The sequence below is a fragment of the Lactuca sativa genome, chromosome 7, assembly GCF_002870075.4.
Source record: "Lactuca sativa cultivar Salinas chromosome 7, Lsat_Salinas_v11, whole genome shotgun sequence".
In the NCBI taxonomy this organism is placed as follows: Eukaryota; Viridiplantae; Streptophyta; class Magnoliopsida; order Asterales; family Asteraceae; genus Lactuca; species Lactuca sativa.
This window is the reverse complement of record NC_056629.2, coordinates 50,746,475-50,818,563: the sequence shown is the minus strand read 5'-3', so window position 1 is coordinate 50,818,563 and position 72,089 is coordinate 50,746,475. Positions and strand designations below refer to the sequence as shown.

The 72,089-nt window shown below is 35.3% G+C and overlaps 5 protein-coding genes across 7 annotated transcripts in view; 3 read left to right on the top strand and 2 right to left on the bottom strand.

Moving 5' to 3' along the window:
• The window catches only part of LOC128127237 (uncharacterized), a 561-nt gene extending 234 nt beyond the window's left edge, over positions 1 to 327 (top strand). Inside the window, exon 1 of the mRNA XM_052765677.1 lies at positions 1 to 327. This exon is cut by the window's left edge and continues 234 nt beyond it. Within this exon, the coding sequence (XP_052621637.1) occupies positions 1 to 327 (327 nt within the window).
• A 33,902-nt stretch (positions 328 to 34,229) lies between these two features.
• LOC111905067 (disease resistance protein RUN1) lies at positions 34,230 to 40,810 on the top strand. The gene is made up of 11 exons (XM_023900750.3): positions 34,230 to 34,865; positions 35,366 to 36,470; positions 36,901 to 36,969; positions 37,087 to 37,311; positions 37,442 to 38,176; positions 38,259 to 38,826; positions 38,937 to 39,034; positions 39,214 to 39,345; positions 39,435 to 39,533; positions 39,956 to 40,033; positions 40,262 to 40,810. The coding sequence occupies exons 1-11, from the start codon at positions 34,381 to 34,383 to the stop codon at positions 40,469 to 40,471; spliced, it is 3,804 nt and encodes a 1,267-aa protein (XP_023756518.1). The 5' UTR covers positions 34,230 to 34,380; the 3' UTR covers positions 40,472 to 40,810.
• Positions 40,811 to 43,538: 2,728 nt separating this feature from the next.
• LOC111905057 (probable methyltransferase At1g29790) lies at positions 43,539 to 45,232 on the bottom strand. The gene has a single exon (XM_023900744.3). The coding sequence runs from the start codon at positions 44,969 to 44,971 to the stop codon at positions 43,859 to 43,861; it is 1,113 nt and encodes a 370-aa protein (XP_023756512.1). The 5' UTR covers positions 44,972 to 45,232; the 3' UTR covers positions 43,539 to 43,858.
• Positions 45,233 to 47,703: 2,471 nt separating this feature from the next.
• Positions 47,704 to 50,962, bottom strand: LOC111906075 (ADP,ATP carrier protein 1, mitochondrial). The gene is made up of 3 exons (XM_023901816.2): positions 50,477 to 50,962; positions 49,409 to 49,783; positions 47,704 to 48,315 (listed from the first exon to the last, which is right to left on the bottom strand). The coding sequence occupies exons 1-3, from the start codon at positions 50,954 to 50,956 to the stop codon at positions 48,019 to 48,021; spliced, it is 1,152 nt and encodes a 383-aa protein (XP_023757584.1). The 5' UTR covers positions 50,957 to 50,962; the 3' UTR covers positions 47,704 to 48,018.
• Positions 50,963 to 65,150: 14,188 nt separating this feature from the next.
• Positions 65,151 to 70,428, top strand: LOC111905042 (cellulose synthase A catalytic subunit 3 [UDP-forming]). Of its 3 annotated transcripts, none has more exons than XM_042896348.2 (15): positions 65,151 to 65,173; positions 65,651 to 65,766; positions 65,863 to 66,058; positions 66,226 to 66,449; positions 66,538 to 66,649; positions 66,727 to 66,922; positions 67,006 to 67,272; positions 67,358 to 67,703; positions 67,833 to 67,970; positions 68,075 to 68,200; positions 68,281 to 68,493; positions 68,563 to 68,827; positions 68,940 to 69,142; positions 69,222 to 69,572; positions 69,645 to 70,428. In XM_042896348.2, exons 2-15 carry the CDS (start codon positions 65,746 to 65,748, stop codon positions 70,227 to 70,229), a joined length of 3,243 nt encoding a protein of 1,080 aa, XP_042752282.1. In that variant the 5' UTR covers positions 65,151 to 65,173; positions 65,651 to 65,745; the 3' UTR covers positions 70,230 to 70,428. The 3 variants fall into 3 exon arrangements, with proteins under 3 accessions (XP_042752282.1, XP_023756500.1, XP_023756502.1); XM_023900732.3 differs by lacking the exon at positions 65,151 to 65,173 and adding an exon at positions 65,216 to 65,370; XM_023900734.3 differs by lacking the exon at positions 65,151 to 65,173 and adding an exon at positions 65,324 to 65,467.
• Positions 70,429 to 72,089: the final 1,661 nt, after the last annotated feature.

Sequence of the window (72,089 nt, the reverse complement as noted above, 5' to 3'; positions counted from 1 at the left end):
ACTTACTTCACGTTTCATGCAACAAACATTACCTTGATGCAACAATATCGATTGCAAAAGTTCACAAGATATTCTGAACTGAATGCATGCCTGCTTGTTGCAGAACAAAACAATGAGCTCTTGATGAAAAACCATGAATCTCGTCCATCGGGATTAGTAGCGCTTCCTAAAGCAAATGCTACATTGATACTCATAAAAACAATATGCGTGGACGAGGGCGTGGTCGAGGACGATGCCATTGTTATTTTAATCGAAACCAAAGCCAAAATCAGAACCTTAATACTGGTCGTGGACAAGGTAATAATCGTGGTCGTGGCTAGAAAATGAATAATTATCAATCTTCACAAAGTAACAATGTCCATACACAAGACAAAGCCAAAGTGGCAAGGCATGATACTGGGACCTCACAAAAATATGATGGTTCATCCTATAGATGTGGTAGCATGGGCCATTGGTCAAGGACATGTCGCACACCTGCACATCTTTGTCAACTTTATCAAGTGTCCATTAAAGGAAAAGGAAAAGAAGCAAACCTCATTGATAATGTTGAATGCACTCCGCTAACTTTTGCTGATTTCTATAATGATATGGAAGACATAAACTAAAAACTTATATTATTGTTCTAGTAAACCTGTTTGTTCTTCATTTTTTTTTCATGTAATGTATTTCCTACAATAAATGAACTTTCTTTATAATAATTATTATGATTATGTTTATTCACTTATTATTTATGTCATATGTGAAGTTTAATATGAGTCCAACCGGAGCACAACACCAAGAAAAGGTTGGAGCTCTTTGTATAGCAGATAGTGGTAGTACACATACTATTTTGAAATCAAAGAAATATTTTTCAGAATTAGTACCAACAAAAACAACCATACATACAATATCAGGTCCTGCAGACTTGATAGAGGGAACTAGAAAAGCTCATTTTATATTACTAAATGGTACAAGCTTTTGTATAGAAAATACCTTATTTTCTCCAAAGTCTAACAGAAACTTACTAAGTTTCAATGACGTATATTTCAAATGATATGAAACAAAAACTGTGACTATAGAAAATAAGAAATATATGTACATTTTAGACAAGAACCATGTACTTGAAAAACTTCCAACACTTGATTATGGTTTGCATTATACATATGATTGAATCAAATAAGGTAATCAATGGAAAAAATTGTGATCCTGGGACATTCAGTTTATGGCATGATAGGTTGGGTCACCCAGGATTGACAATGATGCGAGGGATAACTGAGAACACGCATGGGCACCCATTGAAGGACCAAAGGTTCCCTTAATCCAACGACGTAAGGCCATGTACATCTTGTTCTCTTGAAAAGTTAATTATAAAACATTCTCCAATGAAAGTTGAAAGGAAGTCACCTAGATTTCTAGAAAGAATTCAAGGTGATATATGTGGACCGATTGATCCACCATTTGGAACATTTAGATACTTTATGGTCTTAATAGATGCATCTAGCAAATAGTCTTATGTTTGCCTATTATCAACTCGTAATATGGAATTTGCAAAGTTTCTTGCTCAAATTATTAAATTAAGGGCACATTTCCCTAATTATACTACCACAAAGTGAGATTTGATAATGATGGTGAATTTACTTCACAAGCATTTAATAACTATTGTATGTATGTTGGAATTGTTGTTGAGCATTCAGTTGCTCATGTACACACACAAAATGTTTTAGCTGAATCACTGATTAAACGTCTCTAGCTAATAGCTATACCATTAATAATGAGGACCAAACTTCGTGTTACTATTTGGGGCCATGCAATCTTACTTGGTGGATCATTGATACGCACGAGACCAAGTTCATATCATATATATTCTCCCCTACAACTTGCTTTTGGTCAAGAGTCAAATATATCCCATTTGAGAATTTTTGGGTGTGTAGTATATGTCCCCATTACACCACCACAACGGAAAAAAATGGGTTCTCAAAGAAGGTTGAGAATATATGTTGGTCATGAGTCAGTCTCTATTATAAGATATCTTTAACCATTAACAGGTGAAGTTTTTACAGCACGCCTAGCTGATTGCTAATTTGATGAGACATATTTCCCATCATTAGAGGGGGGGGGGGGGGGGGGAGAAAAGAAGATTCTAGAAAAGGATGTTTCATGACATGAGCCTTCTTTATCATATCTTGACCCTCGCATAAAGCAATGTGGAATGGAAGTTCAAAAGATAATGCATTTCCAAGAAATGGAAAATCAATTACCAGATGCATTTACTGACACAAAAAAGAGTGACTAAATCATATATACCAGTTGTCAGTGTTTCAGCTCGAATTGAAATTCCACATGGAGAATCTGATGATAAAGTCACTCAAGATTCTAAAATACGCCTGAAGCGTGGAAGGCTATTTGGTTCTAAGGATAAGAACCCACGAAAAAGAAGAGGAGTAGAAAATACACTAGATCATGAGGAAAATGTTCCTGGAGAAACACAAATTATCAAAATTCCCCAAGGAAAGGAGGATGTTGCACTAAATTATGGTCAAACGAATAGAATATGTGACCAAAATGAAACTAACAATATAAGTGCAATATTTTCTTATTCAGTTACATGTGATATTATGAATGATGATCCTGAACCACAATCTGTCATTGAATGTCAAAGAAGAAATGTTTTGGCTAAATGGAAGGAGGCTATGTAAGTTGAGTTAAATGCTCTTAACAAGGGAAAGGATTTTTGGGACCATTATCCTTACACCTAGAATTGTGAAACCATTAGGGTATAGATGGATATTCGTATGAAAAAGAAATGAGAAAGACGAAATTGTAAGATACAAGGCTAGACTTGTTGCTCAAGGTTTCTCTAAAAAACGTGGAATTGATTACGAGGAAACTTATTCACCGGTAATGGATGCAACTAATTTTAGATATTTAATAAGCTTGACAGTCTCAAAAAATTTAGAGACACGTCTTATGGATGTTGTTACAGCTTACCTGTATGGATCACTTGATAGTGATATCTATATGAAAATCCCCGAAGGATCTAAAATGCCTGAAGCATTAAGTGCAAAACTTAAAGAAATGTATTCTATAAAACTACAAAGATCTTTGTATGGGTTAAAGCAATCTGGGCGCATGTGGTATAATTGTTTAAGCGATTATTTGACAAGTTGTCCATGCGTATTTGTTAAGAAAACAATATCCGTATATATGATCATTGTTGTCTATGTTGATGATCCAAACATTATTGGAACAAATAAAGAAATCCTTGAAGCGATTGAACTTTTGAAGAAAGAATTTGAAATGAAAGACCTTGGAAAAACCAAATATTATCTTGGTTTACAAATTGAGCATATTCCTAACGGAATACTTGTTCATCAATCAAATTACACAGAAAGAGTCTTGAGACGTGTCAATATTGACAATGCCAAGCCTTTAACCACTCCAATGGTTGTTAGATCATTAAGTATTGAAAATGATCCATTTCGTCCATGCAAAGAAAATGAAGAAGTCCTTGGTCCAGAAGTACCATACCTTAATGCAATTAGAGCTCGTATGTATCTTACCAATTGTACTAGACTTGACATTTATTTCGCTGTAAACTTGCTAGCAAGGTTCAATTCATCCCAACAAAAAGACATTGGAATGAGATTAAGCATATTTTTCGATACCTTCTAGGAACTAGTGATTTAGGGTTATTTTATCCTAACAATTCAAAACAAGGCCTGATTGGTTATGCAAATGCAAGTTATTTGTATGGCTCTCATAAAGCTAGATCTCAAACTAGATACATATTTATGAATGGAGGAACTGCAATTTACTGGCGTTCTCAAAAGCAAACACTTGTTGCCACATCATTAAATCATGTTGAAATAATTACACTAAATGAAGCTAGTAAAGAATATACATGGTTAAGATCAATGACACAACTGGTTTTAACTTCATGTGGAATTGAAAAGGATAACTTTAATATATGAAGATAACTCAACATGCATCACTTAAATGAAAGAAGGATATATCAAGAGTGACAAGAAAAAACATATACATCCAATGTTTTTTTTAGTACACTCAAGAGCTTATAAAGAACCATCAAGTTGAAATAAAATATGTTCAATCGAGCAACAATGCAACAAACCCTTTTACGAAGACGCTTCCTACTGCAATCTTCAAGAAACATATACATGACATTGGAACGCGACATGTGCATAGAATACAATGTAATAGATGTCTAAATAAGGGGGAGTCAACTATACACTGCAATCTTTTTCCCTTCGCTAAAGTTTTTTCCCACTGAGTTTTTTAGCAAGGTTTTTAATGAGACAGTACTTCAAAGTTGAACTCTAAATCTGAAATTGTATCATCCAAGGGGTAGTGTTGTAAATAATTGATGAATGACACAAATAATTGGTGCATTTATAAAAGTCAATAGACATGTGAAGAGTAAGATTTGCACTATAAATATCTATCTATTGTAAAGAACGTGATACACCAATTTGAATACACTTTACAAGTGATCAAATTCTCTCCAAATCTTTCTTTCTTCTTTCTTAAAAGTTTAGTTTAGTATTGTTAATCTTGTTTAAATTATGTTATATATATATATATATATATATATATATATATATATATATATATATATATATATATATATATATATATATATATATATATATATATATATATATATATATATATATATATGGAATGGTTTAATTGAGATCCCAAAAATATTAAGAACCATTAGCTCCCATTTCTTTGGTAATACTTTTTAGCACATATCATTTTATTTTGCAGAAAAATATAGAAAATTTAATAAAAAATGAAATTATGTCTTGACAAATTCAATTTTCTCATTTTAAATTGTAGAGTTCCTTAAAAATGTTTCGTTTATAAGACATTCATAATTTAATATTTTCATGCATACATTTGTTCATATTTAAACACAATTTATATAATATATACAACTTAATACAATCTATTTTTAGTTTAATATATAAAATTCACAACATAATACAATCCATTATACACTAATTCACAGATTTAAATAAGTTAAACTCAAACTCTACCACCACCACTAGCTACTCCACACCGCCACCAACTATATGTGCCACTTTTGCAACTATCATTCCTTACAAAATAGATTTGTATATAAAATTATGGATTTATAGCTTAAATATTATATTCACAGTTTAATAAACCAATTAATTTACTAATTAAGAGTTTAATCCAATATAATTATAAAACTAATATATTCTTACATATTTATACAACACAAAAAATTAATACAAACATTCATACATAAATTAGTCATATTTTAACACAAAATTCATTAAAAATCCACAGCTTAATAGAATTAATTCATAATTTAGTACACGAAATTCATAGCTTAATATAAAAAACTTCACAGTTTAATGCACAAAAGTTATACATTCACAACCATATTCTCTACTTAAAACTTACGTATGTAACTTTAGATTTATAGACTAGTGTTTCTTTCAAAGTTTATTTACACAAATATTCACAATTAAAATTTTACATACTTTATTTAAAATTAGATTAAATCAGATATGTGTATAATGCTACTTGCATCTCATATATCAAAAACAAACAAGGAATTAATGAAAATCGACAGCTTAATATCCAATTCACAGTTTAATACAATTAATTCACAACTTAATACAATCAAATCACGGTTTAATACAAAAAATTTACAACTTAATATAATAATTTCAAAGTTTTATATGAAAAATAATACTTCACATCCATATTCTCAACTTAAAACTTACATTTCAAGACATTAATTCATAGTCTAATAAAGTAGTTTAGGTATCTCATTGACAATATTTACAACTTAAAAACATAATTAATTTTGTTGAAGTATTTCATCAAATATATTGTATGCACCACATAAATTCACAGTTTAATAGAGCATTTTATGACTCTCATTCACAGTTTAAGAAAACAATTTAGGACTTTCATTCATAGTATTCACAACTTAAAAACATATTAATTAACTCATTCATAGTTAAAACTAACTGTAACATAACTAAACAATAGTTGAAACATTAAAAATCACAATTCACAACTTAAAAAAATAAATTTACATTATTTGAGAAAACACTAACATAATAACTGTAACGTCCCAAATTCCAAAATAAAATTTTCATTTTTAAAATAGCATAAACACTCATTTTTATTAAAGTTACATTCAAGTCAAACAAATTGTTCATAAACCATAATTCAAAATCAGAGTTACAGGAAGATAACGTGAAATCTCAAATCATAAAACTATTGATGTGCATGTACAGTCTCGCCTTCGCAATCCGATAAGTACCTGAAAAACATGTAGTCCACAACTGTAAGCACAAAACTGAGTGGATTCCCCAAAATATCACATATAACAAACCATAGTAATCCGTGACATCCCCATTTTTACGGACATTTTCAAACTTTTTATTTATGCTTATTTAAAACATAGTTTATTTATAAATGCATAATTTGGTCCCGTAAAAGTATTTCCAATAAATGTTTTTCATTGATTTATAAAAGCTTAAGATGTCATAACTGATACAAAACATAAAAATAAACAAGCCTTACAGTATCTTAGACTGTTAGTCTATGTCTCCTAGAATATCTCATCATTCATGTACCTTTGCACTGCTTCCTTTGATACAAAGAAGCTGAGTGGCTCAGGTTGGGAAACCTGGTGAGTACGTAGGGTTTTTAACCCATAATAATATAGTTAATATGTTTGATTACAAGACAGTTAATCTGATTAACCTTCCCTGTTTTCTTCTCTATTCTTCCCTAAGGGTCTATCCTAAGGGTCATCATAGTTATCGTTGTTGACAGTACTGTTACATGGATTTCTCTTCAATACGTGTCAGTAGATTTTCTTTATATTTTCATTCCTAAGGATTTGTCCTAAGAATCATCTTAATCATCGTTGGTAACAGTATTATTACAGTGATTTCTCCGAAATACGTTTCAGTAGGGTAATGTACATTAAATAGGCACAAAGTCCATCACCTACATGTTATAAACATTCATGTGTTCCACGAGACTGTCATCAAATAGTTCGGTAGTCATCACCTATACTCTGCTAGGTAACCACATCATTGGTACGCTAGTACTATTCCTACATCATTAGTACACTAGTACCATTTCTAAAGTCGTGGCATCCTATCATTGCCTACATCTTTCATCATACTATACCATCTTTTCTTTCATCATACTATGACATCTTATCTTTCATCATACTATGACATCTTTCATTACCCTTTGTTAACCAATGTATTATATTTATAAAATACATATATAGTATATATCATATAAAATTTATATTTATAATATTTCATCTAACACATAACATCTTTACACATATGCACATATAACATTCAATTATTTAAATACTTCATATTTATGTGTAAGATGAAAGTAACTATGCACTCACTTGCTAAAAGTGGATGCCTCGGAATTTGGGCAAAGTTTTGCCTTGGTACTTTATCTTTTTTTCTGACATGATCTAGGTTCACATTACTAAGTCATAGTCTTATATTCTTGGCGACTAATTATAGTCTTGATTCCTCAGTACTATCAATGTCTTCATCAAGATCTATAAAGTAAGCAACAACCAGGTAGGATCATATCGGAGGTAGGGTCCGTTTGGTATACTGAGTATACTGTTTGGAAATCTCACTTTAAACACCTCACTAAATTCAACCTAGATATCATACCGTAAGTAGATCAATCAGTATAATGACTTGAAATTACCGATAAATCTTATTTATAGGTTCATAATAACGACTTATGACTATAAATATAAGTTACACTAAAAACAAAATAGTGTAGCTTAAATTACAAAGGTTTTAGCGAAAACTGAGAAAACGCATAGATAAAACTCTGAAACCGAAAGCTCTTATTTGTCGGGCTCTTCAGGACCTAAGAACCTTACTAAAATATCTTAAAAGCCCAAAGGAATCAGTCTTAAGGAAAGAAATGGATCAGAAAGAAAGATAATGGAATTTGGTGTGGAAATGAAGTGAAATCGAAGGGTCTATATATATTTAAGCAGGCGTGCGCCGCGTCTCAGCACCTTGTTGGCTCATCTCAACCTTTGCCACGTGTCCTCATTAGATCTGGCCACCTCGCCCCTTCTAAAAGACCGCCACGTGGCCTACTCTTATGGTGCCATGTGTCAAAATTTTGTGGCTCCATTTCACCATGTCGTTGATGGAGAGCCAGTCGCCGACCAGGCCACGTGTTGCCTCCGGAATGTGCCACGTCATCAGCATAGTGTAATTTTCACAGATCTTCGGATGGTCATAACTTTCTTATACGAGCTCTTTTTTTGATGTTCTTTATGTCCCCAGAATCCTCTCGACGAGCTTTACAACCTTCATTAAGATCTTAATATCTAATTATTGCTCTAACAAAATTTCATATTTAGACCGGTTTAGACTGTTAAAGCCCGTGCAAAATTCATAACTTATTCATACGAACCCCGTTCTCAACCGTCTTTATATCGATGGGTTCATATTTATGAGATCTTCAATTCTCGTTTAGATTGTTTCGGCTTACAATCAATTGATTAGAATTTCAATTTTTGTGTCTGCACTATTGCGCTGAAACTTCGAAAAATCATAACTTCCTCTCACGAAGTCAGATTTGAACGTTCTCTATATGCATGCTCTATCTTTAGTGACTACTACCATTTTCGTTTGAATTAATCTGGCTAAAAAGTAATTTATCAAACTTTCACTTTTTACGATATGTAGAGTCGTGTCGGTTTATTCGTGAAACTTCAAAGAAGCATAACTTCTTCATACAAAGACAGATTTCAGCGTTCTTTGTTTGTACAAAATCATTGTCACATATACTATAACTTTGTTTTAGATTATTTATCCTAAATAACATTCTATAGAAAAGTTGTTTTATCACTTATTATATTTTAATTGCCCAGCCTGAAGTTGCGGGCATTATATAATCAATTATGGGTTATTAGCAACCCTGAGACTATCCGTAGTCTTGAGGACTATCAGCAGTTGATAGTTTCATTTTATTTACTATTTCGGGTACTTTCTAGTTTATATCATTTAGATAATTTCCATGCATATTTTCATTTTTATTATTTTATGGCTATTTCGGGTACTTTCTAGTTTCGTGAGCTTTATTGCAGATTTCATGGAGACTAGTGGAGCAGGAATGTTCGGGATGTATGGAGGGCGATTGGACTTAGAGGATGTCAAGGATCTTGGGCTTTATAATAATGGAGTTAATGCTTGGAGTGAGCTTGCTTATTAATTGAAGGTTTGGAAGAAAATAAACTTTAAATTTGCAAAGACCGGAAGTGATAACTTGATTTTTTTGTATATATTTTAGCAATCGTTTTCTTTTACTTTTAGCATTTTTAATATTCTTTTTGCATTAAATCGTTAGATTTATTGTTTTGAATATTTTTACTCATTTAAGCTATTTTTATGTAGATTTGTACGAGCAAGATGATATTTTGGAGCATTGTTAAAGCCACATTGAATGTCTTGCAACCAAGATTGAAATCTTGTAGCAAAATCCGGGAGCGAAAAGAAAAACAAAGCGATATAAATTAATTTTTCGGATTTTGACAGCTTTGACCGATTTTCTTCAAGTGATCAGATAGAGGGGAAAACGTTGTCCAATTTAGCTGAAATTTTACGAGCATCTTCCCAACTCATTGATCTTCAATCTCACAAAAAATGAGCTGATTCGGACATGTTTTGGTCGGGTTTTTGGTCTGATGAGCAACAATGCAGATTGCTGCCAAATTTAGTTTTGGCAGCCCATTACATGAAGTCCAATATGCAGCCCACATTAGTATTTTATGGAAACCCAATAGAGCAATTATAGAAGTCCATTTCTGATTAATCCAGCAGCCCAGAAAAAAGAATTGCAGCCCACTTTGAACTTGTGTCGGGGAATTGAACGCAAACATAAAAGAAATATAGGCATCACATTTTTTCAATCATCCGCCGACAGTGGGGAGATACGACGCAAGAGGGAGAATCATTCTCTCTTTTGTGTTACTTCCTTATTTTTCTTTCTATATTTTTGGAACATTGTTTTTATGATTTCACACCCATAATTTGTTAATGAGTTATTTATCTTTTTAATTAGATTATGTTAGGTTGATTTTTGTATTAATACTTGGATTATGAATGGAGTTTTTGGAGCAACAAGAAGTTACGATTTCAAGAAGTTTTGTCATCTTCATTTTGTAATCGGTATTGGTATAATTGATTAATTTCTATCATTTTTATTGTTATTATTATTTTGTGTAGTTAGTTTTTATTTTCAATATTGGGTGAATTTATGGAATAATTAATTGATTAGGAGAAGCTTTGTCTGGTTTTGATGGTACGCTATGAAAATATTTTCTAGTAAAACATTTATTTATGTTCATATGTCTTTAATCATGAGTTTAGATATGTGAATATTTAATTAGTTGGTTAATTTCTTGATTACGTAATAGATCTTCAAATTAACAAGCAACAAATGGTTCTTGTGATTGTTTTACTTTCACACAATCATGAAAATATTTTCTCCAATATGGTAGTGAAACATTTTGACTTCTTTTGGATTTTGTGACTTTTAAATCGTAATGCTAGTTAATTTTCATTAATTACATGCTTCATGGAAATTATGACTTTAACTAAAAAAATGTGTTATGAGCTTTTCTAGCCATTGTATTAACTAAGAAAAGTTTAAGTGATCTCAAGCTTCATAGATTGCTATAGCCAAATTAGTATCCATTAAATCCATTGCACCACAAATTTTTGATGACTAGTCAAATAGTTAAACTTGCGATTTATCCCGATATTGGAACGTTTTATTTTACAGATTTTGTATTTTTCCATTTTTGTTATTTTTGTAAAATAGTTTTTATCGAATTTAACATTTTAACCCCCCCCCCCCCATATCATTTTATATTTTTATTTCGTAGAAACTAAATGTATAGATTTGATTCAAACTGGATTCGATCCCTATTACCGCTATTACAATTCATTTTTGTATGTCGTCGTAATAAAGTTTTTTTTATTTGGTGGTCTCGACACCCACCAGGAAGAATATTCGAGCGTGTGGAGATCATTAATCGGGCGAGTTCACGAGCTATGGGTGATTTGGAGAAGCCAAATTGAGCTTAAAATGAAGAAAACTAGAAGAAAAATGGCCTAAAAGCTAATCGGACTCAAATTGGGCCAAGTGGGCTAAGTTGTGGAGGCCCAATACTCAAAGAAGCCACATTTAGTGACCACCCGCACAGGGTGCGCGGCCGCGCACGATACTGTAGGGGCAAATTCGGAATTTCATTTTGAAGACTATTTGAGGAAGGTTGGTGCCCATCTTCTGCACACTCTTGCACATCCGAAAAATCAACATTTCTCTGGAGGTTTTGGAGCATTTTGAAGGCAAGAACACCTCTAGAACTTCATCTTTTTTCTCTTATTCTTGCTAAATGTTTGGTATGTGTTTGTATATATACCGGGCGGGGCCTGATAGGTGCGTTGGGCGGGACCCATCACATGTTATTGACATATCTGTTTCCGGCGAGGTTCGATGTCGGGCGGGGTCCGAAGGTTGTCAGGCAAGGCCGTTGTATGTTATGTAGGGTGCTAGTTGTCTATGTGATTCTTGCATGTTGTGACAACCCAAAAATTTCCGTTTGTTTTAACGTTGTAATTAAGCACGTCAAAAATTAGCCTAATTTATCCCAAAATATTTTTGACCGGATTTAAACCCGTTGGAATATTTTAAATAATATTCGTCAAGCGAACCAAAAATAAGGAGGTACAATTTAAAATTTACCGTGTTTAACGGAAGTCGCGAAAAACCCCGTTTGCGGTTGGTGTTGGGTGGACCCCCACCCAGGCTGTAAACTCAACCCTATATAAGGGTTGAGTGGGTTTCATTCCAACCTTTTCACACCTTAGGAGCCTTCTCTCTCTCTCTCTCTACTTTCTCTCTCTACAAATCGGGTTTTGGTCAAAAATCTCCCCTTCGAGCTTCAAAACGGTAAGTTAAGCTTCCTAGCTTGTTGTTTAGCTTATCACACTTGCAAATTCGTGTTTAAATCACCCAAAACCCTCAAAATCATGAGTTTACGGCCCAAGAACACTCTTGGACCGCAAACACTCATAAATGGGGTTTTGAAGCCCCAAAACCCTTCTAAACCACTTCTAATGCTTAGCATTGACTTAGGGGCTTGCACGAATGGACTTAGAACACCAAAATCTTAACATATGGGGGGGGGGGTAAACATGAGTTTACGGCCCAAGAACATTCTTGGACCGTAAACACACCTTCAAGGACCATAAACACTTTTTTGGATGTTAAATTACCCCTTAAACACCTCCAAAAGCTTCCATGAGTGCCTAGAACCTTTTATTCCTTCATGTGATGCACCAAAACATGCCCAAATGAGCAACACTTGAGTTTACGGTTTGGGAAGGTCTCCCAAAACCGTAAACACCTTTCCAAGGTGTTTAAGTGCCTTTAACACCTTCCTATGCTCATATAAGTGACTAGAACCTTGCCTACATAGCCTAGAACCACCAAAGCACAAAAGAAATGGACAAACATGAGTTTATGACCGTAAACTCATGTGTTTACGGCCATAAACTCCCAAGGGAGTGGTCCAAGGACCGTAAACTCCATAAAGTGTCCATTTTGAGCCCCAATCACTTCCATAGCCCTTGAATCAACTCTAGAACCCTTGTTTGTCAAGCATGAAGCCTTAAAGCACACAAATGCACCATTCCCATGAGTTTACGGCCATAAACTCATGGGGGATATGGTTCCAAAACCGTAAACACCCCACTACTATTTGAGGAGTAAACTCCAATGTGAGTCCATACACACCTTATATGCAACCCTTGGTACTCCTAGCACTTGTAACAAAGTGTTTTTATGTAGTAGGGCATCTTTACTAGCTTAATTAGTTATTAAATGACTAATTGGATACTTAAATGTATCATTACATGTTAAATAGGATTCGCGTGTGTGGTCAAGTTCTCACTTGACACTTAGCATCCTATACCGTCCATTCATCCGAATCGCCCACGACAGGTGAGTTCATACCCCCAAATCAAACTTTTAAATGATTTTAACTGCTTTTATAGGGGGGGAATACAAGTTGAACTGTACAGTTATTAGATAAATCACATGTGATTAATAAATGTATAGCAAAATAGATTTTGCATGTTAAACTATTTATCTAGATTAAAGGTTTCCAAATATCATGTTTTCAAATCTTGTTAAACTATGAATATCCCTTTTTAGATCATTAAAGGTTATCCAAAGTTTTTCAAAGTTTGTTTACCTAAGAAACATTCGGTCGTGACTTCTTATCAAAGGTTTTCTTCACTTAAACCGTTTTATACAAATCATTTTTCAAAGTTGTTTACGAAAAGGTTTTTCAAAGGATTTCCAAAGATTTTCAAAGCTTGTTTTACAAAATGACATCAACTAGTCGTAAATTCTAATTTTTAAAGGTTTTTCCAAAGGTTTCTCCAAAAGTTTTTCCAAAGGTTTTACCAAAGTTTTCTTCTATGCTTCTATTTCGTTAAATGCATGCCTATATTTGTATAGTTATATAAATAATGTTTAAAGGACTTAGGAAGGCTAGTTCGCCCTATTTCCTTTTCCTCGTTGGGATGTGGTCTGGTGGGTATCGGTTATCCGTCCGAAGGTCGTTTAAACATTAGTTATATATAATGTATACATATATGGACATAAAGGTTTCCATCGACCAGTTCATTTCCCTTGGGTAGCAAGTGTCACAACTAGAAATTTTGTGTCATGTAATCTATACACTCAAGTTAATGTTGAATCAAAAACTTAAGAGCATATGTGATACCTATTATTATGACATCAAAAACTTCAATCAAATACATCATACAAATACTACAAATAGTCATCAAGCAATTGGAAACCCTAGAAGTTCTTGATTAGGTCCATTTTGGACTAGGACTTCCTTATTGGACTCAATGGACCAATAAGCTTCCAATTTGACTATCATGGGCTTAGAACTCTAATTGGGCTCTAATTGGACCCACATTAATTTATTTCAACATTTTGGGCCATATTGGGCCTAGAATGAGATAAATTAAAAGCTTTGATCCATGAATAACCTAAACTAGTCCAACAAAATGTAAAAATCATGTTATATTTCTTTTAGGTTAAAACTCACCCAAACTAACTCTAATATTGGGCTTAGGGGCAAAAAGCCCAAATTTTCCTTTTCCCTTCAAAATTCTCGGCCCAAGGCCCAAACCCAAGAAGAGATTAAGAGAGTTGACTTGCAATTGACACCTCATTATTGTCTTTTGGATCTCCATGCAACTTATTCCATGTTTCCATGCATATCACCTCAAGGGTCTATTTCTTCTCTCTCTCGGCCATTTCAAACACACACACACACCTCACAAATTCTCTCTAGAATACTCAAGAACTCATCCCTCCTCTCCATTCAAAAATCTCGAAAATTAAGAGGCTTTCAAGAGGATATTTCCACAAAATCTTCATCTAAGGTAAGGTTATGCTTGGATCTATGACTTAGATTATTTGTTTTATCAAAAATCTCTTCCTAATCCATGCAAAAATCGTGATCTTACATCCTAGAACCACCTCAAACTCGAGATCTTCAAGAAAAGGGTGCTAAGGCCAAAAATCACCAAGCTTTCTTCCATCTTTTCTTCAAAAACCGAAACCCCACCCTAAGGTGAGCTTCATACTCCCTATTTTTCTGTTTTATAAGTTTTGTGGGGGGGGGGGGGGGAATACAAGTGAAAGTGTAGATCTATATGTGTTTTGTATGCCTTGTATGATTTCTATGCTTATATGTGTGTTTTTGTGTGTTTATGATGTTAGATCTAGCCATAAACCCCTAAAAATCGAGATATGCTTTATGTTAAATGATACTAGCATCAAATATATTTCTACATATAAAGTGTTCCAAGAAAAATAGCTAAATGGCTTGATAACATTTTCTTTGGGCTAAAAACTCAATTTTCGGACATAAAATGTTAAAAATATAAAGTTAAAGGGCCCAAAATGAAATATTTCGAATTCTTATGGGTGAGATGAGTCAAAACAATTTCCATAATGTATTTTCTGAAAATATACCCTTTTGGAGGATTAAAAACATAAATTTCAAGCTTAATGGGCTAAAAATGACATTTTCGGCCCAATAGGGCCCAATATGCGAAATTTTCTGTTTTGAAGGGCCAAAACTGTGTTTTTCTGTAAAACAGTGGACTACTAGTGTTCCAAGGCCTTTTCTAAGGTTTAAAATGCTTTTCAAATTTAAAAAGGACCAAAGTTGCAAAAAATTTCCAAGTTGGGCCAAAATTGTAAAAACTGCGAAAAAGAGGGGTTATAACCGAGAAAACTGTATTTTCTGGGACTCAAACTGTTTCAATTAAAAATATGCTGAAAAATATCAATTTCAATAAGTTTTGGTGTTAAAATGTCAAGAAAAATGGTTTAAGGACCAAACCGGAAATTTATTTAATTAGAGGGTTGAAAAAGTAAATTTACAAATAAAAGGGGGGGGGGGGGGGGGGGGGGGGGGGCTGAAAACAGAAAATTTTCAAGGCTAATTCAATACACCCAACGTGATCAAATATTGACACCGCGACTACCAACGAAATACAATACACAACAATACCAAAAATCGTTGTTAAACGAATTGATTCGGTCTCGAATCAATAACAACCCGAAACTACTAACACGACGATAACTCGATTCACACAAGTAACATTTGGGAATTTAATACACACGTGAGAGTGCACAGACGTCTGCGCACCATCTTTGGGCCCCAAAGTGTAAAATCTTGTTTGTTGGGCCTAGCTAGCCCAATGACCTGATCTTAAGGCCCGAAGACTTCTACCTTACGAGTTGTTGGGTCTTACATGATCTAACACAGCGTAAAAGGACTTTCAATGGCTTTTATACTATTGGTCCCCAAGGGTCGTTCGGTACTGCTAGTAAAGTCGGTTATTTTAATGCGAGTCGGGTCAAGGGCCCTTCGCACTCTTTCTTTTTTTATCCCCAACCGGCTAACGGAGTTATCGAGGTCTTCGTGCCCTCTTTCTCTTCGGATGTGGGATTACTCGAAGTCAGGGCGGTTGGATTACGTGAATAGTACGGACGACGCCTACGGGATCGTTAGTATAAGTTGTAAACTGGCCGTTTGTGTAACGCGTGTTTATAGCAATTCACCATGCGCAATAATCCGACGTCGCCTGGAATTAATGACTTCACACGCCGCGATGGTTTTTTTTTTCAACTACATGGAATTCAAAGTATTAGGAAAACATCGGGTTTCCTAGGGTTTTTCAATACATACGGTTTTTCGAAACATACACAAGTTTAATGAACAAATATTTTTTTTTTTACAACTATAGAAACAAACAAGCATACTTATGGATCTTCACAAACTTTTTCAGAAACTCTTTTCAGAAAATATCGGATTTTCTGGTGGTTTTCCAAATAATACAAAACGTTGCTTTTCAAATACCGCTTATGAACTCACCAACATTTCATATGTTGACGTTTTTCAAATTACTTGTATTCTCAGGTAACAAGTGAACCAAAGGAAAATATACTCAGTGATGGCTTGCAGTTTGTTTATTTATGAACCGAACAATTTATTTTTGGGAATATAATGTTAAAACAATGTACTCGATGTAAACTTATTCGGTTGTACTATATTAATGCATGGTGACGAATGATGTTATGTTTCATATATATTCAATGTTATGGTATTCAATTAAGTCACAACAGCCCCTGGACGTTTCCGCCGTCTGGTTCGGGGGTGTGACAGGTTGGTATCAGAGCTTTGTTTATAGTGAACTAGCATGTCTAGCCACACATTGATATGCAACTATAAACCAAAAAGAGGGACTAACTTAACTCTGAACAAAACAAGTAAATAAAACACCCTTGCTTGCATTAGGAATAGGAACATAACGCCGAACCAAACACAATAATGCTAGTATCTCGGTTAATTCAGGACTGTTCTTAGTGATACCAAGGAGTGGATGTAGCCTGATCAACTACATTCTCTCCAAAGTAAAACTAACACACGTCCTGATGAGATCGTAGCGCCTTAGGAATAACATTAGCGTATTTACACACTCCCGCAGACAGCATGGCTGGTTTTCATCATCCCGGGGATCCCTACTTCCCTAACCAGGGAAACAACGGATGGCTAGATGAGGAAGAGCCTGAGGAAGACCCCGAAGAGGAATCTGACGGGGAACCGGAGGCAGAAGTCGAGGGCGAGCCTGCCGAACCCGAAGAATACGAAGAGAATTTCGAAGAGGAACCCGATGACAACGAAGGGGGTGATTCGGACGCAGAGTCCGAGGTCATCAACCCCCTTTACCCGATCAGGGTGCCTGCTTACCGTGTGGGCCCCACTGGTCCTACCCCTCCTTGGGGCATTGATCTTTGGAGATGGAGCAGACATCAGGGACAGCGACCTCCGTTCGGCATGTCACGTGAGTTCTTTGACCTGAGGGACGGAGGACCGGCCGACCGAGCCCTACCGGTCATGGTGAGACGATTACGGGACACCGGCAACCTTGCTCAAGGCATTGCTGATCAAGTACGCCAGCTGTGGACTAGGGTCGACCGTGCGGAACAGGAGACGCGTGACGTCCTTCGGGAGTTTCACATGAGGCAGGTAAGGTGGGAGTCTCGACTTCAGGACGCTGAACGATTAGTGGCCCGTCTTCAGGGAGCATCCACATCCTCGGCACCACCTCCGGACGCAGCTCATCGCGGTTAGGGATAGATTTATCTTAGTAGGTCATTAGGAACTATGCTATGTACCCCGACTCTATGTTTAAGTGACTACACTACTCATAGAGCCGTTATGCTGTCGAATTAGTGTCACTCACGTATGCTCTTACGAGCAAAATTTTCTTGTATCAAATGCGGATAATATTAATAAACTTTTATGTGCTTTGTTATGATATTACAAATTGCTATGTGTTGAGAAATTATGATTGAATGTCCAATGGTAGTAGTGTTCACGTCCGTACCATGCTCCTAGTCAGTAGGATCACAACCTCACAGAAACCACATACACTCAACATCATTCCGTTTCGTGACAGAAAGATGCCTCTCCGACCTACTCGCGGAAACCCAGGACCAACTCCACCCGAAATTGACTCAGCCGCGTTCCAGGCAGCTGTATCTGCTGCGGTCACTGCAGCGATTGCGCAAATTCATCAAGGGAACAATGGAGGAGTCAATGGGCAAGGAGCCGAAAGTTCGAACAACGGGATGAATCAAGGACTTACCAAAACATGTGTAACAACGCAAATTTTCAAACAATTTTTTTTTTAAAATATATTTATTTCCATTCATAACAAGGCATAAATAGTTTAAGTATTCTGTCAAATACAAATAGTCAAAATCCCAAGATCATAAAAGCAGTCTTCAGTGTGTATCGATCACGCCGACGCCTTCCCACGGTCCTCGCTAGTACCTGAAATACATGCACAACAACTGTAAGCATAAATGCTTAGTGAGTTCCCTAATATACAACTTACGCACATACGCCTTTCCAGGCCCGACCTTCCGGTCCATGTGTCTCAGGGGACTTCCGTCCCTGCTGGGTAAACCTTCCGGTCCTACCCACGCCGACCTTCCGGTCCATCACACAACATATCGCCTTCCGGCCCATAACATATTGCCTTCCGGCCCATAATATAATCGCCTTCCGGCCCATAACATACATAGCACATATAACAAATAACTTACCACATATAGCATGCATATCACATATCATATCCGACCTTCCGGTCACACAGTCAAACCCTTCCGGGTACAGTATAGTGAGAAGACTCACCTCGTAAAAGCTGAACGCTAGCAAATCCCGAAATGACTCGTGCACAACCGACGAGCTACAACCTCCCTATAACATCACATATCTCATTAATACTTATATCTTCTAAGTGTGACTATCCCTAAGAAGTCAGACTTAGGTCAACTCTGGTCAACGGTCAACTCGACCGGACTCGGCGAGTACCATGGCGACTCGGCGAGTCTAGACGTCCTCCAACTTTCTGAGATTCCTTATCTACTCGTCGAGTATCCTCCTCGACCCGACGAGTTACTCCTGGAAGAATCGCGGGGCCACCCCGACTCCACTCGCCGAGTCTGAAGAACAACTCGGCGAGTCCCAGTAAATCTTCAAGCTACTCGCCGAGTCTGAAGAACAACTCGGCGAGTCCATGCCATGCAGACGAGCAACTGCTTCCTGAATTACGTATGGTCCCGAGATATACAATCATGGGACTTTCTGGACTTCTAAACACCTTATTACTGGGGTATAAACGTCTGGGTAATAACATAATAACCCATCTAATCACTAAATGGGTTTCATAAACCCTAGATTCGTATACACATCAAAATAACAGAAAGGAATCCGAAATATTACCTGAAATATGCCCTCTCTGTGTCTCCAAACCGAAGAACTCGAATCCCTTGTTGTTCCTTTAGCCAAAACCCTTCTCCTCCTTGCCCAACAATTTCTTCAAGCCCTAATATCCTCCAATCTTGCTCTAGATGCCCACAACCGTTTAGGGTTCCTCTCAATCGACTAAAGACGGACAATGACGGCCTATAAGAGCATTATATACGATCCAAAACCGAACGGTTAGGGTTTCTGCTGAACAGCGTCGACTCGCCGAGTCCATATCTGGACTCGTCGAGTCCAGTCGCGGACCCGCGACCAAGTCTGCGATCCTACTCGGCGAGTCTAGGCTCCAACTCGCCGAGTCCCCTCTTAACTCACCCCAAAAACATAATTAAAAAATACCTGGGATTTCGGGCTGTTACAACATGTACCTACAAGGACTTTATGAACGCCAAACCACGAACTTTTAACGGCACTGGAGGAGTGATCGCCCTGAAGCGATGGATCGAGAAGGTGGAGTCGGTATTCGAGATATGCGATTGCCCTGAGCAGATGAAGGTGAAGTTCGCGGCCTGCACTTTTGCGGATCAAGCACTCACCTGGTGGAACGGACATGTGGAAGCCATGACGCTCCCTGTAGCCAACTCTATGCCGTAGGCAGAGATGAAAGAAATGTTAATGGCTGAGTACTGCCCACGAGGGGAGATACAGAAGATGGAGCAAGAGCTATGGAACCTCACTGTGCAGAATGCGAATATCGATGCTTACATATCGAGATTTAGTGAACTATCTCTGCTGTGCCTGGGTATGATCACCTCGGAAGGAAAGAAGATTGAGCGATTCATCTGGGGACTAACAGCACCAATTCAAGGGAATGTGATAGCTGCGAACCCTGAAACGTTTGATAGTGCAAAAAGATTGGCAAAGAGGCTGTATGACCATAACAACAAGAAGGGCGAGAAGCCAGTGGAGGCTGAGAAGAAGGAAGGTGATGGCAAGAAGGGAAAGAATAATAAGAGGAAGGGGCGCCAGGGCCCCGAGACCTCTAAAAAGCAACATACAGTGGCAGTTAACGCTGTCACTGCACTGGTTCCAGCCGCACCACATGCTCCAGCCTCAGCTGCTTCAAATGCTTCAAGACCTTATTCCGGTAATCTTCCCAAATGCAATAAGTGTCGTCTCCATCATAACGGAGAATGCAAGGATTTTCAGTGCACCAGTTGCAATCGAAGGGGACACACTGCAAGGTACTGCAGGACTTATCCTCCCCAAAACCAAAATCAGGGAAACAACAATAACAACCATCGCAACAACAACAACATCATCACCGGCGGCAGCAATGCAGGACCTAGCCACACCTGCTACGGGTGTGGAAGGACGGGGCATTTCCGCCGAGACTGCCCTAACAACAACAACCTAGGAAACGGAGGAACAGGAAGGATGCTGACCATGGGTCAGGGTGAGGCGATTCAGGACCCCTCAGTTGTTACCGGTACATTTCCCCTAAACCACACTTATGCATGCATCTTATTTGACACCGGAGCGGAGCGAAGTTTCGTAAGCGATAAGTTTAAACATTTATTAAAACAACAACCCCAAAAGCTAAATGAAACCTATACGGTGGAAATGGCTAATGGGAAAATCGAATCCACGGGGGAAATCTACATCGGGTGTACCCTAATCCTCAATCAACACGTCTTTCAAATAGACTTAATGCCAGTATCAATTAGGAGTTTCGATGTGATCATCGGCATGGACTGGTTAAGCCCCCACCATGCTGAAATTATGTGCCACGAGAAGGTTGTTTGCCTTCATCTCCCAAATCACGAAACCCTAGTAATTTACGGAGACAAACCTAGCATGAACCTTCGCCTCATCTCGTGCATTAAGGCACAAAAGCACCTACGAAAGAAGGATTCGGCATTTCTGGCTCACATAGTGGATAAAACCAAGGAAGAGACTAACATTCAATATATCCCGGTAGCGTGTGAATTTCCAGACGTGTTTCCTGAAGATCTTCCGGGAGTACCCCCAGAGAGACAGGTTGAGTTCCGAATCGACCTCGTTCCAGGAGCAACTCCTCTCGCTAAATCACCCTATCGGCTGGCTCCTGCTGAAATGCAGGAATTGTCCAGCCAACTCAGTGAGCTTCTAGACAAGGGATTTATCCGACCTAGTTACTCGCCATGGGGAGCTCCAGTGCTCTTTGTCAAAAAGAAGGACGGATCTTTTAGAATGTGCATCGATTACAGAGAGTTAAATAAACTCACTGTTAAAAATCGCTACCCACTCCCACGAATCGATGATCTATTCGACTAGCTCCAAGGAGCTAGTTATTTTTCAAAAATAGATCTACGGTCCGGATACCACCAACTCAAAGTCCAGGAAGAGGATATTCCAAAAACCGCTTTTCGAACCCGCTACGGACATTATGAATTTGTTGTAATGCCCTTCGGTCTGACAAATGCTCATGCCGCATTTATGGACCTAATGAACCGAATCTGTCGACCATTCCTCGACAACTTTGTCATTATATTCATTGATGACATTCTCGTTTATTCTCGAAGCGAAGAAGAGCATGGGCGACATCTCCGACAAATCCTAGAAACTCTGCGATCGGAGAAGCTATACGCAAAACTCTCCAAGTGTGAGTTCTGGCTCCGGAGTGTGAACTTCCTAGGTCACGTAGTTAGCCAAGATGGAATTCATGTGGATCCCTCTAAGGTCAAAGCCGTGGAAGGATGGGCAACTCCGACCACGCCCACTGAAATTCGTCAATTCTTGGGTCTAGCAGGCTACTATAGGAGATTCATTCAGAACTTCTCTAAGATCGCCAAGCCACTTACCTCACTTACGCAGAAGGGCATACCATTCAAATGGAAAGACAAACAAGAGATTGCGTTTCGGACCTTGAAGCAAGCTCTCTGTAGTGCTCCTGTACTATCTCTACCAGAAGGCACGGAAGATTTTGTAGTCTACTGTGACACGTCAAATCAAGGCTTAGGTTGCGTTCTCATGCAGCATGGAAGAGTGATAGCATACGCATCCCGCCAATTAAAGACGCACGAAGTAAATTATACGACCCATGACCTAGAATTGGGAGCCGTGGTCTTCGCTCTGAAAATTTGGAGGCACTACCTGTACAGTACGAAGTGCACCATCTTCACGGACCACAAGAGTCTCCAACACATCTTGAACCAGAAGGAGCTGAACATGAGGCAACGAAGATGGGTGGAATTGCTAAACGATTATGAGTGCGAGATTAAGTACCACCCAGGCAAGGTCAACGTGGTAGCTGACGCGTTAAGTCAGAAGGAGTACTCTAATCGCCGTGCGAAAACTCTCTCAATAACCATCCAATCTCACTTAGCCACTCAAATTGCGGTAGCCCAGTCGGAGGCAATGAAAACGGAAAACAAGGCAAGCGAAGCATTGCGCGGGATGGAGAAGAACCTAGAAGCAAAGGAGAGTGGAGTATACTACTTCATGAACCGTATTTGGGTCCCTAAGGTCGGAGGATATAGGGAGGTAGTTATGAAGGAAGCCCACAAGACGCGATACTCCATTCATCCTGGTTCAAACAAGATGTATTTGGATATTAAACAACACTATTGGTGGCCTAACATGAAGGCGGAAATTGCTACCTACGTTAGTAAGTGCCTTACGTGTGCCAAGGTAAAGGTGGAATACCAGAAGCCCTCGGGGTTATTGCAGCAACCAATAATCCCTGAGTGGAAATAGGAGGGAATTTCTATGGATTTCGTGACCAAGCTACCCAAGACGTCGGGCGGGCTAGACACCATATGGGTAATAATCGACCGACTGACGAAATCTGCCCATTTCCTGCCAATCAAGGAATCCTACAAGATGGAGAGATTGACGCGTTTGTACCTACGAGAAATCGTGAGACTCCATGGAATGCCAAAATCTATTATCTCGGATAGGGACAGTAGGTTCACCTCACGTTTTTGGCAATCACTCCACAAGGCAATGGGAACTCATCTCGACATGAGCACCGCTTATCATCCGCAAACGGACGGTCAAAGCGAACGAACCATTCAAACGCTTGAAGACATGCTCCGCGCATGCGTGATAGACTTTGGGAAGTCTTGGGATACCCACCTACCTTTAATCGAATTCTCGTATAACAATAGTTATCATTCGAGCATCAAGGTGGCTCCTTTCGAAGCACTGTACGGGCGTAAGTGTAGATCACCATTATGTTGGGCTGAGGTGGGTGATACCCAACTGGCAAGAACACATATGTCGGACAAAGCACTAACGGGACCGGAGATCATTCATGAAACCACGGAAAAGATCGTTCAAATCAGAGCTCGATTGCAAGCATCGCGCGACCGACAAAAGAGCTATGCCGATAAACGGCAAAATCCCTTAGAATTTCAAGTCGGAGATCGAGTACTGTTAAAAGTCTCGCCCTGGAAAGGAGTTATTCGTTTTGGGAAGCGGGGAAAACTGAACCCACGATACATTGGACCTTTCGAAATCGTCGCCCGAATAGGCCCAGTGGCGTATAAGCTGCAGCTACCCACAGAGCTAAACAGTGTTCACCCCGTGTTCCATGTCTCTAATCTGAAGAAGTGCCTATCAGATGAAACCCTCGTCATTCCTCTTGACGAGATCGAAATCAATGAGAATCTCCTGTTCGTTGAAGAACCAATCGAAATCATGGACAGGGAGGTGAAGCGTACTAAGCAAAGTCGCATCCCGATCGTGAAAGTACGGTGGAACGCAAAGCGTGGGCCAGAATTCACGTGGGAACGCGAAGACCAAATGAAGCAAAAGTACCCTCACCTATTCTAGCCTTCTCAAACCTAGCTTCGAACAGAATTTCGGGACGAAATTCCCTCTAACGGGGGGATGATGTCACAACTAGAAATTTTGTGTCATGTAATCTATACACTCAAGTTAATGTTGAATCAAAAACTTAAGAGCATGTGTGATACCTATTATTATGACATCAAAAACTTCAATCAAATACATCATACAAATACTACAAATAGTCATCAAGCAATTGGAAACCCTAGAAGTTCTTGATTAGGTCCATTTTGGACTAGGACTTCCTTATTGGACTCAATGGACCAATAAGCTTCCAATTTGACTATCATGGGCTTAGAACCCTAATTGGGCTCTAATTGGACCCATATTAATTTATTTCAACATTTTGGGCCATATTGGGCCTAGAATGAGATAAATTAAAAGCTTTGATCCATGAATAACCTAAACTAGTCCAACAAAATGTAAAAATCATGTTATATTTCTTTTAGGTTAAAACTCACCCAAACTAACTCTAATATTGGGCTTAGGGGCAAAAAGCCCAAATTTTCCTTTTCCCTTCAAAATTCTCGGCCCAAGGCCCAAACCCAAGAAGAGATTAAGAGAGTTGACTTGCAATTGACACCTCATTATTGTCTTTTGGATCTCCATGCAACTTATTCCATGTTTCCATGCATATCACCTCAAGGGTCTATTTCTTCTCTCTCTCGGCCATTTCAAACACACACACACACCTCACAAATTCTCTCTAGAATACTCAAGAACTCATCCCTCCTCTCCATTCAAAAATCTCGAAAATTAAGAGGCTTTCAAGAGGATATTTCCACAAAATCTTCATCTAAGGTAAGGTTATGCTTGGATCTATGACTTAGATTATTTGTTTTATCAAAAATCTCTTCCTAATCCATGCAAAAATCGTGATCTTACATCCTAGAACCACCTCAAACTCGAGATCTTCAAGAAAAGGGTGCTAAGGCCAAAAATCACCAAGCTTTCTTCCATCTTTTCTTCAAAAACCGAAACCCCACCCTAAGGTGAGCTTCATACTCCCTATTTTTCTGTTTTATAAGTTTTGTGGGGGGGGGGGGGGGAATACAAGTGAAAGTGTAGATCTATATGTGTTTTGTATGCCTTGTATGATTTCTATGCTTATATGTGTGTTTTTGTGTGTTTATGATGTTAGATCTAGCCATAAACCCCTAAAAATCGAGATATGCTTTATGTTAAATGATACTAGCATCAAATATATTTCTACATACAAAGTGTTCCAAGAAAAATAGCTAAATGGCTTGATAACATTTTCTTTGGGCTAAAAACTCAATTTTCGGACATAAAATGTTAAAAATATAAAGTTAAAGGGCCCAAAATGAAATATTTCGAATTCTGATGGGTGAGATGAGTCAAAACAATTTCCATAATGTATTTTCTGAAAATATACCCTTTTGGAGGATTAAAAACATAAATTTCAAGCTTAATGGGCTAAAAATGACATTTTCGGCCCAATAGGGCCCAATATGCGAAATTTTCTGTTTTGAAGGGCCAAAACTGTGTTTTTCTGTAAAACAGTGGACTACTAGTGCTCCAAGGCCTTTTCTAAGGTTTAAGATGCTTTTCAAATTTAAAAAGGACCAAAGTTGCAAAAATTTCCAAGTTGGGCCAAAATTGTAAAAACTGCGAAAAAGAGGGGTTATAACCGAGAAAACTGTATTTCTGGGACTCAAACTGTTTTCAATTAAAAATATGCTGAAAAATATCAATTTCAATAAGTTTTGGTGTTAAAATGTCAAGAAAAATGGTTTAAGGACCAAACCGGAAATTTATTTAATTAGAGGGTTGAAAAAGTAAATTTACAAATAAAAGGGGGGGGGGCTGAAAACAGAAAATTTTCAAGGCTAATTCAATACACCCAACGTGATCAAATATTGACACCGCGACTACCAACGAAATACAATACACAACAATACCAAAAATCGTTGTTAAACGAATTGATTCGGTCTCGAATCAATAACAACCCGAAACTACTAACACGACGATAACTCGATTCACACAAGTAACATTTGGGAATTTAATACACACGTGAGAGTGCACAGACGTCTACACACCATCTTTGGGCCCCAAAGTGTAAAATCTTGTTTGTTGGGCCTAGCTAGCCCAATGACCTGATCTTAAGGCCCGAAGACTTCTACCTTACGAGTTGTTGGGTCTTACATGATCTAACACAGCGTAAAAGGACTTTCAATGGCTTTTATACTATTGGTCCCCAAGGGTCCTTTGGTACTGCTAGTAAAGTCGGATATTTTAATGCGAGTCGGGTCAAGGGCCCTTCGCACTCTTTCTTTTTTTATCCCCAACCGGCTAACGGAGTTATCGAGGTCTTCGTGCCCTCTTTCTCTTCGGATGTGGGATTACTCGAAGTCAGGGCGGTTGGATTACGTGAATAGTACGGACGACGCCTACGGGATCGTTAGTATAAGTTGTAAACTGGCCGTTTGTGTAACGCGTGTTTATAGCAATTCACTATGCGCAATAATCCGACGTCGCCTGGAATTAATGACTTCACACGCCGTGATGGTTTTTTTTTCAACTACATGGAATTCAAAGTATTAGGAAAACATCGAGTTTTCCTAGGGTTTTTCAATACATACGGTTTTTCGAAACATACACAAGTTTAATGAACAAATATATTTTTTTTACAACTATAGAAACAAACAAGCATACTTATGGATCTTCACAAACTTTTTCAGAAACTCTTTTCAGAAAATATCGGATTTTCTGGTGGTTTTCCAAATAATACAAAACGTTGCTTTTCAAATACCGCTTATGAACTCACCAACATTTCATATGTTGACGTTTTTCAAAATACTTGTATTCTCAGGTAACAAGTGAACCAAAGGAAAATATACTCAGTGATGGCTTGCAATTTGTTTATTTATGAACCGAACAATTTATTTTTGGGAATGTAATGTTAAAACAATGTACTCGATGTAAACTTATTCGGTTGTACTATATTAATGCATGGTGACGAATGATGTTATGTTTCATATATATTCAATGTTATGGTATTCAATTAAGTCACAACAGCCCCCGGACGTTTCCGCCGTCTGGTTCGGGTGTGTGACAGCAAGGACATCCTTCCATTCATCATTCATAGATCAGAGACACTAGTAACTATTATAGGAATAGTTAGGAGATTCTATTTACTCTTTCTAGTACAGAGAATTCCAAAGGAGTCAGTTCATTCGTGAGTCTATATCGTTATTCCAGTACTTACAATAAAATTCAAAATACGAGATGCATCTTCAAGACGTGGATCTCCCCGTCATCAAGTTGGTAACCAGAGTCTCCTGGAGGGAGAGCGGACATTGTGTGTATAGATCTATACGGGACTGACACTCCCACACCCTGACTGCTAGCTACAGTCCCCGGCCTACCAAGCCAAGGGGTGACAAATGTCACATTTATTCCGACGCTTGCAGGGCGTCAAGTACTCTAGTGTCAATCAGTATGGTTACGAGTATCTCTATGTCTACCTTATAATTCATGGCCTTAAGGTAACACGGTACTTTTGAAACAACCCAATTAGGATTACCAGATGTTTTAGACTTTGCTAGCTGTGTCGTTCATTCGATACTGTCTGGAGTCTGTATTCCCTTGTTTTAGACTTTCCTAGTTGTGTCGTTCATTCGATACTGTCTGGAGTCTATGCTTCCTTTTGTTAGACTGAGCCAGGCGTATCATTCATTTGATACTCTCCTGGAGTCTATGTTTTCTTTTGCCTTAGTTAGCAGTATCGCCTTAGTTAGCAGTATCACTACTGAGACATATGTTATTTTTCCCCTAGTATTTTTGATATTTTCATATTTTCTTTAAAGTCAATACCGTATTTTGGTAATGATAGTATTTTGGGGAAAATTTCTCCTTAAAACATAACTCTGTCGAGTCTTGGTAGAAGACTGCTTTTATTTAGAAAATATAGGATTTTTCTGGAAAGGATGCTAATACACCGTAAATTCTAAACTACTATCTTTCATAAGGTTTTTTTGAATAAAAATGCTTACTTACATAAATGACACTAAATACTTATGGACTCAACAACATTATAAAATGATGACACTCGCTTTCAAAATAACTTGTATTCTCAGGTCAGCGATAGACAGGTATATCCCGGAAGCGTTTGTGGAGACAACCTAGTACCGAGCTGCATCTATGTTATGTTCTGTAATTACTTTGATATTACTATAACATGTAACCGATGTAAAATTATTACTATTAATGCAATGGTTGTTATACTTTGATTACTATACTTCATATGTTGTGATACTTGACATGACGTCATCCACCCCAGAACGTTTCCGTCGTTCAGGTTTTGGGGTGTGACACATGTGAGGTCTAGGTTTGTATGTAAGCCAGACAGATGTCAGGCGGGGCCTGATGAATGTACCGGGCAGGACCCGATCCCGAGCGGGGCCCGATGTATATAGGTATGCATGCTATATATGGTATGAGGTATTTTTGGGAACCCACTAAGCTTTGTGACTATGGTTTTATGTTTATGATTTCAGGTACTCCCGGTTTGTAAGGGAAGAGCCCGACTGGATCGCAACACATCCACTTATGTTTCCGCACTTTATGATTTTGGGAATTGTACTTTGATAACTATTTACTCTGATTATTTTGAATGATTTAAATGGTTAAATTGTGTTATGGTTGAACTAAAAATGAAAATTTTACCTTATATTTTTTGGGATGATTCATGTTGGAGTTCACTCAACTCCAAAATCACCCATAAAATTGACCAAAAGTGTCAAAAACCATAAATGACAAGATCTAAAGAACTAAAGAGCAAGATATGAACTTTATACTCATAATAGTCTAAAAATAGAGTGACTTTGATAGATCCAAACGTGAGACAACATTTCTTGCAATCAAAAGAACTATCTTGATCTTCAAGCTTCATAAAATCATCACCAAAAGCACCCTAAAGAGGTTCAAGGAGAGAGGAGGAGCTCAAATCACGAAGAGGCTAGGGTTGCTCTCAAGAAGTTCTATATGTGATGGAGGCTAATAAAATGCCCTAAAATATGAATCATTACCTTTAAATACGTTGAAAACCCTAAAAATTCATAGGTTTGGGCCTGCCTAGCGTCCACTCCGTAGAAGACAGTTCTTCGCTCTGTGGGGATTACCATGCCGTGTAATACAATTATATACTTTGTGACGATTACCACGCCGTGTAAAACAACTCTCCACTCCGTGGAGACAGGTTTTCACCTAAATCCATTACAGCTTCAAACATTCATAACTTCTTCATTTCAACTCTGTTTTCGGCGATCTTTATATGCACAAGAAGATATTGACGAGTCCCACAATTCTATCTAATTACTTGACTAAAAACATATCAAGCTAAAATCATTAATTAATGCAAGAAGCCCGGAATACCACCTTTTCCATTTTACCCTTTGCTTTAAAGCACAAATCGTGGACTTTAATCACTTAAACAACATTATCAATATTTGATAGGTTCTAACCTCTCTTTTTGAAGCCCAAGACCTTTACTTGATCACATTATGATCCGAAAAACCATCTTTCCCATTTTGACCCGTTAAAGTTTTCAAAACTATAAACTCTTTTGAATCATACATTTTCACATGTTTTGTTGCCAAAATACTTCCAATATTATATAGATATTATGATAACTTCATTACATACTCATATGCATTCATAAGTACTAAAATTATAAGATTTCGTAAAGATTTTTTTAGTTTTCTTACGTCTAATTTGGTCATTTTTAAAATTTAAGTGTTTTATCACTTTTCTCGTCCAGCCTTCATATCACATTAATTATTGCATGTTTACATAATAAAACATCAACGTATTTAAGTTTTAGGTCAATTCCAACTCTTTCACTTTTATGTTTAAAATGACTTTACTTTTTTTTAACCAATTTCCAAGCATTTTTTCAATCTTTTCAAGTGATTACTTCCACTTTCATTTTACAGCGCATACACCTTTTCAAGTCTTTAAGTTCACTTTCATGTTGTTACCCGTTCAAGTGTTCATACTTGCATATTTCAAGAATAACATCTTATTTGGATATTTACCAATTATAATCTTTCTTTGCATATAACTTATACTAGGGATGAGCAACGGGCCAAACCCGGACCAGACCGGCCCGAAGACCAAAAATCGTGAATTTTCTTACCCGAAAACCGGATTGTTTTTGGATGTACGGGTTCGGGTTCGGGTTCGGGTTCGGTCCGGTCCGGTTTCGGGTTTTGGACCGAACTAGGCTTTGAAATTGGTACAATGTGGGACTTTACTTAGATCACGTGCAAATGAGATGTCTACAAAAAAATACAAACCTTATTAACATTTGAAACAAATAAAAATTACACTATTTAGCACAAAAACTACACTTTTTATAAAAAAATGCATGTTTTAACAAAAAAGAAACAACATTGTTAATAAAAAAAACTGCATTTTAACAGTTTTTTTGTGTAAAAAACAACATTATTTATAAAAAACTGCATGTTTTTATAAAAAAATTTGCATGTTTTTATAAAAAAAAAAATTTGCATGTTTGAACAAAAATTAGCATGCTAGATACATTTTTTCTTGTAAAGTGATAGGAACAAACGTTGATCAAGATCTATAAATAATGTTACAATAAAAACATCAAGTTTTATACATAATGTTATATATAACATTAACTAATAATTCAATATCCTTATCTATATATTTTAAGGAGAATTTTTTTTTCGGTCCGGTCCGGGTTAAATCCCGTATTCCGGGTACGGTCCGGTCCAAACCCGAAACCCGATTAGCGGTAAAAACAAAACCCGAAAACCGGCCCATTAATATGTATATCCGGTCCGGTCCGGGTCCGGTCCCGGTTTTTTTTTTCCGGTCCGGTCCGGTCCAACGGGTCATATGCTCATCCCTAACTTATACTAATAAGCAACAGTCCATTTTCTATTGCATTCAAGCTAGAATTCATCTTTTATTAGCTAACTTCAATTTCAACATTGCATACATTTTGGCTATACTCCATACTCCATACTTATATTTAATAATAACACTTTTCTCTTTACCAAATTGTTGGTCATTCCTTGCAAAATTATCTTAATTTGTCTCATACCAGCATAATTTAACATATCATTACATAACTACTTATTAATAACATAATTACATGCCAATTTCACCACAAACACAATTTTAACCAAAGTAAAAAGTCACTCTTAGGTTCTCTTTAACAATTCCATACATTGCAATCAATCACCATGAAACATTTGAACTTTCTATGATGTAAATAATATCAATCTAATACCAGTATTATCAACTAATTTCCAATTCTCATTCATCAATTTCAAACTAGGGTTAGCAAATATCTTCAATTTATGTCCCATAGTGAAAATGGGTGACGTTTAGACAAAAGTAATTTTTTTTATTTAAATGAAAACCATTTTTTTTAATAAATCCAAAAATGGTATTTAGATACCAAAAATGCATTTATCTTTAAAGCTACGATAATATTAAAATTCTTAAAACCTTGTATTTAAATCTTCATTTTTAATAATAGTTGGGCTTAGATTATTTCCTTGGTCTAAACAACTCATGGGCTCAAAGTTCCAAAAGCCCAATGATACTCTTAAATTCATTAAGAGCCCAGACTAGTGTCTTTTATTTTAGGTCGTTACATCTCGGTCAAATGCATATCTCACAACATGTTTCTATCTCAACAAAAATATGTCGAAACCATTCTGAACAAGCAAACATGGAACACTGTAAAACCCAAAGCAACCGTGATATACACCAATTCTAAGTTGTTACTTTAAGTGCCACTTCCGACAACCATACGACCAACCGTCTACTTACCACAATCTCATTAGTGCTCTCAATATTTTAAACAAACATAAACAAAGTAATTTGTTCACGAACAGAAACAAGAAAACTCGTTGGTTATCCGTTCGTGTTCGTTCGTTTGTTCAAATAACTTAAATGAACGGACATGAACAAACCCTTGTTCGTGTTCGTTTGGTTCGTTTATACCCTACCAAGCATATCATTTGATACCTTAAAGGCATTCTTGATCTCTACCTATATTTTTACCCATCTGAACTATCCTAATTTATCGCATACACTGATGCCAATTAGGCGGGTGCCCGAATACATGTCAATCTACTTCCTGTTAGTATGTTTTCCTAGGCGAAAACTTGATCTCCTAGTCCCTCAAATGCCTCTGACTATATCATATTCCAATGTCGAAACAGAGTATCATGGAGTTGCCAATGTCGTTGTTGAGTCATTTTGCTATACAATCTTTTTCCTTGAACTACATACACCAATCTATCAATCTATACATGTGTATTGTGATAATGTACATGTTATTATCAGGCAATCATGTGTAACACCAATAAACGAATTATATCAAAATAGGCATTGATCACTTTGCCTGTAAAAAGGTAGCTATCAGACACATTCGGGGTTTACACATCCCTTCGACCTTCTAATATGCAAACATATTTACCACGGGTCTTCCATGCCAATTGTCCTTGACTTCAGATCCAATTTGAGTACCCATCCTTCTCTCGCTCCAACTCTTGAGACATATTAGTATTTGTATTTATTATTTATGTCTTTTCCTTATTTAAAAGATTTTTGTTTGTAAAGTGTGTGTATATATATATATATATATATATATATATATATATATATATATATATATAGGTTCAAATGTTTTTCAGATCTATTGTGTGCTACAATGCACCAATAAAATTTAGTAAAAATCATATGTATATCAAATGATATCTATACGTATAATTTCTTTTTATGGAAACTAATTAAATTTTTCATTACTGTCAACAATAATATTCTTTTAAAATGCATTCGTATCTAGAAGAATGAGAGTATATTCTCGTAGAATACTCTACCGTTCTTCATATTCCATGCAACTTTATTGTATTTTAAGTGAGTGAGTCCTGAAAAAAAAAACGAACCCATATATAAAAACCTAGATGCAAATTCACTCTGAAAGAATGTTATTGCTGACATTAATGACGAATTTAATTAGTTTTCATAGAAAGAAAATTATAATTATGAATATCACTTAATATACATATAATTATGGAAATAATTTAATATCTATCGTTATTTAATTTTACAAAAATTTTATTAATACATTCTAGCACACAATAAATATAAGAAACACAAAAACCTGGCCATATATATATATATATATATATATATATATATATATATATATATATATATATATATATATATATATATATATATATATATATATATATATATATATATAGTGGCGGATACAGCCACTTTTAGTGGGGTGTCTTGCTCCCACTTAAAAGGGTGTACCACCATATACTATATGCAAAATATAGTTTTTTTTAGAAAAATTTACATAGATGGTCCTCACTTTAATATTTTTGGCACCCAATATCTTAAAAAATCAGAAAAAACGTTGAAAGTTAACTATATAATTACTATTATTTATATATTAGTTAACTTTTATATAAAATGGTCCCCACTACACCGAAGTTCTGGATCTGCCACTATATATATATATATATATATATATATATATATATATATATATATATATATATATATAATCAATGAAAAAGATACAAAGATTTAAGTTCAAAATTTTGAACTTTTAAGAAAAAAAAATTAGTTTGAAATTTCAAATTTTTTATTTTAAGAAATATTTTTCAAACATGTTTTTATTATATAAATTTGAAAATTACAAAATTTCAAACTTAAAAGTAATTTATGTTACTTATGTAAAGGTGACCGATGAATATCCCATATTTTTATAATAGTTAAAAATAAAATTAAGGGAAAAAAAAAAAAGAAAAAAAAAACTTCAATGTTCATTTTTAAACCATATTCAAAACAGCACTGCACATAGGTCAAATCTATAATTTACCCTTCTATCTATCTGTTGATTTCTATTTTAGATATTTGTTTTGAGCGGCAGGTGGGGGGAATAGTTTTTCATAATTGAAGTTTGCCTTTGACGATGACCACACCCACTTGATTGGGTTGCACTATTAGGGACGACGACGACGACGACGACAACGACAACGACGACTTCATTTTCCATCCTCACAGATCCAATTTCAATGGCTTCCAGTTCTTCCTCCAGTAGTATGGCTTCTACTAGTCCTCATGGCAGCTATGATGTTTTTCTAAGTTTTAGAGGCGAAGATACTCGTGATTCTTTTACGGATCATCTTTACCATGCATTAAACCGAGCAGGTATTAATACTTTTAGGGATAACGAAGAAATTGACAGAGGTGAAAAACTGAATCCGGAGATCGGGAGAGCAGTTAAAGAATCAAGGGCTTCAATAGTTGTATTGTCACCAAACTATGCCACTTCCACTTGGTGCCTTGATGAGCTATTGTCGATTCTGAAGCAAAGGAAAGAGTGTAATCATTTTGTTCTACCTGTTTTTTATCATGTTGATCCTTCTGATGTGAGAAAACATAATAAAAATTTTGCAATCCAAGTCAAAGCCAATCAAAGGTGGACAGATCACAACGTGAACCAGTGGAAAAGAGCTCTTAGAGAGGTTGCTGATTTGGCCGGCATGGTTCTGTCAGGGTATGTCTCTTCGACTCTTCCTGTAAATTAGTCATTATTGAAATATGACTATACAATTAAATTTACTAAAAATATATAAACTCTAACTTGAAACAATTAAAATAAACTAGAAATGTATAAAATCAAACTTGAATGACCAAAATTGCACACGTGACGCTTGAAACTTTGGTGTTAATGACGACTGAAGAGTATTACACATATTTGATGTAAAAAATGGTGTTTGGGTTGGAGTAGCTATACACCAAATATGGTGTAAGAAATGGTGTCTGTGTAATCTGTCAAGATTTGTTTTATTTAGATTTAAAATTTGTTTGGAATTAAATTAGAGAAATATTTATTTACCATTCTCAATGAATTTGAATCTTTTTTGGAAACTTTAATGGTAATCTGATCTAAACATATATTAGTAGCACACTACGTTTTCAAAGTTAAGTACTGATCAAAGAATCTCCAAATATCATCCCATTAACTTGTTCATTTTTTTTTTCATGTTGTTCCAGGCCTGAAACAGAGTTTATAAAGGAAATCGTTGACACCATTTACAATAAACTGGATCGAAAAGAAGTTCATCTTCCACTCAATCTAACAGGGTTAGCCACTCGATATGAAAATATCAATTCCTGGTTAAATCGATCCAATGCTGAATTTTTAGCAATTTGTGGCATGGGTGGAAGTGGCAAGACAACATTGGCCAAGTATATTTATGATTCAAATTGGAATAATTTTGAAAGCATGAGTTTTGTTGAAGACATTAGTCGCAGATGTAAAGAATCCGATGATTTGCTTCAGCTACAAGAACAACTTCTAAACGATATTTTAGGTGGCAAGAAGAGAAAAATACCTGGTGTTTCTCAAGGTACATGTAAGATTGAGGAGGCCTTACAAACAAAAAAGACACTTATTGTTCTTGATGATGTTGCTAGACGTAGTGAGTTAATCGCTTTACTTGGATCCGGGAAAATTAATACACAAAGCAAGATTATAATAACAACAACCACGGAAAATACAGATAATTGGTTTAAGTTTCCGTATCGGAGGTGTGAAGTTTATAAAATGAAATTATTAGATGATGATGAATCTTTAGAGGTTTTAAGTCGTCATGCATTTGGTTCTAAGGTTCCCATGGGAGGTTTTGAGGAGCTTGCATTACAAGCAGTAAAATATTGTGAAGGAAATCCTTTAGCTCTTATAATGTTGGCATCTTCTCTATCCGATGACAATACCATTTTATATTGGAAAAGTCGATTGAATTTTTTGGATAAAGATTTTGATTCTCGGATTCAAAGTGTACTTATAACAAGCTACGAGTCATTGCCCTCTATCCTAGAGAAAGAGTTGTTTTTGCATATTGCTTGTTTCTTTGTTGGGAAAGATGAGGATTATGTGGTGAAGATATTGGAGCATGATTATTGTGCATTATCTGGTATTAAAACCCTATACAATAGATGTCTTCTTTCTGTTTCACCAAACAAAAAACTGATGATGCATCGATTGCTTCAAGAGATGGGGAAACACATAGTTCGTCAAGAATCATCAAAATTTCCTACAAAACGTAGTAGAGTTTGGCTTAGTAGCGATTCTTATAAGATATTAAGCAAAGGAGAGGTAATTAGATGCTTCTTATATTTAGGCTATGTTTGGCGGACTAGCTGAAAAACTAGCTGTTAAATAAAAAGCTAGCTGATAAAAAATAACGTTTGGTAAAACTAGCTGAAAAACTAGCTGAAATATATAAAATTACATAAAAGGACATGTAAGAATATGTGTTTCTATAATTAATTAAGGGGTGTATTTGGAAAATTTTAAAAAAGCTCCTAAAAAGCTAGTCTAAGTAGCTTTTCAAAAAGCTAGCTTATCAGCTACTTTTTGGCTTACCAAACACGACAACATAAAAAAGCTCGAAAAATAAGCTAGTTTATCAGTTAGCTGTGGCGCGCCAAACACAACCTTATGTTTAATAAATTTAAGCCTAATTTTACTTTCACACCTTCCTATTTCATTTAAATTCTAAAGTTTATCTTTGTTTTCCTTTTAGGGTTCAGAAACAATGGAAGGTTTAGCAATGGACATGCCAATGCTAAGGGCAGAGAAGATTGCATTCAAGGTAAAACAAAAGAAGTAAATATTGAATTTTGAGGTTTTGAGATGTAATTATTAATCTACAAATATCATCCGTTAGGTTCAAGCTTATTTACTATCTCTCTTCATGCTAAATTTTCAGTCATCAATCCTCAAGACAGATGCACTTAAAAAGATGGATAAACTAAAACTGCTCCAACTAAATTTTGTGCAACTCACGGGGTCTTACGAGAATTTTTCAGAAGATTTAAGATGGCTGAGCTGGCTTGGATTCCATTTAAGAAACATACCCTCCGAATTATTCATGGGAAACTTGGTGGCCATAGATATGAGCTATAGCAACCTGGAAGTCTTTGATCCTCCCATGGTAGGGAATTTCACATCCTCCTTTTTATCGATTATCCATTTAGTTTCTCAAATCTTAATACGAGTAGTTTTTATGCATACTACATCCATCTTAAGTATATACATCATCAATTTTGTTACTTTTGCAACAGGTTCTTCAGTCACTACAAATTCTAAACCTTAAAGACTCTCACAATCTATTTGAAATCCGCAATATGTCCATGATCCCTCATCTTGAGACTTTGATTCTTTGGAACTGTTACAGTCTGGTTCATGTTTGTGAAACCATTGGAGACCTAACAAGTCTTACACTGCTGAACATGACAGGGTGTGCAAACCTATGCGAGAGGGAGCAAACAAATGTTTTAGTAGGATTAGAAGCTTCTAGTTCATTACAACCTACATTTTCCTTCCCACTTTCATTACACAGGTTATTCCTCCAAGACTGCAATCTTGAATGTACTGATTCTTTTCCTCTGAGTTTCAGTCTTCAAATAAATTTGCAGTACTTGAACTTAGGCAATAGTCTGTTTGAGTTTCTGCCTTGTTATGATCATCTTAAAAATCTTCGGGTCCTTGACTTGAGTTTGTGCTCAAGGCTTAAATGGCTTCTATGTCTCCCAAGTACACTTGCAGAATTGTATATATACTACTGTAACTCATTGGAGAAAATAAGTTTCCAATCTCATCGATTCACTTTACAAGAGTTTGGTTATGAAGGCTGTATCAGTCTGTCTGAAATTGAAGGCTTTATCAAACTGGTGCCTCTAGCCAAACTTGAAGAAAACGATTTGGGACACTTGAAGTGGCTAAAACAATATCAAAATCACGAGGTTTCCCTTGTTGGTGATGATGAGCTCACTAAAGGCAGAAGCTCGTGTGTCCAGGTTCGTTGTTTCTCTCTCAAACACTCGCATAAAAACACCTACAAAATATTTCTGACTGAATTCTAATGCTTATGTGGTACAGATGTTGTATGAATTTGATATAATGAGCACATCTCTCCCAGACCTAAAGGATCCAAACATGACACCAAAGTACGCATCAGAATTATCGTCTTTGTCCTTTGACGTGCCTTCATGTCCTGATAATAGAAAGCTCATAGGACTTGATGTAACATTCAAATATGCAATATCTGGTGATGATTGTGCATGGTTTTGTAAAATCAATACGGATAATGGTGTTGATTTGATGTACAACCCTAAAGTTTTTGGCAAACCCGAATTTGGTAAAGTTGGTATGTGGTTAAGCTATTGGCCAATTGGAAACCTATTGGACACTGGAGATAAAGTTAGTGTCTCTATTGCTGTGATGACTGGATTAGAGGTACATGAATGTGGTGTGAGCCTGGTTTATGATGATGAAACTTTGGAAAACAACGTAGAAATTCTTGGAGGAGATTTGTCTGGATTTCAACTAAGCACAGGAGCTTTCTACCTTTGTCGCCGTGATTTCTTTGAGTTAATGGAGGTTGGTAGACTGGCTCCTGATTGGTTTAGAATTTTAGTTGGTGATACGGATACCATTGACTATACAGGTATATAATAATTAGTATTTGTCCCTCTTGTGAAACTAATTCTAGGCATTTTATGCTGCAAATAGAATACAGAAAGTTCATCTTATGACATGACACATTGATTGTTGCAGAGGTACGAGGATGGAGAAAGACAGGTCGACCTAAGCAGTTGAATCCATCTTTTACAGAATTGAAAACTGTTCGATGCATCATCCATGGTCCTCAATTGGTAACTTTGTTCAGTAAAATTTCTTTTACTTTTGAGTTCAAATAAGTGACAAGATCAATGAAACTACTATAATCTAGTTTAACCGTTTGTTAATTACTAGATTCTAACTTGATTATAGTTAGGGTTATATTAAGGTTTTGCTAATCTGGCTTTCGTGTTTAATTATGAAAAACAAATAGGAGGAAATTTACAAGATCGGGGAGATGTCAAAATCGTCTTTTGTAGATGAAACTTTGGAGTTCACATCAAGCATGCTTGGGGAGACAATGGAATCTGCCACGTCATCTAAAACTAGTGATAAAGCAATGAAGGTAATTGAATATTACGTTTAACAACAGATAAAAAAAAAGAGTTTGTAACTTTTTGTTGTCATGGAAATTAACAAATTTACAACCGACAGGCTGAGGACATGTCTGAAGATATTGATGATCAATTTCTCGACCTTGCATCAAGTTCATCTCCGCCTTTCTTAGTTCCAAGAAAGAAACTTAGAGTAAAGGTGATCTAAAATTATGCTTGAAAGATAAATATGAGGAGTTCAATTTTTCATCACAATATAGTAGTATTGCCTTTTCCTCTCAATTCACAAACACGACATAAGAATGCTTCAACTTTTTTATTTTTATATCACAAAAAAAAAATTACGAAAAAAACGACCAACTTTCACTTTGCAAATTGCAATACAATATCTTCTCAAACTACAAGAACTCTTTGGAAAAAGAAATAGTCTTTACCAAATCAAATATGTTTTCCCGTTTGTTTTGCTAACATGGGCATGCCAGGTATATTTGCTTTTTCTTTTTTTGGGAGAAAATGACTGAAAAGCAGACTTTACAACATGTTTTCCTCTAAACTTTACTGTTTTTAACGCCTTATATTAAGAAAATAATTTTGCTATTGTGGCTCTTGTGATTTATTCAGGAATTTGGTGTGATTCCTAGTCTACGGAGCTTCATGTCTAAAGCATTTGTTTCTGATGCCGTTAGTGGCCAGATCAAGGTAATTTGACTTTAAAAAGCTTATTAGATAAAGAGAGGGTGGACCAAAGTTATAGATGTAAAAAGGACATTTGATGAATCTTACAAATAGAATTCCCTTTTTTGCTACAAATAATAGAGAAAATCCATGGGCCTCTGAGTTTGTATGCTGTGAATCAGCAAGAAAGATTATTCCAAAAATCTTTACCTGTCTTGTATTATTCTTTGATAGCTATAGTGTACATTTCAGAAAATTGTGCTGGGAGTCAACTTATGCAGTGAAAGTCAAAGAGAGAAGGTGATGAAGGCGTTATCTGAGGTTAAGGGTGTGCGAACAATTGATTTTGATACAAATGATGGGAGACTAACTGTTATTGGGGATGTTGATACTATGGATGTTTTTGACCTTGTATGGAATATTGAAGGAGTGTATATGATAAGCGTAGAACCTGCAAATTAATCTTAAAAACATGAAACAGGGTCTCTTCCACAAGACACAACAAACTGTTTGGAAGTAGCTGCAGATGATTCTGCATATAAATGATTTCGAGGGAGGTGAGACTTCTTGAATTATAACTACCATGTTTCTCCAACAGAAAATAGGACAGAATCTATATTGAGATGAGAAGCATTGTGTTTAGTTACAATTGCATTTCCCCAAAAGTTGGTAGTGTATGTTATCTAATACTACTACAATCATGTTTTCATATAGATAACTTGTCGAGAATCTATATTCATTATACTTTCATTTGTAGATTGTTGGTGAAAATGGTATATTACTATATTAGTTTCAGCTTCATTAATGGGTTATAAAAAGAATGGGCTTTGACCCATCAATAATAAGTAAAGGAGAGAATTCTTTGACAAGAATTATACTGAATATTATTAGTCACATTTTTGTCTTAGTTTATCGTTCTTTGAATCTTAGTAGATATAATTATATTTGATTAAATTGGTGGTATGGTTTTAATCCCCTAGAAGATAAATTTAGAAATTATGTACAAATGCTTGAATATATGAGTACCTATATGAAAATTGGCAAACCATACCATTTTAACGGCTCAAGTTAACATGCTTCAAGGACAAGATAGAAGGTCAATCATGCAACACTACTATTATTTTGGGTCTATCAATGTTTAAACCTTTGATCTCCCTTATCTGAAAATTAAAATGTGCATCTCAACCACAAGGTTAAGAGGTGGGTGTTTGATAGCCTTTTAAATTTTCAATTAAAAGGTAGAATTTTTATTTATCAGATTCGAAACATTTGATAGTCTCTTAATTTTTGTGTCTTAACTCAGCAGCCTCTTAATTTTCAAGAGAATGAGTTGCGCCAGATTAAAAAAAAAAAAAAAAAGCAAGTTCCAAAAATACTCTAATTTTTCTTCAAACTTCTTTCCCTCATCTCTTTCCATTTCACACAACCGCCTCCTTTTTCTATCTCTCAGCCCTCTCCAACCACTTAAAAATTCATATTCTGTCAAACTCCCTCTTAAACTAGTAATATGTCTAGTATTCTTTTTCAATACCTTGATGATAAGATTTTAGAGCCTAAAGTTTATTGACATCCGTAGAGTTTATGGAGTGTTTGGGATTGCTTTTGAGCATCAAAAGTTTTTATTTGTAGAAGGACTTTTAGTGGAAGGACTTTTTGCAAAAGATGTTATTTAAAAAGGATGTTGCTAATAAGACACCATTTGGACACCTCCATTGACCCCTTTTTAAAAAGTCAACATATAATTAACTACTTATAATTAGTTTTTTCGGAAAACAATACAATTTCAACAAATAAAAACATTTTACAATTAAATTATGGTGTCTATATGGTAAAATGTGGTGTTTTTTTAGCCAACCCCAAAAAGTGTTTGGATTAAGCAAAATGAAAGTGTTTGGATTAAGCAAAATGTCTTTTGATTAACTTTTATATGTAAAGTCACAAAAAATCACAAAAAGTCAGGTTTTTGTGACTTTTTGAAACCATTTCTTTTACTCTTTGCAAAAAGTCATTTCAAAAGAACTTTTCAATTATCCAAACATCTTTTTTTTTAACTTTTTGAAAAAGTTTAAAGTTAAAAATCAATCTAAAAGCAATGCCAAACATCCTTTTAAATGTTTTCTCCAACATTTTACGTTTTACTGTACAAAGATAATTCTCATTTTTTGTCTTTGTATTTACTAGGTCTACGCTAGCCTTTTAATATACAAAATCCTTCGTTGTAAAAAAAAAAAGATTAAGGGCGTGTTCGGCACGGAGCGTTTAAGAGCTTCTAGCTTCAAGCGTTTGACAAAACGCTCCGTTTTGAACAGAAAACCCCGTTCAGACTACAAACTTCTAATGTTTAGTTTAAACAAAACGCTCCAAATCCAAATGTTACTTCATGTAGCGTTTCTACAAGCTACAAGCTACCCGCTAATTTTGCTGAACACGCCATAATTTTCTAAATTTTAAGGACCACATTTTTTTGTATTTGCCTTGAGCCTCAATTTGGTTTTGACCAATGTTTTAAAAACCGGTCGGTTGAACCGGTTGGACCGAGAACCGGAGGAGGGAGCGGTTCAACTATCACTAGTTTTACATTGATTTCTAAACCGGATTGAACCGGCCGGTTTTTAGAAAAACCCGGTTGAACCGGTCAAATAAACCGGTTAAACCTAATAAAAAAACATGAAAAAGAACAATTTACATAATAAACATTGGTAATTTTTTTCATATATATTTAGTTTTCTCAAAATAAAAGCATATAATAAATGTTATAAAGTTTTTTGATGTGTTTTTTTCATCCAAAACCATATTTATTTTCGGTATTATATTTTATTTTCTTTTTGACGTATATGGATTGATTTAATGTTATGTGTTATTTTAATGTTATATAGTTTTATATGTATTTTTAATGATTGAACATGTAAATATCAAATTCATGATTGTATGCATAGAAAAATATGAAAAAACATGAAAAATATAAAAACCGGTTCACTTGGCGGTCGAACCGACGGTTCAACTAAAAAACCGGTTTTTAAAACATTGGTTTTGACCAACCTTGACTTAAATCCCATGATAATGAACGTGAGTCATTGGATGATCGCAAAAACAATTTTGAAGTACTTAAAATAAGTAAATATATGTTTTTAGTATACTGAGGTGTTTACCACGAGCCATGTGTAAAATCTTACACATACACAAGCTTCCAAATTGACTGCAGCGACTTCAAGCCTCAATTAGCGTTTGTGTTTTTCATTAATGCAATCGTCAATGGCCGAAAGAGTTGAAAACAAAACACAATTACCGATTATTGTCAAATCCCACATACTTGAACCTTTAGGTCTTGTTTGTTGTAAATACTAGAACCTAAAAGTGTTACAGATTTGGTAAAAAATAACACTGGTCCTTGACTGGGCAAAGTCTGTAGAATCCATAACTTGCATCCTAATTGTTGAACACAGTATTGATCATTTCCCCCAATTGTTGACCACAAATACAAGAGAATATACGAAAGCTAAGTATTGGTAAAATATTTACCAAAAAAAGAAACACAACAAGGATACAAATCTATAGTAAAACAAAAGGTACATGAGAACATGGTGTGCACCATTAAAATATATGCTCTACAAATTGTAAACAAGGAAATTTGGACTCAATTACAAGTTACCAGTTCCATATTATCTAGAAAAGATCATGAAAAACCTGAATTTGAACTCCTAATTTCCTTTTTTACTCTTTAATTCTTACCTAATTGCATCAAATATCATATAATTATAATTCCAATATGCCCCAATTTCACAATATTACAACAATAGATTTCAAAATTGGTACCTGAAGAACAAAAAAGAAAGGAGAGCAATATCATCATCATCTTGAAACTGGCTTTTGTAAAAGAGCAGTCAAATAAGCTTCTCCATTCTTCACACCACTTGTATCCATCTTCTTCCCCACTGCCCATTTCACCTTCTTATACCCCAATTTTCCGATCAATGGGCTGAAAATCTTATCAAGATCGATACTTTTACTGAAAAAATGATCAATCCAAAGATACCCACCACCTCTCAGCACTCGATCCACATCATAAAGTAGAAACTCCAATGATTGCGCCGGAATCCACCTGTTCACGGCGCGGCCACACCGCACCAGATCCAGAACCCCATCAAACACCGGTAACCTCTGCTGCAATGGCACATGTAACGGGATCAATCCCCGGAGGGCAGCAGCTTCGTTATAGGGTGCACCGATGCTCATGGTGGTCGTGATAACTGTCACATTTTCTTGCTTCATTTGCGCAGCGAATGTACCTGTACCACCGCCTATGTCTAGAGCTATCCGGAGAACGTTTTTTGATTTCTTTACGATGTCGTTTAGTTGAGAAATCGGGAGATCGAGATCGGTTTTGTAGCTCAGAAACTTTAATTTCTCTTTCTTCAAATCAAAACCCAGATCTGGGTTTAGACAATCGAAGGTTTTACACTTGTAATTACTCCACAAAATGGCATTCTCCGGCACCGGAGAGAAGGGGTTTGTGGGAAGGGAGGAAGGTAGTTTACTAGGAGTGGGAGAGAAGCAGCGCCGCCGTGGGAGAGGATGGCATCCACGAAGGATCAAGGGTTCGGCGGCGGCGGAAGACAGCTGGGGACAAACGGAGAAAGGGGTGTAATTCATGTACTGATGAAGAAGATCAGGGTGGTGGCGGCAGGCAGATGCAATGGGTGATAGCTGAGTATAGAGTAGGAGGTCAGATGGGATGTTGGAGGCGGTGGTCTGAACAGAGGGATTAGGTTGGAGGCGCGTGAGATGGTTGATGGTGGCGCGTATGGTCTGAAGTTGACGGAGGAGGTGATCAGGAACAGGAGGGTTAGGATTTGTGGCTGGTTTAGTGGAGATCATGGTGGTGGAGAGGTGATAGAGGGAGAGGATATTGGTGGCAACCATGGCTACTAGAAGGAGTAGATTCAAACCCATTGTAAATCCCATGATTTTTCGTGAAATTTTTTAGCTCAATGTTTTGAGCTTTTTCGAGTGATGTTGGGTTTTGAGCCGGCTCCAGTGAGGCTCAAGTTTTCAGGAGAAGAGTGAGAGTAGGAGTGAGGATGACATGATTTAGTGATGATTTTGATTTTGATTTTGATGCTTGTTTGAGATCCGAGATGGTATGTTTGTCACCGTTGGATGCGTAGAGAGTTGTGATCTGATGGTCGGAAAAATGTAGAGACCAGGGTTCGTTGTGGATCCTCGGAAAATGAGATTATTGGCTATCTATCGGTGGACACGTGAAAATGTAAAATGTGAAACGGAGGATGGCATTCCGTTAAGCAGCGGATCGAGATCGAAGTAAAATCGCTAAATACACCGTAAGCAAAAAAAATGGAAAAAATTACACTCCTAAATTTTTTTGAGAGGTGTCTCGTGCTACCCAGAGATATATATTAAATCCGTCAGTGATTAGGTTGGTTCAAACTGACGGGTCACAAATTGGTGGGTTGACGGGTATAATACATTGACTCAACTCAACTCATATAATATATGGTTCGGCAGGTTGGAAACATCAACCCAAGGGTTTGAGTCGATTTCCTCTTATGTAATAGTTGATGAGCTGTTTTCATATCGCTTTTCACATGTTAAATTTATATAAGTTATAGGCATTTTTAAATTAATTAATAGTTAGCATTTACATTTTACAAGAATGAAATGAACAACCAAATACAAATATAACATAATATGTTAATAAGCAACATATTTGAAAAAAAAAAAGGTTTTAACGACATATATTAACTATATTCTATTAATCCTTAAATAAAATTTTAATTAGGGTTAGCAGGTTGACTCACGAACCCAAACAAATAATCTAACCCAAAACATAAAATTAACAGGTTGGTGGATCAGAAATCTCAACCCAAACCCGTTTATTTTCATATCAGATTATTAGTTGGATCGAAAATTATCACCCTTAAATGGAGTAAGTTAGGCTACAATATACATAATTTTTAGGAACCTATATATGAATGAAAGACTGATTTGTTAGTTCCAAACAAATCAAGATCGGACCAAAAAAATATAAGACTTTTCGGAGACCGTTTGTGACCGGTTCAAATAATACAAATCGTTTTGAAACTAGTTCCAAAAAATACCAGATCGTTCCAAGAACGACGTGAAACATGTCTTAATCTATCATTGTGATGTTAATCACACATTTGTTAACGAAAAAACTTGAAACCGAAAAACACCAAAACTAATCCAAAAAATCCGGAACTTAACCAAAAAAGATGAATGCAAAGACCGTGAGATCGGACTGAAAAAAGTCAAAAAATGATCCAAAAAACACCGAATCGAAAAGGACCGAAAAAAAAAAGACCGGATCATGACCGGTTCGAAAAAATACTGGTCGTGACTGGTTCAAAAAAAGTATGCACAATTCTGAGTCGGTTCGAAAAAAACAGGATAGTTTATCTCTACCTTAGATGTGTGTTGGTATTGATAAATTGATAAACTAATAGCATTTTACATTAAAAAATATAAAAATATAGAAAATGTTTAGATATACAGTTGAAAAATTAGCATATAAATGTATTTTGTTTTGAAAACATGTGTGAAAAAACAATGAAAGCTTATTGATAACTTATTCCAAATATTTTCGAGAAAATATAAATCTAATACTACAGAAATTTCTCATTTATTTTAATTTGTCACTTATATTTTATTTGTGGATTCTAGATCCTTAAACTTTTAAATTATAAGTTAAATACTTAAAATAAAGGGATCATCTTGTCGGCCAGGTGAGCTAGAGTCCACGGCATTTTAGTCAAATAAAGTTGTCCATATAACGCTGATATGGCATTTATGTGGATTTTTCTATTATTTTTTTAATTAATTTTTTTTCTTTAATTTTAAAAATACTTCTATATGTTCAATCACCACCTACCACCATTCACCACTGACATCGACCCTTCTGGTGAACCGAAAATCTTAGGCAAGAACAAACAATTAAAACGAGTGCAGTATTTGGAAACTCTGATCAAAATAAAATCGATTTCGCAGGTCTCAAATCTTCATAAACTTGTATGATCCTTCCATCTTCAAAAAGATGGACAACAAAACAGAAGAAACTTACGAAATGAACCCAGATATGTAGATATGTAGCTAGGATGGATCAAAAACATTAAAAAAACGATGAACATTCAAACAAGAATCTATAAAGCCTTCATAAAATGAATTGGATGTGTGGTGAATCATCTCAGATCTAATCTATCATCTATTCTTGATCCCTCGCATTTAAACACACAAAAAGTCACACAATCTTTCCAGGTCAATCGCAAAATAAGCACCAAGATGAAAAGTATCAAAACGACCACAGATCGAGAAAAAAAAATTGAAGCCACCACTAATTGGGAAAGGAAAATCAAAACCACTACAGATCTATAAAATCACAGATTAAACAAAATCAAAATCAATCACCTTTGTTCCTCCAAGGCAGACACAAAACACATTTGTGTGTAGTTCCTTTTGTTTTACACAGTTTGCAATATACAACCATATAAAAAAAGTTAATGATTAATATAAAACAATAAATATATATAAACTAGTTTTAAAGAATAATAAAACTAAAATTGAATATTAATACATGTCTAAATCGTCATAAGAAAATCTCCAGCAACACTAAAATCACTGATACATACGAGTTTTTTTTTTTTTTTCATACAATAAATGGACTCATAAGAAAATGAAGTTGATAACAATGTTTTATGGAGCAATGTAGATATCGGTACCAAAGAATGGGAAGTACTTGAGACAAAAACATATCATTCACCTAAAACATAGTAATTGCATTTGCAATCGCAATTAGTATTCAAGTTCTAATAAAATTTAGGAGTGTTACAAATAAGGTTTCCATCTACAAAGGATGCCTGGTATATATATCATTACACCATCCAGCACCTTTCCAAAACTAACTTCTTATTCAAAACTTGAGCAAATTAAAGCTTTTCATCACCATTCATGTAGCTGTGATATGACATGATAATTAATTAAGCACCTCCAGATCCATACTTCTTGCCAAAGATGATGAGCTGGAGTTTGTCATAACCAGAAAGCACACCAGCACCAGCAATGGCACGAAGAATGTTGGCACCAGCACCCTTGAAGAGAGACTTGGCACCTTCGTTCTTTAGAATCTGAGAGAGTGCATCCATGGAGCCCTTGTACTTCACTGCCTCACCTGATGTCATCATCATTCTTCTACGAACAGTGTCAATTGGGTATGATGCAAGTCCTGCTCCATTTGTGATCACCCAACCAAGTGCAAAGCTAGCGAAGAAACTATCCTGAAAATTGTGTCTCAATCCGTCCACATTAGTATATAAGGGTAGCTATTTATATAAAAGGTTAAACTCGATCTTATTACATTTTTTACCATTAAAAAAAATCAATTTTCTCACTTACCCGAAATTTAACCTCAATGAAAACAAATAGAGAAAAACACATTGTTATTTTCACCATTTTAATTTATTCTTTTTTATCTATTAAGTAAGTTAAAATTAAATAAAAAGTCTAAACAGGATGCTGCCATGCAGAGACAATTTGAACAATTTTGCCAACTAAGCACCTAGGATGCCATGTCATACTTTTGAATCTTCTCCAATAGTATAATTGAAATCACATTAGATGTTTATTTTGGTATTATATACAATCAAATGATTGGGGATTTAACAACTTGTGAACAGTTGGTTGCCATCATATGACATCAACTCAATCTACTATAATAAATGAAGGTTTTTTTTGCCACATGTTATCTTCTCCTTTATTTGGACACATGATATTTTCTAACATTTTTAAATTTTCTATTTTCCACTTGTCATTTTATTGTATTTTTCATTTTATTAAATTAAAATTCCACATTTAATATGTAAGGTATTTATTAGAAAAGTTTATATATGTAATGTATCTAATACATTAAAGTCTCATTAATTTTAATAATTCGAAAGATTTCTCATTTTTTTATAAATTCAAACTTTTCAAATTGTTAAAATTTTATATTTAATTTTTTTTAAATAAACTCATGTAATACATGGGTCTCACACCTAGTTATTATAATAATACGGGTTAATGTCTTTTTGAGTAACGAACTATTTGTTTCTTTTAAAAAAACAGTGACACTATTGTTTAAAAAAATGCCATCACGTATGCTTTTATGTTACACGCAATACCATTATTTCAATGATAAATAGTTCGTTACCCGTTATAGTACTTTTTCAAAACAATAGTGTTGTGTTACCCTTTATGACATTAACCCTAATAATAATCATAATAATAGTATTTAAATGCAAAAATGGATAAAATGGTCAAAGTACTATCGTGTTTTTCGATATTTTACCGTTTATATAAAACCCATCCAAGATTAAAAGTAAGTAGGTTTACCGCTAAATCTCCAGTAAGGATGACAGGCTTCAAAGAGTCATACAACCCAAAGTAAAGACCACGATACACAATGATTCCAACACATGAAATGGTGAATCCACGGTAGAGTCCAGCAATGCCGTCGGTTGCCATTGTCTTCTTGTAGACATCAACCAAACCGTTAAACTGCCGCCCTCCACCACCCTTCTTTGCCGCCTTAGCATCATTTGCCAAACGGGTTCTGGCGTAGTCAAGGGAATAAACAAAGAAAAGGGAGGAAGCACCGGCTGCACCTCCAGATGCCAGGTTGCCAGCGAACCATTTCCAATACCCATCTCTATCTTTTCTAAAGTTGAAAAGCCTCTTAAAGTAATCCTTGAATGCAAAGTTCAGTGCCTTCATGCATGGAATTTATAAAAGTTAATAAATGTAACAACTTTTTTTTTTTCAAAATCTATAAAAGTTACAAAATATGTACACTTAGTAATTAAATACATCTAGATTCTGTTATGGTGTTTAAATCTAATTACGTTATGAGTTGAAGATAATATACCATTTGCACAAAGTATAAAAATAATGTTTTGGTTCGTGATGATCTTTCTTCCTATTACATAATTTTTGAAAAAATTACAAACTATATATCAATATCATCCGGATAAAAAAAAATAACTAGAGATATTATTCAAGGTATAATGTCTTGAAATCCCTTAAAAAATGAACAAAGTTATACAAATGGTCATTGTGATTGGCAGAAAATTAATAGAACTCCAAGTCATTTTGAAATTTTTTTAACATGGTTTAAAACATATGTATGATGAGTTATTTTCTACAAACAAAAGGACCCACCTTTTGTGTTTTAAACATGAAAATGAAACCATGTTAGTCAAAAGGACAGATCATGTTCCTTTTAAACCTTAAAAAACCAATTATGTTAAAAATCTTTAAAAAGGCTTGCATGGTATTTTCTACATACCAAAGGACCATTTGTGTAATTTTATATAAAAATGTGATAAAAATATAGTCTAATATATGAAGAAATGAAACTGCATTACATTTTTTGGCATTTAAAGAGAAAAAAAAAGTAGGAACCTGAGTCGGAAAGTAACGGATGACATTAGCAGTGTTTCCTCGCCACAAGGAACCAAACCCTTCGTCCTTAATGGTTCGACCAAAACAGTCGCCGATGCCTTTGTAGGGTTCAGACAGCCTCCCGGCTTTAAGCATCTCATCTTGATTCTGGATCAAAAGTTTCACTCGTTCAATTGGAGCAGCGGCGGTTTTTGATACGGCGGCAGAAACTCCGCCCATAAGAAAATCAATCGCGAATGACGAGAAACCTTTCTCCGCCGGAGCTTGGACACAAATAGCCGGCGATGCCCCTAGTTTCGGCACAACCATTGAGAGGTGATCAGTTGATGCCTGAAATGACCCATTTGTTAATTTTCTGTACTGAGATTGCCTCAAGTAGGGATAATGTGGCTGCCGGAAACCACCGTCACATGATCGAAGAAGAAGGCTTCCGGCTAGCTTCTGTTGAACACTTGGGTGCTGTGCTTGATCGATCGTCATGCTGAATCTATCACTTAAAAAGAGAAGGAAAAAATAATCATAAATGCATTGATAATCTCATGAACACAAAATAAAAGCCAAATCAATCAAACAAACAAAAGAATAACACATGCATACAAGAAATCATTTTGGTTGAATAGATATGAAATCATGAATCAAAAAGGATAGGTATTAATCGGCATTGTAAAAAATGAAGAACTGGAAGACTTACCACGATTTGATGTTGGTTAGATGTTATGGAAGAGAAGAAAAATGAGAGAGAGAATGAGGGTTTTAAATGGGATCAAAACGAGGAAGAGAAAGGTGCAGAGAAAAACAAGGAGAGAAGCGTTTAAAATGCATAACGTGGTTGACCCAATCTCATTTTCAATTTAGTTTATATGGCTTAAATGACAGTTTTTATTTTTATTTATTTATTTATTTATTTATTATTATTATTATTATTATTATTATTATTATTATTATTATTATTATTTGCAATGACATCTACATGATATGTATCAAGCACCAAATCAAAATCAATTGAATGTTAATTTATATAAATATTTATCCATTTCAATAAAAAACATTCTTCTTTTATCGATCACCAATCATTATGGTATATTGTTTCGTGATTGTGTAAATCGAATTGTACATTGGATCTTAACTTAAACTTATATGAGGAGTTAGATTGTAAATCGTGTTGAATGTTAAAAAAAATATTGTAACATCTTCTTAATAAGAATGTAATATTGCTTAATCATTCATAAAAAGTTTTAAGCTTTATTCGTTGGGCTAATGTCATAAAAACCCTCAAATTTTCAAGAAATGTTCGGTTATATCCTAAGTCCATTTTTATTTCCACAAAAACCACACATTTGGGCAAAAATTGTCATAATCGCCCTCTTTTCCGATTTTACCCTTCTATGGAATTAGGGGGTGTTTGGTTTTAAGATTAAAGTGTGTTTGGTTTGTTCGCTCTTTTCATTCCCTCACCAGTAAACCAAGTTTGAAAATGAGGGTTGTCACCTCCGTTCGAACCATTTTTAGCAACCCTTCATCCACCTTCTTCTTTCTTTAGTAATTGTCACCCAAACACCCTTTCCCTCTTGATCGATTCTACTGCTGCTGGAAGCCAAAAACAACTCCACCGGTGAGCTTCCTGCCGAGAGAAAACGAGCCAGAAACCCACCGGCTGCCATCTCCTGCTCACTATTGTTCCAACACCTCATTCGATTGCTGAGCATACCGACGAGCACCCCTTCAAGATCGTTGCCCTCCTCTGAATCGAACCTCGAGTCCAGTGAATCGATCGATGTAACCTTTCTTCCCCGAAACTCCGCCCCCATTACTCTCAACCACTGCCATGAAACCCAACACCTACTGTGGCCTCTGATTTTTCATCAGATGCAAACTCCTGCGACTTGGCCCACTTCCCACCGCCGCCCTTGATTGTTCATCACCATCATCTCCTTCACTTCTCTACTATCTGAAACGTGAATCAGAGCAAAAGAAAAATGTAAGTTTTGGTTTAGGTTTCATTTGGGTTTAATTTCAAGTTTGTGCATTTGTGCTACTAACCATGATTTTGATTTCATCTATGGTTTTTGAGTTTAATTTTTGGGTATCGTATTTGGGTTTAATTTTTAGGTTTGAGCACCCATGACATCGATCTGGGTAATGAGTTTAGATATGGGTAAGAAAGGGAGGTGGTGGTAGTGGACGATGTCAATGTAGATGTGGTGGCGGTGGTGGATTTCAGTGATGGTAGCAAAATTGTTTGATATTTGATGGTGATGGTGATGCATATCACAGGTGGTGGTGGTTTTTGGGTTACGCATGGACGATCTTGTTCATCTGAATTGATTCCTTGAGGCCAAAATGAGATTGTTATGTGGAATTTTATTGATTCAATATATGGATTTCATTGAGTATGAAGGGCATATCTTTGAACTTCTATGGTGATGAACAGAAAACAACCGAACCAAACACCCCAAAATGCCATAGAAGGGTAAAATTGGAAAATAGGGCAATTATGACAATTTTTTCCCAAATGTGCGGTTTTTGTGGACATAAAAATGGACTTAGGATATAACCGAACATTTCTTGAAAATTTGAGGGTTTTTATGACATTAGCCCTTATTCGTTCAACGGTCATTTAAATATTATATTATACCAAACATAATAAACACCGATCAATAAATAAATCGTTAATAAGATTTATTTAACAAAAAAAAATATGATAATGATGTTCCTTTTTACCCTCCGATAAAATATTAAAATTATTACTACTAACCTTACAATAATAATAAACTAGTAAACATCCCACCCACCCACCCACCCACCCCCCCCCCCCCCCCCCGCGCGCGCGCGTCATTGACATAGATTCGAATAAATTTAGCGAAATCTGTGGAAGCTTAATTGAAATTAAGTTAACAAAAAACATAATAGTCACCGCCAACGAAATTTGTGTTTAATAGCTTTCAGAAACATAGTTATTCAGAAAAAACATTTTGAAAATAGAAAAGATATCAGCTTTCTATAAATACATACAAACCAGAAAATAAAGAATCATGATTTGTGTTCATCAAGAAGTTGTTAGAATTCTTGATCGACCATTTTTAGCAGGAGGCTCTAATTTTCCAGTCATGATAATGGGAGAGCGGGTCAGTGTAGTGGGACATGTTTCAGGTCAGCAGTGTCATTTCCAACTACTTCACATTCGTAGTCGTCGGGTACACCTCATGGATCCCATTCTGTAATTTGGTACAGAACAATGTCAATGTAGTTTATTTTTTTATGATAAATTGTAGTCAATGAAATGAAACTTGCAACAAAACCTTCAAATGGCGTAAAAAAATTAAGACAAAACATTACTGTAATATCCTGTTTCGAGAAGTTTCTTATTTAGGGATTGTGGACAATAAATGTATGAAGTAAAGACCTTGGACTTCAAGGGAATAGGGTTTAGACCCTGTTAGATGTTGATAATATTGGTTATACGATCCAAGCCATTGGTTTGTGTTTTGGGCCGAAAGGTAGTAAGGGAAAAGTCAAAGGTCGGATTCTTGTATGACATATGAGTTTTTGTTCGAGAAGTTTTTAGTCCAAGATATTTAGATAATATTGTGGGGCTCTTCAATATCTTTCTATAGATATAAAGATTGTCAAAATTGGAGTTGAAACAAAGAAGTTATGATCGTTGTAAGTTTGGAGGGTTTTAGGTGTAGCCTAGTACGTTGGGTGTACTAGGCAAGGAATATCGTAAAGGCTTAACCTGGTACGCTGGGCGTACCAGGAGTATGTTGGGTGTACGCGACCAGGACCCAAACCCTAATTTCAGGGGTTTGAACCCTATTTAAGCCCCTTAACTTCCTTAAACCCTTATTTCTATCAACCTCCATCCTCTTTAACCTTAATATTGAAACCCTAGCCCTATTTATGAGATCCTTGAGTTTTTGAGTGCTTTGGACTGTTATTGGTGCATCTTGGAGAAAGAGGAGCTCATTGAAGAAGTGACGAGCCTACTGCCATGATGTGGCCAACATATAAAAGTTCTTAAGTCACATTTGTAAATTCGTACCAATCACCGCTTCCATATCCAAGAACAAAAAGTCTATCTAAAAAAGAACACGAGCATACAAAATTCATGGATCAAATCAAAGCTCTTTCGATAAATAGGTAATTTGTTGATGCGATTGCTCAAATGCCAAAATATACAAAGTTTCTTAAGGATCTCCTTAGCAATCGGAATAAACTAAAGCAAACTTCAGAAGTTATTCTAAATTAGCAATGTTCTGCGACAATAACGAAGATGAAAGATTCGGACCTTATAGTTCCTTACGAGTTTGGAAATTTAAAGAAGAAAAACACATTAGCAGATTATGGAGCTAGCATAAATTTGATGTCATTCTCGTTCTACAAGAAGCACGATCTTCCAAAACTAAATCCAACAAGAATGGTTGTCCATATGGCCAATCAATCTGTTACGTATCCACGAGGCATTATAGAAGACCTACTTGTTAAAGTGGACAAATTTGATTTCCCGGTCAATTATGTTGTCATCGATATGGAAGAAGACGGTGAAATTTCCATTGTTCTTGGAAGCTCATTCCTTAGCACCGCACGAGCCCTCGTATGTAACGTCCCAAAAACAGTAATAAAATTTTTCGTTTGGATGTCTATCAAATTATTCATCAATTGTTCAAATTCAAACACCAAGTCATAACATTCAAAACATCAAAGTACAATTATTAAGAATGTGGAAATCATAAGGGGAGGATGTTGTGCCATCACGTCAGGCCCTTCCCTTTTGAACCAGAAGTACCTAAAACCATAAACATAAACTGTAAGCACAAAACTTAGTGAGTTCCCCAAAGTACCACATACCATACCTAAGAAAGTGAATGTTATGGGCCAAATCATGGTCTTTCCTTGCAATGCCGATGGTCAAATCCCGGTCTTACATATAGGTGTCAGGGGCTAGATCCTGGTCTTTCATACAATTGTCAGGGGATAGATCATATTCTTTCATGCAATTATCACAGAGACAACTAGCATTCTACATAAAAAAAAGTAATGGGCCGACATTGGTGCCTTTGGCCCATGGATCTAGTGAGGAGACTCACCTCACAGCCGGATGAACACTGAATAATATGGTGCTCCTGAAATCAACTCTACCAGTCACCTTCATGAATAAAAGTGACCTAAACTCATACTACATATCAAAATACCTAAAATACCACTAAGTCAAACCCTAGTCAAAGTCCAGATCAAAGTCAACAGAATCAACCGAGTCGATTCAGTGAGTACGTTGGGCGTAGTCAACAAGTACGCGAGGCGTACTACATGATTGACCAAAGTCGGGGAGCTGAACACGTACATGCATCATACCACTTGGTATGCCCAACGTACGTGGTTGCCTTCAACTTCATCCATTAAGTGTTTAATCCTTAAGCACTCATGTCCAAAATCCAGATTTAGACCCTATAAGGTATCCTTAACCATAAAATATTCTAATTTTATGGTTTTGCATGGCTATTAAGACCTTAGCATCAAAAAAGGATCCAATATCACATTTTTATGAATTAACACACCCTAAAACATCTGAAAGGAAAAATGAAACGTCTTGGAGTATCCCATACTCACAAAGATCAAGATTGGGACAAAAAGGTGCCAACTTTAAGCTAAAACTAGATCTATATGAAATACTCATCAAGGTTGGAGCTTTATACCTCCAAAAGGTGCACAAGGGAGTGTATATGTTGGATCCAAGGTCTTGAGGGAAACACCACAAACTCAAGGTTCTTCCTTCTTCTCTAAAAGCTCCGAAATGGCACCAAAAGGCTCTTAAAGCTTCATAAGGCACTCACAGACTTTAGGATTTCGAAATGAGGAAAGAGGCTGGAGTTAATAGGGTGCATGATGCCATAAAATTGTTTAAATATGGTCCAAACCCAAATAATTAGGGTTTGCACCTTGGCTATGTACGCATAGCGTACTCAAAGTACGCCCAACATACTCATGCATGGCCAAAATTACGAAAATGCCATTGGGGGACCAATCTTGCAAACAAATCACAATCCAAGGGTCAAAAGAGAATACCTGAAAAATTAAGATGATACATCGTAGATATTCACGACTCTAAATTAACATTAGGGTCTGAAGAAATCACTTTTAGAGTCGATAAAACGAAGTCGTTACGATCAACCGACAACGAGATGAAAATGATGTTGCAAACTGAAGAAACTAATGAACATAATGAGGTTTTTGAGGAAGGGAAGCCATTGGAAGAAGAAAGGAAAAAAGTAGGGTGAAAATGCACACCACGACGCGGTGAGGATGGGACTGCATCGCGGTATGAAGAAGAATCACGATCTGTCACAAAGACAGAACCTCCACCGCGTCGCGCAATAGATCGATGACCACGCCGCAACACAATTATTATCAAAATTTTAGATCCTAGTTTCCATATTTCCTAATTTGAAAAGTTTTGACCTTTTTACCGAAACTCCAGAGCCAAAAGAAAGCCACATATTGGAGGCGGACGCGGGGGGGGGGGGGGGGGGTCCAACACGGGTTTGTAAGAAATGGGAAAGTTACATAAGCAGAGTATAAAAAAAATTGAAAGTTTTTCTGGGGATGCGAATAAGAAAGGTGCTACAAAGAGTGGCAATATTAAAGTTTAAAATGAAGATAAGGCTCAAATAGGAAAGAAACACAAGAAAAATGAAGACACGAGCTCGAAGAAGAATGAAAATACGAAGAAGGCGTACAAGAGATGAATTGCATCTTTTAAATGAAGAACTAGGGATGAGCATATGGACCGGGGAACCGGAACCCGATGGAACCGGTCGGGCCGGGACCGGGACAATATTCTTGTGGATTTTTGGAACCGGGAACCGATAGGAACCGAAACCGATAGGACCGGAACCGGTAGAACCGGAAAAAATCAAAACCGGTAGAATCGGTAGAACTAGCGATCAGGTCCGGTTCCTATTTTCCACTAAGTTCGGTTCCCGGGCCGGTTTCGGTTTGGGTCGGTTCCAGCCGGTTCGGTTCCTTTGATCGTCCTTATGAAGAACTATCGAATTAAAATTAAACAAGAAGATATCCCTTCCATCCGCAACAACGTAGAGGGGGAAGGAGTCTGACTCATGACTCCTTAAAAAAGAAGCGTTTTGTGGGATGCACATTCGACTTGGAGCAAAACCGGAGTCTACGAAGCTATCACTGTTACATATGAGAAAAAATTGATATGAGGGACCGGTCGAGAATTTAGCTACTTCAAGACTGGTTGATTCATTCAACGATGAAGAAATATGAATTGTCACGAAACCGTGCCACAAGCTTAGCTAACCCACGACATGGCAAACCATCAAATCGCAACTGATTTTCCCGACATTTGAAGACCGCAACGCACCAATTTTCACTCTACATCGTGACGAAGGTTTTCTCGAGACTGGAGTTCCAAGGACCACGTCGTGGTCCACTACTTGCCACGACGTGGGGTAACCACATACAAAGTATTATTTTCGAGCTTTGAAGTTTAGTTGTCCGCCTACTTCTTTGCCAAGTGTCCATTGTTTTCAACAAGGATGTTCAGATTTCTAGAGTCCAGTTTTCCACCTATTATTCGAGATTTCAATGCCATCCCACAACAATCTTTACGATCTCACCACTACTACCCCACGAGAATCTGTTCTTTTTTCTTCCTTTTAGATTTTATCTACTTTTATCCGTTTAATGCATACAATGAGGACATAAAAAGTCTTGCATTGTGTACTAACATATATCTAGAAAAATTTATATAATTGTTGCACACTAGACTAATATATTTAACCAATAAAGATTGAGGTTGAGTTTCCAAGTTTAAGCATACATTTTCTTTTAGGTTTTTAGTTGAAAGCAAGGTTGTAAAAATCACTCGACGTTAGCTAATCAGTGGAGGGTTAAGGGATTAATCGGCTAGTAGAGATTAATCGGGGACCATTAATTGTTAATTTGTTATATTTAAAAAAATTAAATATGACTAATATCATATAAAAGTTTGTAAATTCCACTAATATCATAACAAAATAGGTTAATATGATAAATATAACATTAATCATACCTCAAATAGTTTATATTGAGATATAAATTCTTCAAAATGTTAAAATTTCATCGGGTTCTACTGTTTCAGTCATTGTGTAGGCATGGATTAATCGCTAGGCGCTCTCTAATCGGTCGAGTAGCGCCTAAGGATTAATCAGAGATTAATCGGAACCTAATCGGGATTTTTACAACACTGGTTGAAAGAAAAAGTGAGTCATTGAAAAAAAAGTGACAAGGTTGTGGAAAAAAAGAGATAAAGATGAAAAGAAAAAAATGTCTAAGATTTTTTGAGTCAATAAAAGCTTTAAATATCATGAGAAAGTGAAGAAATAAGGTAAATTACCAAAAGCCAAAGTTTTAGTGACTCAAGTTATAACTTTTATTTCTAGGTTATTTTATCATATGTATGTTTGAGAATTTAATAAAAATACCTTGATGTTAGGAAAAATCTTCTGATGATGTATTCAGGGGGATGTAGAAATAAATGTCGTTCAAAATAAGTGGGGAACATTTATGAGAATTGTTAGTATTTAGAATTTGGGAATTATTTAGGAATTAAACACAGATATATGCATTAAAGCAAGACATAACTGGTGAATTTAAATTGGGTTATTCTATGTGATGTTGGTGAACAAAGTTTTGATATAATAGTATAACAACAATCTAGTTTGCTTGATGAGAAGCAAAAGATAAGTTTGTGGTATTTTGATGGACTTATTTATCTATATCCATATCATACATACTTATAAAGTTAGTATTTTTTCTTGAATCTCATGCATTTGAAACCCCTTTTTTAACTAATGCAACTCAAAAGTTTTCTTAGTTATGATTTAACACTCAAAAGTTTTATAACTTATATTATGTTTAATTAGCATTTAGTGAAAAGTTTACTATAAAAAGGCCAATATTTTGTGTCTTTTGTGTTATATAAAATCTTACATGTAAGAAGGATTTGAATATATTATGATTCAAAAGTTTTCATATAGTTGAAGGATTCACGATCCAAATATCATGATTTGAAGAAATGGGTTATGTCGCATCGATGGTAATTGTAATATGATTTTTTCTTTCAACCAAAACAAATGAAGCTTTTCTATTTTTTCTTTATATTCAGTTTCTCATTTAATCTTTATATGTGATTTGTGTGTATTACTCAATCTTGAATGTGACTCTCCAAACATCAATGTTTTGCTTGGAATATCTTTCTGATTCTTCTTTTTCAAGAAAAATATTTTGATTGCAGGTTCTTGAAAAATTGTCATCAAGTTTCTATGGTTGAATGATGTTAAATGAAGAAAGAAGATTCATAAAATGGATATAGGTTTTTTTGTTTGAGCAAAGTTGACGAATGTTAGTTTTTTCTTTTGATTTAAATGTATGTTTATGTAACATATTTATTTATATATTCAACCACCCAATGCTTTTACTTATTTGATTGTAGTTTTTCTATTTTTATTATGTTTATTTTATATTATTTTTTTTGTTGGAATATCCTACACAACATATTTAAAAGATAACATAATTTTGAACATTTGATATGTAATTATGATAGACTTATCATGATATGTTCTTCATATGAAATAAATTTATCCATATTACTACGATAAGAATTACATATGACATTTACGAATATATATATATATATATATATATATATATATATTATATGTGATTTGTTTAACATGTATATGCACCTATGTATGTTATAAATTTAAATTTATAATTAAATATCTTTATGTTTAATAATTGAAGGGATTAAATGATGCATCAAAACCAATTATTTAGACGAATATAATAATAATAATAATAATAATAATAATAATAATAATAATAATAATAATAATACAATTTCAAGTACCGCATTCATTTGAAACTCACACTACAACTCAAGAGTTTTCTAATTTATGTATATTTATTAGTTACAACTCAAGAGTTTTCAACTTATGATTATTAATTAGTAATCACTAATAACTTTTTATTTTCCTTTCTTTTATAAGGTTGTAAAGTTTTTTCTCATTTAAAACATTAATGTATTTGAAGAGATTTGTGATTAAATATGAAGAGTTAATATAAATGTTATAATAGATGTTTTAGTGTTTTTATGTTATTAAAAGTTATAGTGTTTATTTTTCATATTTATTATTATTCGTTGTGTGTGTGTGTGTGTATATATATATATATATATATATATATATATATATATATATATATTTAATACAAATGTTATAATAGATGTTTTTCTATTTTTATGTTACTAAAAGTTGCAGTTCATATTTTTGTTCATACATTTTGTTACCCGTTATATTATCATTCATTTGATATATAATTTACACAATTTTAAACAGTTTATAAAATTATCAAATAATTGTATATATCATAATGACTTAAAAATTAAACTATAATGTTTAATAAAACTAATATGTTAACTATATGTTTGCTTTACTACTAGCATTTTATTTCAAAGTAGAAATATTAAATAATAATTTGGTAAAAGTTATTATTTTAACTATATAATTCTATTCCCGCGCAACGCGCGGGGATTCGCCTAGTAAAACTTATAAAAGAGGTCATTTAAATCAATATGTTTCAACTATAGCCTCTATCTTCAACCATATTGATTTGAAGCTCTCAAACTTTACAACTTTTTTACTTAACTGTCTTTAACCATATTCATTTGTAACTCTAAAACTTTTCAACTTCTTCAACTTAATAGAATGATTAATTGAAAATTTGTTTGTCTATATATGAACATTATTTTCCATTCTTAGTTCCTCATATTTTCTTCTTTCCTCTCTTGCCTATATAAGAACACTAGTCGAATGCCCGCGCGTTGCGCAGAAACACCTATATAGTTGATGTCTTTACAAATATATATATATATATATATATATATATATATATATATATATATATATATATATATATATATATATATTTTAATATAACAGTAATATTGTTAAATTTGATATAATAATTTCTATATACTAAACTGATATAATATATTAATTATTTTGAATTATATGATAATATATATACATTTATTATAACTTCAAAATCTCAATCGTTTGAATGACTTCTACTCACGAGTTACACATGAATAAAATTAAATATAATATATGAATTGATGTTATTTATAGTTGTTTTTATTGTTAATTAATTTTTTAAAATTTATATAATTATTTAAAACATCAAACATTATTTTTTATTTATTTTAAAGCTAACAATATAATCATTTATATAGAGTTGTTTTTAAATATTTTTATTGTAAGTTATTCTAAGCTACTTATTTGGAAACTTTTAACGATTATAAAAATATATTTAAGAAATATTTTAGTTAAATTGAGATTACAATTTAGTTTTTTCTTTTATCACTATAATTTAACACTTTTAACTATTTACAAAATATTCTTTACTTTTTTAAATGGAACTGAAATTTATATTTGAGTTGGCATTGTAATGCACAGAAAAACCTATATAGTTGAAGTCTTTATAAATTTATATTTATTTAAATATAACACTAACGTTGTTAAATTTGATATAATAATTCGTATATTAATTTGATATAATATATTGATTATTTTGAATTATATGATAATATATATACATCCATTATAACGTCATAATCTCAATCGTTTGAATGAACTTCTACTCGCGAGTTACACATCAATAAAATTAAATATTATATATGGTTTAAAATTATTTATAGTTGTTGTTATTGTTAACTAATTTTTTTTAAAAAATTTATTTGCTTAATGTTTTAATTTCTATCATTATAAATATTTAAAACATCAAACATTATTTTTTGATTTTAAAGATAACAATATAATCATTTATATAGAGTTATTTTTAACTATTGTTATTATAAGTTATTTTAAGCTACTTATTTGAAAATTTTTAATGATTATAAAAATATATTTAGGAAATATTTTAGTTAAACTGATATTACAATTTAGTTTTTGCATTTATCACTATAATTTATTACTTTTAACTATTTATAAAATATTATTTGGTTTTTTTAGTGGAACTGAAATTTATATTTAAGTTGACACTGTAATGTTATATTTAAATTAACAATTTAATTATTTTGTCCAAATTGTTCAAAAGTTGTCGTTTTAAACTGATAATGGTTTACATGCAATAACATTTTAAATCTAATAAATTAAGTATAATACGTTAAAATTTAAAAACATAACTTTATAAATAGAAGTAAATATATTATTTTAAAATTGAAATTTAGTCTATTTATGATTACACTTTAGGTTTGATATTTATTTAACCTTATTAATCAACTTACAATCATTATTAGAAAGACACTACCATTTATCACTTTTAACTATTTATAAAATAATCTTTGGGTTGTTTAAGTTAAATAAAATTTATATTTAAGTTGAGCTTATAATGTTATATTTTAATTAATAATTTAAGTATTTTATACAAATTGTTCAAAAATTATACCTTTAAAATGATAATGGTTTACATCCAACAATATATTAAAACTAATAAATTAAGTATAATATGTTAAATGTTAAAAAACATAGATATTATTTTAATATTGAAATTTAGTTTATATATGATTACACTTTAGATTTGATATTTATTTAACCTACTTACCAAATTATAATTATTATTATAAAGAAATTGAAAAGTCATGGGAGTTTCAAATGAATGTGGTGAAAGGAAAAAAAAATGGGTGTTTCAAATGCATGAGATTCAAGAAAAAATGCTAGCTTTATAAGTATGTATGATTATCTTCCATTCTTAGTTACTCATATTTTCTTCTCTCCACCTTCCATTTTTTTGTGTATATAGTGCTTGACAATAAAGAAGAAGGTTGTAGTTGTTTATGTATAAAAGAAAGATTTTAATGATGAAATGTGTTGAGGAGACATGATCTTCTTTGGAAATTGAGAGTATTTATTCAAAGCAACTTTGATATGTTTGGTTTGCGGTTTACGGTCAAGAAGAGAATGTGCAAATCTTCTAGGTCTGCAATCTTCTAAAGAATCAATCAGTCTGCAAAGGCCAATGTTCGTGTGTGGTCTACGCGATGCAGACAAAAGAGGTTTAGATTATCTACAAACAAACAAAACCCAAATGTTTTTTAGGTACTTCATCATATCGTGGGAAGGCGAAAACGTAATTGTACACACACATCAACAGATTTATGATTTAAGATTTCGCGATGCTTTCCTTTATAACTCTGATTTTAACTTACAATTTATGAACGAATGGTTTTACATTGAATATATCTTTATAAAATTGGTGTTTATTTTATTTTAAAAATAAAAAATTTAGTCAAACATAATCACATTCTTATATATTTTACTTTGTTAGGACAATCTCCTAAGAAAAAATTGCAAAAATGATCTTTGTGGTTGTCAAAATTATGTGGTTTTTGTCCAAAAATGTTTGGTAGTGCATTAATTGTCCAATTTTGGATAGGTTGTGTGGTTTTTGTCCCTATGGTTGACATTTTGTTGTAGTTTCGGTCCAAACCCAACCTGTAATGACAAATATGCCCTTCGATAATTCTTTTTTAATTTTTTTACGTATTTTCTTATTTCTTTCTTTAAAAAATAAAAACAAAATATCATCCAACCCACCCCTCTCTCTCTCTCTTTCTCTTCTCTCTCTCTCTCTCTCTCTCTCTCTCTTTGTCAGAGAAAATCATAGGTCACCCCCTCTGTCGTCACCTGCGTTAATCCCCCATTTGCCATCACCAAGTCTGACACTCTCATCATTCACCCTTAATTCATAATTCCGACCAACTGAACCCTCATTGGCGACCATCGTACCTGCATATCTGCCAGTGTTTTCGAAATCAATCTATAGTAGAGGTGGTGGTTGTGGCGAACCAGATGCAGCCCATTGAGCACATTTTTTCGGCAAGACATCGTAAATCGAAAGGGCAAGACATCGTAAATTGAAGGGGAAGGGTGCAACTTTTTCTAGATTTATCTTGAAGAAGAGGAGGACGAGATGAGATAGGAGATGAAGGGTTTATGTTTTCTGGTGAGAAATGAACCCACCTCAAGAAAAGAAGTCTCCAACCATCAAAATCAAAGAGGAAAATTAACTGTTGGTAAACTCCGACAAGAATGGTTGTCACCGACAGTTGCTCCAGGCATCGGTGATGATAGAGGGTAGAGGGTGGAGATGGTGATGAAGGGGATGCTTTCCTCCTATAAAGATGAGAGGAGGTTGAGTTATTTACTTATTTATTCTTTGTTTTAAGTTAAAAAAAATAAAGTAAATTAATTTATATATTTATCAATTAGAAAAATGAAAAATATAAATTATAAGGACATATTTTTAAGTGTAGAGGGACTAAATTCACTAAAAATATTCAAAATTGGACCAATAATGCACCACCAAACGTTTTTGGACAAAAACTACCTATTTTTGACAACCAAAGGACTATTTTTGCAATTTTGTCATCTCCTTGTGTGCATATGGGAGTGGGATTGAACTACTAATGTACTTGTTTTCCTAAAATGAACAAAAAGGGCATGTGGCCAAATAGTACCGGGTCCATTTTTGTAATTCAGTCACCAGAGAAACAATACTTTTTTAGCGGTGTCGGTGGAGACGAAAGGAGAGCATTGACAGTGGAATTCAGTAGCCACAGCGTCGCTTTCGTCTGGGGTAAGCAATTTGCTCTATCAATTATATATCTATAACAGCTGTACGATTTGGATCATTCACCCACCAGATATATCTTTGTTTTATTCATATAATCGTTACCTTTACAAAGAGACATACAGAAAAAAAAAGGCTTCTATCGATCTTCTCCACTCGATCAATATCTTTTAGTCCTCAGTTCTCAGTTCGGGTTTCATCTGGTAACTTCACTGATTATCTATCCAGTCGTTTTGATTCTGAAGAAATTCAGTAGTTTGTTTGTACGGCGTGCACTACGATCAAATTTACCAAATTACGGTATAATCGTTTTTGGAACATTATGATCTGCATGCCTATGTTTGCATTAACCGATTTGCTCTTAATCTCAAAATCCGATAGCAAGCCTATGTCACCGGAATTCAACCTTCTAATACCCTCCCTTTACTCAATTTCATATGAATTTGCTAGAATAAGGAAATTTGATTTTGTGATTTTCACCAGGTCTTCACGTTTACGGCTTCTAGCTATGATCCGCAGAAGCATTTCTGGCTGATAGATTGTTGAGTTTGCAATTGGTTGATTTCGAGCTAAGCACAATGGAATCAGGAGAAATTGGGGTTGGTATCTTTATTTACACTAGAAGCTTTACAGTTGTTAAGCGGAAGATTAGCCTTTTTGGTTCAGTTTACATTCTTGATGTTTTGATTGTGCAGGGGAAGTCTTTGAAGACTGTGGGAGGTCAAGTTTGTCAGATATGTGGCGATAATGTTGGCAGCACAGAAAAAGGAGAATTGTTCATTGCTTGTGATGTCTGTGCATTCCCAGTTTGCAGGCCATGCTATGAATATGAGCGCAAAGATGGCAATCAGTCTTGCCCTCAATGCAAAACCAGATACAAGAGACAAAAAGGTTTTGACTTTTGATTTACTTCAGAGTGTCCCTATTTTTTTGTTTAAGACTTTGTTTCTTTTTCATTTCATTAAGTGCTTTCTGGATGAATGATGTTTAACAGTATCATCTAACATATGTGGTATTTGTCCTCCTTTACATGAACTCATTGATTTTGTTGAACACAGGAAGTCCTGCTGTTTTTGGAGACAAAGAAGAGGATGTTGATGTTGATGTTGATGAGAATACTGCTGACTTTCCCTTAACAGAAAGTCAAGCTGATAAGCAGAAGATAGCACAGCGCATGCTGAGCTGGCACATGACATATGGACGAGGGGAAGATACAAATGCTCCAGCTTATGATAAAGAGATTCCTCGTAACCACATACCTTCACTAACCAGTGCACAAGAGGTTGGATGCTTCATTTACTTGTGTAGTATTCTGTCTTTTACTATTCTTTTCATTTTTAACCCTAATATATAATCATGTTTTTTGTTAGGTTTCTGGTGAGTTCTCTGCAGCATCTCCTGAACGTCTTTCAATGGCCTCTCCTCCACCAGGGGGTAGAAGAACACACTCCCTCCCTTACCATGGTGATGTTAATCAATCACGTATGTTTTATGCTTCAATAACAACACATTAATCCATCTTCAAGATACATTTTGAAGAGATTTTTTTTTTTTTGCAGCTAACATTAGGGTTGTGGACCCTGTGAGGGAGTTTGGAACTGCAGGATTAGGAAATGTTGCATGGAAAGAAAGAGTTGATGGATGGAAGTTAAAACAAGACAAGAATGTGGTTCCATTGACAACTAGCCATGCTGCTTCTGAAAGAGGTCAAGATATTGATGCCACTACTGATGTTCTAGTTGATGACTCATTGTTGTAAGTCAATAATTTGACTATTATTAACTTTTGGTAATTTGAAAGGACTTTTTTTTTTAATGTTTTGTTTTTGTTTCCTGAAGGAATGATGAAGCCAGACAGCCTCTTTCAAGGAAGGTTTCAATTCCATCATCAAGGATTAATCCATACAGAATGGTTATTGTACTTCGGTTGGTGATTCTTTGCATCTTCTTGCATTATCGGATAACAAATCCAGTGACAAATGCATATCCCTTGTGGCTACTCTCTGTTATATGTGAGATCTGGTTTGCAATATCTTGGATTTTGGATCAGTTCCCGAAATGGCTACCTGTAAATCGTGAAACGTATCTTGATAGATTAGCTCTGAGGTGATAAATATACTTCCTCATCTGACTCTTTATTAGGCGTGTCATCTGTGAAAAAAGACATGAATACCCACCCTTGTCATAACAGGTATGACAGGGAAGGAGAAACATCACAATTAGCTGCGGTTGACATTTTTGTGAGTACAGTGGATCCATTAAAGGAGCCTCCTCTAGTCACAGCAAACACTGTTCTCTCTATTCTTGCAGTTGACTACCCTGTTGACAAAGTTTCTTGCTATGTTTCTGATGATGGAGCTGCCATGTTGACTTTTGAAGCTTTATCTGAAACATCAGAGTTTGCAAGAAAATGGGTTCCTTTTTGCAAAAAATATAGCATTGAACCCCGAGCTCCTGAATGGTATTTCAACCAGAAAATTGATTACTTGAAAGATAAAATTCAGCCAACATTTGTCAAAGATCGCAGACTTATGAAGGTGAGATTATTTACGTCTTTGTTCTTTACTAAGAAATGAATAATACCATTTCTAGGTGATGTAAAATGACCATAAGACCCTTATCTGATAACCTAATTGGATTATATCAATATGTTCGACTCCTTGCAGAGAGAATATGAAGAATTCAAAATCCGTATAAATGCCCTTGTTGCCAAGGCTCAAAAGGTCCCTGAAGAGGGCTGGATAATGCAAGATGGCACACCATGGCCTGGAAATAACACCAGAGATCATCCAGGAATGATCCAGGTAATTTTCTATTACCTAAAAAGGGCATTTTGGTCTTTTTTTTTTTTTAAAAAAAGATGTCAAATGACTATTATACCCTTATCTGACACTTGATGCTTCTCCAGGTTTTCTTAGGTCAGAGTGGTGGGTTCGATAGTGAAGGCAATGAGCTGCCACGACTAGTCTACGTTTCCCGAGAAAAGCGTCCGGGATTTCAACATCACAAAAAAGCCGGTGCCATGAACGCACTTGTGCGTAATTTTTCATGTTGAAACCTTCAAGTTTTGTATCTTTACGTAAATGACCCATTAAAAACTTTGAAAACCTGTAGGTTCGCGTTTCGGCAGTGCTTACAAATGGGCCTTTCTTGTTGAATCTTGATTGTGATCATTATATCAACAACAGTAAAGCAGTGAGGGAAGCTATGTGTTTCATGATGGATCCAAACCTTGGAAAATACGTTTGTTATGTTCAGTTTCCTCAAAGATTCGATGGAATTGATAGAAATGATCGTTACGCGAATCGAAACACTGTTTTCTTTGATGTAAGTTTTTTCATTTTTTCAAATTTTTTGTTTTCTTATGACAAGTTTGTTTTTTTGTTTGTTTGACAGATTAACTTGAGAGGTTTAGACGGGATTCAAGGTCCTGTTTATGTGGGAACTGGTTGTGTTTTCAATAGGACAGCGTTATATGGGTATGAACCACCACTTAAACCCAAGAAAAAGAGAGAAGCGGGTTTCTTATCAAGCTGCTTTGGTGGATCAAAAAAGAAAAGTCAATCAAATAAAAAAGGGTTGGATAAAAAGCAATCTAGTAAACATGTTGACCCCACTGTGCCAATATTTAACCTAGAAGACATAGAAGAAGGCGTTGAAGGTACAACCATCTATCACTTTTCATCCTTCTTTCTTTAAAAAAAAAAAATGCAAAAAAGACATAACACAGGATCAAAAGTGAAATTTATGTTAACACTACGATTTTTCATTAGGAGCTGGGCTTGACGATGAGAAGTCATTGCTGATGTCACAAATGACACTTGAGAAAAGATTTGGGCAATCAGCTGTGTTTGTTGCATCCACACTTATGGAGAACGGAGGTGTGCCTCAATCTGCAGCACCCGAGACTCTTTTGAAAGAGGCTATTCATGTTATCAGTTGTGGCTATGAAGACAAAACAGACTGGGGAACTGAGGTTAGTAATTACTATCATCCTCAATGACTTCACTTCAAATAAATATATAAATTAAAGTACATTTTGCTGTTTGTTACAGATCGGATGGATTTACGGGTCGGTGACAGAAGATATTCTTACGGGATTCAAAATGCACGCGCGTGGTTGGCGATCGATATACTGTATGCCACCACGTCCAGCTTTCAAAGGTTCAGCTCCTATCAATTTATCAGATCGATTAAACCAAGTGCTTCGTTGGGCTTTGGGATCAGTTGAAATTCTCTTCAGCAGACATTGTCCTATTTGGTATGGATATAATGGACGCCTGAAATGGCTCGAACGTTTTGCATACATCAACACAACAATCTATCCAATCACCTCAATTCCGCTCGTCGTCTACTGTACTCTGCCAGCTGTCTGTCTTCTCACCGGAAAATTCATCATCCCCCAGGTTTGCTTCAACTTCACGCTACTATAAATTGGTCATATTCTTACTCTGTTAATTACATTTTCATCTTCGCAGATTAGTAATCTCGCAAGTTTATGGTTCATATCACTTTTTCTCTCCATCTTCGCAACCGGTATCCTCGAAATGAGATGGAGTGGAGTCGGAATTGATGAGTGGTGGAGAAACGAACAGTTTTGGGTCATCGGAGGTGTTTCCGCTCATCTGTTCGCGGTATTCCAAGGTCTGCTCAAAGTTCTCGCCGGAATCGACACCAATTTCACTGTTACCTCAAAGGCGTCGGACGAAGACGGTGATTTTGCGGAGCTTTACTTGTTTAAATGGACGACGCTTCTGATTGCGCCGACGACTCTGTTGATTGTGAATTTAGTCGGAGTGGTGGCCGGAATTTCGTACGCGATTAACAGTGGGTATCAGTCGTGGGGCCCGCTATTTGGTAAACTCTTCTTTGCGTTTTGGGTGATTGTACATCTTTACCCTTTTCTCAAGGGTTTGATGGGGAAACAGAATCGGATGCCGACGATTGTTGTTGTGTGGTCGATTCTTCTTGCGTCGATCTTCTCGTTGTTGTGGGTGAGGATTGACCCGTTTACGACTCGGGTTACGGGCCCGGATGTTAAGTATTGTGGAATAAACTGTTGAGTCCAAGGAAAGACGTACGAGTATGTGTAGTGTTTTTAAGTCTATATTTATGGGTAGTATTTAAGGTGCTTGGGTAATTATTGTGCAGAAAAAAACTGGGGATGTTTTTTTCCAGTTGGGATACGTTTTTTAGGTTAATATTTTAGTTTTTATAAATGTGTAAAGTTGTTTAACGAGTATATGGTTGCAAATTGTGTTATGGCAAACGTGTTATGGAATCCGAATGATTTAGCCTTGTTTGGTAAGGCTGCCGAATGGATCTGCAGAATGAAAAAAAAATTACCGGTTTGATCTTCTAACAAAAAATAACTTTGAAAAAACCAGTTTTGTCTAACCAATTGACAAATTAGTAACAGTTGCTTGTTTTCATAAATTTTGGGAATAAAAGCAGAAAAAATATGAAAGTTTAGGGTCTTTCAATAAATCCTATTTTTTAATTGATAACATCAAATGAAGGCCAAACATCTCAAAAATCAGACAAAACCACAAAAATAATAAAGAAGAAAAACAAAGCCTAAGACGAGCTTGAAAAAAAAAAGTATTTATCGCTATTATAAGTTTTGTAATTTTAAATAAATATACATATATACAATACATAATAATAAAAATTGGGCCCCAAAAAAATTAGATCACGTGCAACCGTCACTTTGTCCCCCCTCAACACCTGCTATGAAAGATAAAATATTAATCAGAAGCCTTAGATACTAGCATTAGCTCCAATCAGACAGTTTCCATCTTGAACGAAATTCCATGAAAAAAAAGAACTTAAAAACATTCTTGCACCAGAAGAAATCAATGACGGGGAAGATGCACTCTCACACGAGAAAATATTAATGTCGGGGAAGGAGGAAGACAAGGAAGAAGCTTACCTGCGGCGAAGATTTCGCAGAAGGAGGACGATATGTGGGCTTTAGTGCATACGTCGATGGGTTGTCTTCGTGGGAGAGATTATGTCGGCATATAAAAGAAGAAAAGAGAAATATTTTAGGTGAAGGGTAAGAAGGGAAATCTTGTAAGGTTAAATCGGTTAGAGGTGCACTGCTAAAGAGTCTTTGGAATGGCGGTATCAATGTGTGTAGGAAAAACGTTTGTTTCCATATGGTTGAGGGTTTAATTATCATTGTGGATAAATGTGAAACATTAATAGTAGAATTAGAAGATGTGTGTGTTAAACCATTAGAAAAAAAGGTGATATGATCATTTTTAGGTAAAAAGATGGACGGACCAAACACCCCGAATGTTGAACGGCTAAGAAGATGCCTCCTAATTGAACGGAGGAGAAGTAACCCTTAACTTGGCATACAAATTATGGGATTCAAGTAGCGGCCATTTTTTACTTGAATATTTATGTGTGGAAGATGAACTTGACATTAAGAGACACTAATTGGTGGTTACAAGGAATGATATATTCCATCTAGATATTTAGAAGGTAGATGCATCATTATGTTAACATTGAGTCTAAGGCCGAATGAGTGGGGGTGTTGATATCTGATGCAATGGCGGTATGCCGACGAAACACTTCCCTTTTGAACGACATGCGAAAAATCCACCCATTTGGACAACGTGCACAAAAATCCACCAAGCACGACATATTCTTGTTGGCACTTGTTTACCTTTTCTATATAAAACGGATATATAGTACATATGTTTGATTTTCATAAGATAAAATATGTTTTCGCGTTTTCACAAGATATCTATATTTTCGCATGAACATACTATCAAGATATAACACCCACGTGTGTATTTACCTTGTCAAAAGTTGTTGTATTCCTCCACAAATATCTACCATATTATCTCATTTAGTTAGTTTTACATTGTATTATATAATAGGGCTATATTCATTACTCTGTAAGTGAAATC

What these genes read in the sequence shown, in the direction of transcription:
- LOC111905067 (XM_023900750.3), top strand. Translation starts at nt 34,381, where the DNA reads ATGGCTTCCAGTTCTTCCTCCAGTAGTATGGCTTCTACTAGTCCTCAT. An exon ending in GCAGAAGCTCGTGTGTCCAG is followed by an intron (nt 38,177 to 38,258) that starts GTTCGTTGTTTC and finishes TATGTGGTACAG; the next exon opens with ATGTTGTATGAATTTGATAT. An exon ending in CCGTTAGTGGCCAGATCAAG is followed by an intron (nt 40,034 to 40,261) that starts GTAATTTGACTT and finishes TGTACATTTCAG; the next exon opens with AAAATTGTGCTGGGAGTCAA.
- LOC111905057 (XM_023900744.3), bottom strand. Translation starts at nt 44,971, where the DNA reads ATGGGATTTACAATGGGTTTGAATCTACTCCTTCTAGTAGCCATGGTT.
- LOC111906075 (XM_023901816.2), bottom strand. Translation starts at nt 50,956, where the DNA reads ATGACGATCGATCAAGCACAGCACCCAAGTGTTCAACAGAAGCTAGCC. An exon ending in TCCGTTACTTTCCGACTCAG is followed by an intron (nt 49,784 to 50,476) that starts GTTCCTACTTTT and finishes CCATGCATGAAG; the next exon opens with GCACTGAACTTTGCATTCAA. An exon ending in TCCTTACTGGAGATTTAGCG is followed by an intron (nt 48,316 to 49,408) that starts GTAAACCTACTT and finishes CACAATTTTCAG; the next exon opens with GATAGTTTCTTCGCTAGCTT.
- LOC111905042 (XM_042896348.2), top strand. Translation starts at nt 65,746, where the DNA reads ATGGAATCAGGAGAAATTGGG. An exon ending in CAGATACAAGAGACAAAAAG is followed by an intron (nt 66,059 to 66,225) that starts GTTTTGACTTTT and finishes TGTTGAACACAG; the next exon opens with GAAGTCCTGCTGTTTTTGGA. An exon ending in AAACAGACTGGGGAACTGAG is followed by an intron (nt 69,143 to 69,221) that starts GTTAGTAATTAC and finishes TGTTTGTTACAG; the next exon opens with ATCGGATGGATTTACGGGTC.